The following is a 72,089-nucleotide window of genomic DNA, read 5'->3' as shown; positions in this document are numbered from 1 at the left end:
ATCCCAGCGGTGGTAAAAATGGGAGAACTGGAATTTCTGCTGCACATTCCAGTCAGTTTGGGTTGCCATGTAGACCTGAGACAGTATGGGGTCTTTTCTGGTTTCCCTTTGGATCATCTCCACCATAATAGGGAGACTATTGATTTGCATTAGGGAAAATATGCCAGGGGGAATGCCCTCTTTTCTAAATTTATCAGGTATTTCCTTTTCCAAAGGTACACGGAACAATCCATCAGTGATTCCATGATTAGCTGTCCTCTTAAGTTTGATCTTTTAATTGTGTCCTCTGAGAAACAAAGTCTAACTCTGCATTCACGGTGCTGCTGTTAGTGGAACAGGTTTCTGTGGATTGAGAACAGACGCTAGTGGTTGATGATCAGAAGTGAGGGTTAGCTTTCTCCCATACAAGTACTGGTCTCAATACAATGGGTGGACCAAACTGCTGGCTTGGTAAAGGCAAACGGTGGCAGGTTGTTTCATGATAAACTCTCTGCGGTCCTCCACTGCGGCAGTTTTGTCGTACTTGTGTTTCCGCTGAGCTGCAACACCTGACGATCAACTGCTGAACAAACTATTTACCTAGAGAGTTCTCCTTCATGATCCTGATCGCAGTTTACATACCAGCATTGACCAGCTGTAATCAGGCACTTGACATACTGCATGCTGCCATCACCAAACAAGAAACAACCCACCCCAATGCATCTCAAATCATAGTCAGGGACTTCAACCAGGTTTATTTGAAGATATCTCAGCTCATCAGCATATAACCTGAAATGCCAGAGTTCCCAAAATGTTAGACTACTGCTATAAATATGATGAGGAATGGCTACCATTCCATACCCAGACCACACTTTAGGAAACCTGATCGCTTGGCTGTCCTTCTCCTACTTGCATACAGGCAGAGGCTAAAGAGAAAGACTCTAAAGATAAGGTCGATGACGAGGGGGGTCACAGGAGGCTCATCAGTGTATCTGAAAAGATACACTACGGTTGTCACAGACATTATAAAAACAGTTGTAGAATGGAGTATTCCAACAAAGTTGTTCAGTCTTCCCCAACCAGAACACCTGGATGAACCAAAAGATCCACAGTCTGCTAAAGGCCAGACCAGAGGTATTCAAGTCTGCCGACCAAGTAAGATACAAGAGGTCGAGGTCCAACCTCCAGAAAACTTCTAATGGACGAAGTGCCAATTCTGGAGTAAACTTGAATCGATGAAGTAGCACTTACATTCACTGTGAAGAAACGATTTGAGAGGATGGTGATAAAACCCATCAGCTCCTGCCTGAGAAGCAACTTGAATCCACTCCAATTTGCCGACCATCATAATAGGTCAACAGCAGATGCCATCTCATTAGCTCTTCTCTCAGTCCTGGGACACCTGGACATCAAAGTTGCATACATCAGGATGCTCTTTATTGACTACAGCTCAGCATTCAGTACCACCATCCCCTCAAAACAAATCAATAAGTTTCAAGACCTTGGCCTCAATACTTCCTTGTTAAATTGGATCCTTGATTTTCTCACTGGCAGACCCCAGTCAGTTCAGATTTGCAACAAAATCTCCTCCATAATCTCCATCTGCACAGGTGCACTACAAGCCTGCTCGACTTGCTTTACACTTATGACTGTGAGGCTAAGCACAACAACACTGTTGTTAGCCAAATCAGAGATGAAGACAAATCAGTATATGGGAGGGAGATTGAAAATCTGGCTGTGTGGTGTCACAACAACAACCACCTCTCACTCAATGTCAGCAAGACCAAGGAGCTGACTATTGACTTCAGGAGGAGGAAACTGGAGATCCATGAGCCAGTGATCATCAGGGAATCAGAGGTGGAGAGGGAGAGCAACTTTAAATTCCTCAGTGTTATTATTTCAGAGGACTTGTCCTGGTCCCAAGACATAAGTGCAATTACAAAGAAAGCACGGCTGTGTTTCTACTCCCTTAGAAGTTTGCGAAGATTCAGGGACCTCTTTTGGCGCAGGCGTGACCTGTACAAAAAGGACGGGTTACAGTTGAATCCTAGGGGGACCAATATCCTGGCAGGGAGATTAGCGGGTGCTACTGAGGTGACTTTAAACTAGAATGGTTGGGGGGTGGGAATCAAATTAAAGAGGCAAGGCAAGAGTTGGTTAGTTCACAACAGGGGGATGGGAACCAGTGCAGAGAGACAGAGGGGTGTAAAGTGAGGGTAGAAGCAAAAAGTAGTAAGGAGAAAAGAAAAAGTGGCAGGCCGACAAATCCAGGGCAAGCATCAACAAGGGCCACTTTTCAACATAATTGTATAAGGGCTAAGAGAGTTGTAAAAGAGCGCCTGAAGGCTTTGTGTGTCAATGCAAGGAGCATTCGTAACAAGGTGGATGAATTGAAAGTGCAGATTGTTATTAATGATTATGATATAGTTGGGATCACAGAGACATGGCTCCAGGGTGACCAAGGATGGGAGCTCAACATTCAGGGATATTCAATATTCAGGAGGGATAGACATGAAAGAAAAGGAGGTGGGGTGGCGTTGCTGGTTAAAGATGAGATTAACGCAATAGAAAGGAAGGACATAAACCGGGAAGATGTGGAATCGATATGGGTAGAGCTGCACAACACTAAGGGGCAGAAAACGTTGGTGGGAGTTGTGTACAGGCCACCTAACAGTAGTAGTGAGGTCGGAGATGGTATTAAACAGGAAAGTAGAAATGTGTGCAATAAAGGAACAGCAGTTATAATGGGTGACTTCAATCTACATGTAGATTGGGTGAACCAAATTGGTAAAAGGTGCTGATGAAGAGGATTTCTTGGAATGTATGCGGGATGGTTTTTTGAACCAACATGTCGAGGAACCAACTAGAGAGCAGGCTATTCTGGACTGGGTTTTGAGCAATGAGGAAGGGTTAATTAGCGATCTTGTCGTGAGAGGCCCCTTGGCTAAGAGTGACCATAATATGGTGGAATTCTTCATTAAGATGGAGAGTGACATAGTTAATTCAGAAACAAAGGTTCTGAACTTAAAGGGGGTAACTTTGAAGGTATGAGACGTGAATTAGCTAAGATAGACTGGCAAATGACACTTAAAGGATTGACGGTGGATATGCAATGGCAAGCATTTAAAGATTGCATGGATGAACTACAACAATTGTTCATCCCAGTTTGGCAAAAGAATAAATCAAGGAAGGTAGTGAACCCGTGGCTGACAAGAGAAATTAGGGATAGTATCAATTCCAAAGAAGAAGCATACAAATTAGCCAGAAAAAGTGGCTCACCTGAGGGCTGGGAGAAATTCAGAGTTCAGCAGAGGAGGACAAAGGGCTTAATTAGGAAGGGGAAAAAAGATTATGAGAGGAAACTGGCAGGGAACATAAAAACTGACTGTAAAAGCTTTTATAGATATGTAAAAAGGAAAAGACTAGTAAAGACAAATGTAGGTCCCCTACAGACAGAAACAAGTGAATTGATTATAGGGAGCAAGGACATGGCAGACCAATTGAATAATTACTTTGGTTCTGTCTTCACTAAGGAGGACATAAATAATCTTCTGGAAATAGTAGGGGACAGAGGGTCCGGTGAGATGGAGGAACTGAGCGAAATACATGTTAGTAGGGAAGTGGTGTTAGGTAAATTGAAGGGATTAAAGGCAGATAAATCCCCAGGGCCAGATGGTCTGCATCCCAGAGTGCTTAAGGAAGTAGCCCAAGAAATAGTGGATGTATTAGTGATAATTTTTCAAAACTCTTTAGATTCTGGACTAGTTCCTGAGGATTGGAGGGTGGCTAATGTAACTCCTCTTTTTAAAAAAGGAGGGAGAGAGAAACCAGGGAATTATAGACCGGTTAGCCTATCGTCGGTGGTGGGGAAACTGCTAGAGTCAGTTATCAAAGATGTGATAACAGCACATTTGGAAAGTGGTGAAATCATCGGACAAAGTCAGCATGGATTTGTGAAAGGAAAATCATGTCTGACGAATCTCATAGAATTTTTTGAGGATGTAACTAGTAGAGTGGATAGGGGAGAACCAGTGGATGTGGTATATTTGGATTTTCAAAAGGCTTTTGACAAGGTCCCACACAGGAGATTAGTGTGCAAACTTAAAGCACACGGTATTGGGGGTAAGGTATTGATGTGGATAGAGAATTGGTTAGCAGACAGGAAGCAAAGAGTGGGAATAAACGGGACCTTTTCAGAATGGCAGGCAATGACTAGTGGGGTACCGCAAGGCTCAGTGCTGGGACCCCAGTTGTTTACAATATATATTAATGACTTGGATGAGGGAATTAAATGCAGCATCTCCAAGTTTGCGGATGACACGAAGCTGGGCGGCAGTGTTAGCTGTGAGGAGGATGCTAAGAGGATGCAGGGTGACTTGGATAGGTTAGGTGAGTGGGCAAATTCATGGCAGATGCAATTTAATGTGGATAAATGTGAAGTTATCCACTTTGGTGGCAAAAATAGGAAAACAGATTATTATCTGAATGGTGGCCGATTAGGAAAAGGGGAGGTGCAACGAGACCTGGGTGTCATTATACACCAGTCATTGAAAGTGGGCATGCAGGTACAGCAGGCGGTGAAAAAGGTGAATGGTATGCTGGCATTTATAGCCAGAGGATTCGAGTACAGGAGCAGGGAGGTACTACTGCAGTTGTACAAGGCCTTGGTGAGACCACACCTGGAGTATTGTGTGCAGTTTTGGTCCCCTAATCTGAGGAAAGACATCCTTGCCATAGAGGGAGTACAAAGAAGGTTCACCAGATTGATTCCTGGGATGGCAGGACTTTCATATGAAGAAAGACTGGATGAACTGGGCTTGTACTCGTTGGAATTTAGAAGATTGAGGGGGTATCTGATTGCAATGTATAAAATCCTATAGGGATTGGACAGGCAAGATGCAGGAAGATTGTTCCTGATGTTGGGAAAGTCCAGAATGAGGGGTCACAGTTTGAGGATAAGGGGGAAGCCTTTTAGGACTGAGATTAGGAAAAACTTCTTCACACAGAGAGTGGTGAATCTGTGGAATTCTCTGCCACAGGAAACAGTTGAGGCCAGTTCATTGGCTATATTTAAGAGGGAGTTAGATATGGCCCTTGTGGCTACGGGGATCAGGGGGTATGGAGGGAAGGCTGGTGCAGGGTTCTGAGTTGGATGATCAGCCATGATCATAATAAATGGCGGTGCAGGCTCGAAGGGCTGAATGGCCTACTCCTGCACCTATTTACTATGTTTCTATGTTTCTATGACACCTAATACTTTGCCAAACTTCTATAGATCCATGGTGAAGAATATACTTGTTGCATCACAGGCTGGAATGGAAACACCATTGTCCTTGAATGGAAAAATACTACAAAAAGTAGTAGACATGACTCCGTCCGTCATGGGTAAAGTCCTTCCCTCCATTTAACACATATATATGGCACACTGCTGCAGGAAAGCAAAATCCATCATCAGGGACACCCACCACGCAGGTCACGTTCTCTTCTCACTGCTGCCTGCAGTAAGAAGGTACAGAGGCCTCAGGAGTCACACCACCAGGTTCAGGAACAATTATTACTCCTCAATCATCAGGCTCTTGAACCAGTGGGGATAATTTCATTCAACGTCTTGCCCCCTCACTGAATAGTTCCCACAACCTACGGACTCATTTTCAATGACTTTTCATCTCATGTTCTTGATATTTTTTGTTTATTTATGTATCCTTATTATGTTTTCTTATAGCTGGTATTTTCCCAGTTTGTTGTCTTTTGCGCATTAGTTGTTGTCCACACTGTTGGGTGCAGTCTCTCATTGATTCTAATACAGTTCTTAGATTTACTGAGTATGCTCGCAAGAAAACAAATCTCTGGATTGTATATGGTGACATATACGCACTTTGATAATAAACTTACTTTGAACTTTTAAACATTTTACACCCCAAACCAGACTCAAATATTCAAAGGTTCAAATTACATTTAAGTATGTATGCAGTATACAACCCAGAAATTCGTCTTCCCCACAGACAGCCACGAAACAAAGGAAAACCGTGGAACCCATTCAAAGAAAATAATACCCCCCCATGCACAAAAAAAAACAAATTGCGCAAATGGCAACAGAAATAAAAATGAGTGAAAAACATAGTGTATAAAACACAAAATGGAAGGAGTCCAGGCATATTCAGTTCAGCTCAGTATTCATTATCTGCAGTACTCACAACACGCTGGAGGAACTCAGCAGGTTGGGCAGCATCCATGGAAATGATCAGTCAACATTTCGGGTCTGAACCCTTCATCAGGACTGAAGCGGGAAAGGGATAGGGCCTCAGCCCCTTCCCTCTTCAGTCCTGACGAAGGGTTCCGGCCCGAAACGTCGACTGATCGTTTCCACGGATGCTGCCCGACCTGCTGAGTTCCTCCAGCGTGTTGTGAGTGTTGCTTTGACTCCGGCATCTGCAGAGTATTTTGTGTTCATTATCTGTAGGCTGCTCTGATTCAAAATCACCTAAAATGCACCAAAAAAGGGGTAACCAGAAACCAGAAACACATCATATTGTGAACCATAGAGTCCAATCCACCATCTGCATCAATTAAACCTTGCTTTGGCACCATCCTCCGTCAGCATCGAGGGAGAGAGAGACCATTCGAATGCAGGGACCCTTCTTCAGGGGCAGCCAGAGGCCTCTGTCAATCTGTGGGTAATTTTTCTCTGCAGTGGTAATGGAACATGATACAAAGGCTATGTGGCGTTCACTTCCCTCACCCATAACATGTGATATGACTGCACGTATACCACAAGGTTCACTGGACGATCTGGACGAGTACAATATCTGACGTCAGCATTTCCTTTGCCTTTCGGAAAGCCACCTCACACTGCTTTGTCCATTATCATTTCTTCCCGATCTGTAGTAATGAGTTCAATGGATGGAGCACAGTAGTCAGGTTTAGCAGGAACCTGTTATAGTCATTGACAAATTCTAAAAAATGATTGCAACTGTGACAGGTCCTTTGACCTTGGGGTGTCCACCACTGTTTGAATTTTCTCAGCACACTTGTGTAATCCTGGGCATCAATGGTGTGACCACAGTAAGTAATGTCTGGTTTAAAGAATTTCAAACTATATATTTACAATATTAAATACACAACACATATGGGTTCACTGGATGATTCCCCAAAAATATCACCTATAATGACCATCATTATGTCCTCTTTCATCAAGAATCAACTCCTCTCCTTCTCATACCAGCACCTCTTTCACACCGGTACCATCTGTGTCATGAAAAATTGAGCTGCCAGTTCTGCCTGACTCCCAGCCATATTCCAGTTATGGCTAAAATATCCCAGTCCTCAGACCCAATCCTTGCCCAGAGTTCATCTACCTTATCTGTCAAATTTCTTGCCTTGAATTAAATGCATTTTAAACCAATGATCTTTCCTCTCCCTACAATGCAAAAGTAAAAGGAGATGCTCTTAATCAGAAGCAAAAAATATCAGTCAGTATTAATGTTTCTACTCTGTGCCATCTTTGTAAATCAATTAAACAAAAAGTACTAGAGGAACAGGATAGCCAACAAGAGGCAAAAATAGCAACACTGCAGATTAAATTCCCAAGTTTTCCCTTTCATTTACATTGACAAATGGCTTAAAATTTGTTGCCAAAGTAACAGAAAATGTAATGTGCACAGCACTATTAACATGCAGCACAGAAATTAGATTGCAGCAAGAGAGCCCATGAATTGCAAATTGCCTCAGATTACTAGTTAACTTAAAGTCTGCAAAAATGGCAGCTCATCTTCAGCCTCTCAGTGAATTTTAAAACATTGACGTTTCATTTTCTTTTAATTTAATCATTTGTCAGGACAAGGGTATCATTGACTAGACCAGCATTATTCTCCTCCTCTATCCTTCTGGTGGAGGTATTGGTGATGGTAAAAGACAGTAAAAGAATGATAGTGTGTTTCCAAATCAGGACATGAACTATCAGGATCTCGTGTTCCCATCTATTAAACCCATTCTCCTTCCTGGTAGTTGAGGTGACAAGTTTAGGAGGTACCATCCCAGATATGTAGGTAGGTAACTGCAGTGCATTTTGGGAGGAGCTATCCCTTAGCAGGGATCGCAGTGCATTTTCTAGATGATACACACCACAGTTTCAGGTAGAGGGATGAGTTTTCAGGTTGGGATGTCATGCAGGTAGACTGCTTTAACCTAAAAAGTATTGTGTCCCTTGAATGTTATTGGGGCTGCACTCTTCAAGGCAAGTGAGTGAACTTACTGATGTTGAAAGACTTTGGTACGTGAGGAGGTGAGGTGCCTCCCTCATCGCAAGATACCCAACCTCTAATATTCTATTGTAGCGTGGTATTCATGTTCCTTCTTTATTCAGAGTTTCTGTTGGCACCCAGGAAGTTTTCAATAGGGGATGAGGTAATGCCATTTAAAGTCAGGATTGGACAGTTAGGCTCTTTTATTGGAGGTGATCATTGTGAGAATGTTATCAGCCCTGAATGGTTTCTAGATATGGACTGCTTAATTTGCTAAGTATAAACACGAGAGCTTCTGCAGATGCTGAAAATTCAGAGCAACACACAAAATGCTGAAGGTGCTCAGCAGGTCAGGCAGCATCTATGGAGGGGAATAATCAATCAACATTTTGGGTCGAGAGTCTTCATCAGGGTTTGACAGGAAGGGGGCAGAAGCTAGAGAAGGAAGGTGGGGAAGGGGAAGGAATTCATGCTGGCTGCTGATAGGTGAGACCAGGTGAGGTGGATGGTGCGTGGGGAGGGAAGATGAAATAGGAAGTTGGGAGGTGAGAGGTGGAACCCCACCTCCTTCTACTGGCTTTCTCCCCCTTCTTTGCCAATCTTAATGAAGACTATCAACCTGAGTGTCGACTGTTGATTCCTCTCTATAGATGCTTCCTGACCTGCTGAGCTCTTCCTGCATTTTGTGTTTGCTCATTTGCTCAGGAGTATATTTTCTTCTTGAGCAGTCCCTGGGACACAAGCATGACCTGCTTCCAAACCAGTTTTGTGGGTTCTGAGATGACTATTGAAGTCAATATGGGAATCATGGATTCATCCAGAAGCTGTGTATGTAAGTGATCCAGGTGCAGAAAACCTGCAGAGCTTTGATCAGATCTACGAGTTGTGTAAACACTTTGTTCGGTCCATTGCTGATGACTAGTATATATGATAAGATAAAGAGTATTTTGGGGATTTATTTTAGCCACAAGACAAATGCTACAGTAATAATACAATATGGTTTGAAAGTTCATATTTAGAGCAGAGTTTTGGTCCTATTTGTTGATTTTCATAATTTGTACACGAGGAAATTCTAATCCAATAGTCGGGGCTCAGCTCAGGATTTTGATGGTGATAGATTAGTGATGTGTGAGGAACCAGCTCCTCTCTGACCCAGTGCAGACTGTGCCTGAGGTTTGTATGCACATCTCACTAACATTATTGCAGGAGTCCAGACAGAATTAGTTGCCATGGAATGCACATGCACACATTCACGAAGTGGAATTTTGGGGTCAGCTGCACAGGCAGTCTGAGGCACACCTGCACCTGCAAAAAAGAGGCACCCCATCCTTCCAAGAGCTGCTGGAAACCTTTGTGCAACTTTAGAAGCCTTGCTGCAGGTTCCAAAACCGTACTCCTTAATGTTCTGGTGCCACTTTTGAGGTCTTGGAGAGGAGAGGATTCTCTGGGCCCAGGAGTCTACCATATCAACAATTAGAGACATCAGTATTGTGGATGGAGAGTAGTAAAGATTTATTGACCTCCCTGATAGGATCAGTGCTAGTTAATGCATTAGCGCAGTGGTCCCCAACCTCCGGGTCGTGGACCGATACAGTGCTGCGAAGAATGCAGTGGTGCAGCGGTAGTCGGAACGCACCCAGCACACCTTTAAGAAAAAAGCCGAAATAAACAAGCTAATTAATTAGGTGCCACCCGGCACGTAAATGTCGGCCCAGATCAGAGGCGATTGCTGGGAGCTCTATCTATGTAGCCTTGCAATCTCTTCTTCTGGCTGTCCCTCAGGATTGAGGGGGACTTACTTCCAGTCCATTTCTGAGGGTTCCAAGAAGGCTGTTGGGGCCAATGTGGGACCCATGGACTCTGTCACGAAAGAATCTATGAATCAGGGGATGGACAACAGAACTGGCAGGTGGATGGTTTGAGGGATGAAAAGCTGTTTTTGAGTCATTTAAATCAGGTTTGCTTCTAACATTTTTAAAGGATGTCCTTGAATCTTTTCTTCTGTCCACCCAATAATCTTTGACTCATAGCAAAGATTTTGTAGATTGTGGACACGGCACCAAAGTGGTGGAAGGAATGTGGGTGTGGATGGCTCACCAGTCAGGCAGGCTGTTTGAATTCATGGAGAAGAGACTGAATGTTATTAGAGATGCACTTCATCGAGACGAGCAGAGAGCATCCCACAACAGTGCTAACTAACATGCTTTGTAGATAATGGAAAGGTTTTCAGATGTCAGGAGATAAGCCCTTGTTGTGGAATGTACACCTCTAACTGCTCTTTTAGCTGAGATAGCTATGTGGCTGATGTTGGTAAAGTTCTCCGTCAATAGTTGCCAGAAAGGAGGACTGAAGACACACACTCAATATTTTAGGAACAGCTTCTTCCCTCCACCATAAAATTTCTGAACAAACAGCAAACCCTGAATACTACCTCATTAGTTTTGCTTTCTTTTTGTTCTAATATATTTCTTATTGTATTTTATGTATTACACAGTACTGCTGTCACCAAACAACAAATTTCACGACAAGTCAATAATAATAATTCTGATTCTGAACTCCCCAGTCGTAATGCCTTTAAAAGTAAATGGTTAGGATCTCTCTTTAACAAAAAAAAATCTGGAAATCCTGGAAATCTGAAATAAACAATCAAAATGCTGGAAACATTCACTCATGAACCTGCTACTTCATGACATTATGATGTAAAGAAGCCGCTGGAGATGGTTGGGTCTATAAAACTGCACAGAGAGCTCCTGCGGTGATAACCTGGGTTCCAACAGCCACCTTTCTTTACACAAGGTAGTTCTCTAAACAGTGACAGGTTTCCCATTTGATTACAGCTGACTTCATTTTTACTAATTCTTCCTGACATCACACTTCGTTCCACATTCTGAAACTCAGCCATTTTGCTAATGTTTGGCCCAAGGTTGTGAGGAGGTCTGGAGCAGAGTGGTGCAGGCAAAACCCGAGCTGATCATTGGCAAGCAAGTACCTTCTGTCATTCATCTGATGTTCAAGAGTAGCTCATGGGCCAGTGACTGGAGAGCAGGGACTTGTCCAACCACAAACAAGAAAAAAATATGCCGATGCTGGAAATCCAAGCCACACACACAAAACACTGGAGGTACTCAGCAAGCCAGGCAACATCTAGGAAAAGAGTACAGTCGATATTTCAGGCTGAAACCATTCAGCAGGACTGGAGAGAAAAAGCATGGATTTGTAGTGATTTTTGTGGAGGCAATATAACTGAGAAATATCCACATTGTTCCATACCTCTAAGTATAGTAACCATAACCACAAGAGATTACGGAGGTGCTGGAAATCCAGAATGGAGGAACTCAGCAGGTCAAGCAGTATCTATGGAAACGAATAAGCAGTCAATGTTTTGAGCTGAGACTCTTCATCAGGACTGTAAAGGAAAGAAGCCAGAATAAGAAGGAATACAAGAAGGTGGGCTTTGCATATCACCTTCTAGCTTGTACTCCTTCCATTCCCCTTCCCTTCATCTCTCTTCCATTCCCTTTCCCTTCGTCTCCCTTCCATTCCCCTTCCCTTCTTCTCCCTTCCATTCCCCTCCCTTCCATTCCCCTTCCCTTCATCTCCCTTCCATTCCCTTCTTTTCATCTCCCTTCCATTCCCCTTCCCTTCATTTTCCTTGAAGAGACTTGACATTCCTTTCCATCAATGCTGCCTGAACTGCTGGGTTCCTCCGGCATTTTGTATGTGTTGCTCATGTAATGCGCTGTAAGGATTCACTGCTAATGAAATGGCTCCTCTGCAATGTTCACTGCTGAGGTAACGGTTTCTCTGTATCAGCAATGCTTGGGTTATGGTTGGAGATAACAGGACTGTGGTTATGCATGTTAGCCAATCAGGAGATTGTTGCTCTGTCTTGTGAATCTGGAAGGAGATTTTTCGCGGTCTTTGGTCGAGGAGAGATGAAGAGGGAAGACATGTGTGGAGAGAGCTGGTAGACCACCAGATGGAATGGACTGGGATCTGAGGGTCCGAAGGTCGGTGACGCTCGGAGGAGACTGATGATGGAAGAATGGCGAATTTGTGAGCTCCAACGTGCACTTTTGTCTTTTCCTTGAAATGGGCCCTTCTTTTGTTTTCATTACTGACCCTATATTCAGATTAGGATTCATAAAGTTCAATCATTTAATTGCTTATGGTGTACTGTCTGATATTTTGCATTGTGGATTTGTAACTGGGTGGAACATTACACAACATCCACACAAACGTGATTTCTCAGTTTGGCGGGGCCAGAGGCTGTTTTCCCCTTGACGAACACGAGCCGGCCGAACCTGAGGCGTTAACTCGGGTTTGTTACCATACTCAAACTGCTGAGCTTGTAATACAGCTGCAATTCTGTGTCATACATGAAATTGCCTGGTCCTAATGCATTTGCTATCAGCCATTTCATGGGATGACTGCAGAACCATAACAGCAAAACGTCAGGGGGAAACGGATGCATCATCCATGACACTTCTCCCTGAAGTTGGCTGCAAATACTTGACTCTGCCACCACAGAGAATAGTGATGCATGGCAATTTAAATAGGCAGGAACGTCAGAAGCAGCAGGGAGTAGTGGATTTTGCCTCATACCTCATGGGCACATCCCTTCCCACTCCTGGTGGTACCTACAGGAAGCACTGCCTAAAGAAGGCAAACATCTGTCAAAGATCCCCACCATCCAGGCGATGCCACCTTCTTGCAGCTGCATCAGGCTGGAGGTACAGATGCCTTAAGTCCCAGACCACCAGGTTCAAGAACAGCTAACTCTCCTTAACCAACACACATAAAAATTGCTGGTGAACGCAGCAGGCCTGGCAGCATCTATAGGAAGAGGTACAGTCAACGTTTCGGGCCGAGACCCTTCGTCAGGACTAAGTGAAAGAAGAGATAGTAAGAGATTTGAAAGTGGGAGGGGGAGGGGGAGATCCGAAATGATAGGAGAAGACAGGAGGGGGAGGGAGGGAACTTAGCTTAGCTCCCCCCCACCTCCTGTCTTCTCCTATCGTTCCAGCTCTTAGCTCCATCCCTCCCTTTCCTGTCTTCTCCTATCATTTTGGATTTCCCCCTCCCACTTTCAAATCTCTTACTATCTCTTCTTTCACTTAGTCCTGACAAAGGGTCTCGGCCCAAAACGTCGACTGTACCTCTTCCTAGAGATGCTGCCTGGCCTGCTGCGTTCCACCAGCAATTTTTACGTGTGTTGCTTGAAATTCCAGCATCTGCAGATTTTCTCGTGTTTGCGAACTCTCCTTAACCATTCATTGCTTGAACAGAGTAGCACAATATTAATCACTCTTTGACAACTTTGTACTTTTTTTGTTCTAATTGTGTTCTTTCTTGTAAATATTGTACAGTATGTAATTTACCTTTAGTTTACGTTTTCATGTGAATGCTGCTTATATGACGATGGCAGGATGGAGAGCTCCTTTCCTCTGCAGGTCACCCTTGGGCAAGGTGTAGCACCTGCTTAGTCCCCAGATCAGGGTCACCTGAAGCCATGGGAGCAGGTCATATGAGCGGCTGGTGCATATCACAAGTCCCGGTTATGTGACCACTGACACCAGAGAGATAATCTCTGAAGAATGTTAGAGTATTGATAATGGCTGGGGTCACCCACCTCGTAAAGACCCTGCTGAGAAGAAGGCAACGGCAAACTTCCGTAAGTAGAAAAGTTACCAGGAACAATCATGGCCAAGACCATGATCACCCACGTTACATGACAAGGCACATGATGATGGTGGTGCTTATTTGATGCTATGTACCTGTGATGTTGCTGCAAGTAAGTTTCTCAATGCATATATATATATATATATATATATATATACACACACACAGTATGTACTTGTACGTATGGCAATAAATTTAGCACTGTTGTTCTTGGAGTCTTCTCTAGAGAGCTGTCTAAATTGTCCAACACCATTCCATGGATGAGGCAAGATTGCATTTTGCATGAAATAGACTCATTCAAATAAGATAAACAACTGATCAGATTATTCATGGAAAGAGGGATTTCCAAAGATATTTTTCCCTTATTACTAGCACCTTTGTCAAGCACTTTTGCTCCATTCTCCACAAAATACAGGATTTCCTGGTGGCCCTCATTTCAATTCATGTCCCGTTCCCATTCTGACATGTCAGTCCACAGCCTCCCCTACTACCACGATAAGATCACACTCAAATTGGAAGAGCAACACCTCATGTTCTGCCTGGGTCACCTCCAACCTGATGGCATGAACACTGATTTCCCTCCCCTCCCCTCCCCTTTCTCTCAAACACCATTCCCCATTCTGACTGCACTCTTCTCACATCCTCTGGTGCTCCTCCTCTTTCCCTTCCTCCCATGGCCCACTCTCCTTTCCAATCAGATTCCTTCTTCAACCCTTTAACTCTTCCACCCCTCCCCTATCTACCCACGCACAACTACCTCCCTCCTCACCTTGTTTCACCTGTCACCTGCAACTTTATGCTTGTTCCCCCCCACCCTCTTATACTGGCTTCTTACTGCCTCCTTTCCAGTCCCGGTGAGGAGGTCTTGGTCAGAGAGCTGAACGTTTATTCCTTTCCATATATACTGCCTGGCTGCTAAGTTCCTCCAGCACTGTGTGTGTTCCTCAAGATTTCCAGCATCTTGGGCTTGTGCCCATGTTGCTAGTGTTCCCTGAACTACTGCTCCCGTTGGTACTTACAGTACATGAGTAACTTCAGTCGTGCAAATAATCCATACACAAATAACACTGATGAGTCCAAGAGTTATTGATCAGAGGTAGATCTTAAAAGCTAAGAAAGAAGTTAAATTTTAGATTTTGTCATTTGGGCCATATCAGCTGGAGTCAACATTTCTAACGCTGGTGTTCAACTTTATGAGACTAGAGTTGGAAGATCGCAATCACTTTTGATTAATTTGATGCAGGAAACTGGCAATTATTTAACTGGGAGTTAACGGGTAGGTGTCATAATGCAATTAAACCGGCAATATTTAGTGCGGTTAGCATTTGCAACGCCAGATAGCAGTTAAATCGTAAACTGTTTATTTAATTTGTCAGCCGGACAAATGATTGTATACTTTAATTTAAACCCCTAAATCAAACAGTCATCTTTATTCAGAAGCCCCATGAAAGCGATGCACTTGACAAATGAAAAAGAAAGTGTCATAATACCATCACCTTGAGGTTTCAATTTGAAGTTCGAGGTTGAATGAATTGTTGGCAAGAAGGGGAAAAAATATTCTTTAAATAAGCTCATGGTCCGGTTTTTTTGTGTCGCTACGAAATTCGGAATGTCACGCTGAGAATAATGAGAAGTGTCGAATGCCAATTTGTTGCATATTGAGTTGCACTCGTTAATCTGATTTCGCAGTTGTTGTTGAAGTTTCCGTGCCGCGAAGGTGGAGGTGAGAATTACCTGATAATTGTTAATGGGATCGGTCTGGAGCACAGATTATCTTCCAGCCAGCAATAGACTTCACCTTGGAAACAACATCAGCATTCATGGATTTTTCAGCTCTTATTAGGTAAGACTGTGTATCTTAGAATAAAATATAGTAACGTGATCATACTTGCTTTTGTGATGTGTGTTGCTTGAATTTCCAGCATCTGCAGAATTCCTCGTGTTTGCTGCTTTTGTGATAGTTATCTTGCCCTTATTTTACAGATTGCTTTTCTTCCTTCCCCATTTTCTGGTTGCGGGATCTGAGAACGGTAGGTGAACGCGCGCTGCTGAAACTCTATTGTATTAAGCTGAAATTGGTTCCTGGTAAACTCGGTGAATGAAATACTTTCCCATTTGAAGTTTCAGGTTGTGGAGGAGATGGGACCTGTGACCACCGAGTTACAAAATCCCCTCTTGAGAAACCTCTCGGGCAAAGCCCCGACTCTCTGATTGAGTTCAACCAGCTCAACATCAAACGTCGCCAATCAAACTCTTCGGTCGCTGCTAATATCATTCGCTTCGTTGGGCTGACGGACAGTAAGTTATGGCTGGGTCTGGGACTCCTTTAGCACTTCTGTTGCTTTTTCAGTCAAAAAAGTAGTTTTGATATTGTCGACAAAAAGCGTATGATTAAAATGCTGACGTCTGTTTTTTTTTAAAAAAAAACCGACGCTGTCGTATGTTGTCTTCACTGTGTGAACCCTAATACAGTGAAATCGCTGAAATTCTTTTTAAAAAGCTTCAAGTTAAACGTACTTTCCAACTTAATCCTTGAGATTTGTTGATCGAATCACGATCTCGTTCAGGAGTGAAACTTCTGTCCATCCTTGGCTTTCATATTTTACGATACGCGAGGCCATTTGGCCCGTTGAGTCTGTACCTGCACTCGAAGCAATTCTCGGACGCATTCTCCCCTTTCCTTTCCAGTAACATGACCACGAACAATCTATGATTCTCCTAGCACCCAGCTACACTGGACATAATTCATAGTAGCCATTTTTATACATGCCGCACCACGCTTTTCAGTAATGGAGTGTGTCCCTCAACTTTTACTCCTGCTGCCTGGAAAATGGCTGTCAGTAACATTCCTTTAATTCCATCCTATCACCAGTGCTTGATACGTGGGGGAGAGCTAACAAACTGGAGGGAATCTGTGTGGTCACAGGGTGAGTGTACGAACTTGACATAATTAAAACCTTGGGCCAGGATTGAATCTGAGTTAATGGAATTGTGTGGCAACTATGCTAACACAGCACCACAGTTTTGACCTGCACAATGTATGTATTACTTTGCTGTAATTCAGAGCCAGAAGAGTTGTTTTTTTGCCTTTCCCTTGTGTGTGTGTTGCTGTCAGATCCAGAATAAGTATCCTGCTGAAGGGTCTCGGCCTGAAACGTCGACTGTACTCTCTTTTCCATAGATGCTGCCTGGCCTGCTGAGTTCCTCTAGCATTTTGTGTGTGTTGCCTTAAACAATCTTCAACATTTCTAGCAAGCTAGGCAAATTGGCAGTTCACAACTCACAGAATTCTTCCAGTTAATGTCTTGATGTAGTTTCAAATAAAAACTCTTGTTTGTAAATAAATAATCCTGTGCAAAGTTACTGGGGAAACTCTGCAAGACTTTTCTTTGGTTGCATGGGGTTTCTGTATCTGATACAAGAGTTATTCCTCCAGAATAATCCCAAAGCAAAATTTATTGTGGACTTGTAAAGCAAATAAACAATTTTGGTTTCATATCAGTGCAGCTTTTTTGATGTTTCCAGGAAGGACTGAGCTGAAATGTTGAGAGCTCTGTACATTATTTTTGGTTTCTTCCAGGTAAGACCTTGGACCGGAGTTGTTGCAGTAATGGTGGGACCTGTATCTTGGGCAGCTTCTGTGCATGTCCTCCTCCCTTCATTGGCAGATATTGTGAACTGGATGAGCGTCTCAAGTAAGAAAATGTATCCCTTGGCTGTGTTCTCTTTCTTTCCTCAGCTTTGTTTCGTGGTAACATTAATTACATTGTTATCATATTGTTCTCTTTGATAGTAACTGTGGCAAATTTCTGGATGGCCAATGGGTGCTAAAGCATTGTACCTGGTGTATATGCAGCTATGGAAATCTTCACTGCCTAGAGGCATTTGGAAAGGTTGAGAACTGTGGTAAGTATTCAGGATCAAGCACTGTCATCTTTCTGAAATCTGTCATCTGATGTACTTGGTCTAGAGCTGAGGCGTTTATTGCTAAATCGTGGACGTATTGGTAATCATTTTTCAATGTTCTATAGATTCAGGATCAGTTCCTGTGGATTGGAGGGTGGCTAATGTTGTCTCACTTTTCAAGAAAGGAGGGAGAGAGAAAAAAGGGAATTATAGACCGGTTAGCCTGACGTCAGTGGTGGGAAAGATGCTGGAGTCAATTTTAAAAGATGAAATTACGACACATTTGGATAGCAGTAACAGGATAGGTCCGAGTCAGCATGGATTTACGAAGGGGAAATCGTGCTTGACTAATCTTCTGGAATTTTTTGAGGATGTAACTATGAAAATGGACAAGGAAGAGCCAGTGGATGTAGTGTACCTGGACTTTCAGAAAGCCTTTGATAAAGTCCCACATAGGAGATTAGTGGGCAAAATTAGGGCACATGATATTGGGGGCAGAGTACTGACATGGATTGAAAATTGGCTGGCTGACAGAAAACAAAGAGTAGCGATTAATGGGTCCCTTTTGGAATTGCAGGCAGTGGGGTACCGCAGGGTTCAGTGCTGGGACCGCAGATAATTACAATATACATTAATGATTTAGATGAAGGGATTAAAAGTAACATTAGCAAATTTGCAGATGACACAAAGCTGGGTGGCATTGTGAAATGTGAGGAGGATGTTATGAGAATGCAGGGTGACTTGGACAGGCTGGGTGAGTGGGCGGATGCATGGCAGATGCAGTTTAATGTGGATAAATGTGAGGTTATTCACTTTGGTGGTAAGAACAGGAAGGCAGATTATTATCTTCGGATCAAGAAGACAGCGGTAAGAGGCTAAGGATTTCCAGCAAGAAGGCATTTTATTTCTCGGAGTAGGAGAGAGGCCAGACTGCGCAGGCGCATGACGTCAGCCAGTTGAGCGCAAACAGTTTAAAAAGAAAACCGCCATATCCAGCGGGCTGCGTCGGAGTGGGCTGTGGAGTGAGAGGGTGCAGAGTGAAAGGACTTTGGCTCAATGGGCTTCGGCGGAGATGGGATGAGGCTTCCTGTGACCATTGAGTCTCATAATAACGGAGTAAGTTACATTTTTTTTGGTGTTTAGTACAAACAGTAGCATTAGAGGTATGCATCTAAGATTAGTGTTGTGCTTGGAGTGCCAGATGTGGGGACCCTGGGAGACTCCCAGCCTCCCCAAGGATTACATCTGCACCAGGTGCACTGAGGTGAGGCTCCTGAAGGACCGTGTTAAGGAGGTGGAGATGGAAATTGATGGTCTTCGGCTAATTAGGGGAAGTGAGGAGGTGATGGATACTACCTATAGAGAGGTAGTGGATAGCACCCCTGTGACAGTCCCCCTCAGGAATTGATATATCGTTTTGGATACTGTTGAAGAGGCAGACCTGACAGAGGAGGACCACAGTGAACGAGACTCTGGCATTCTGCCCAGTGCCGAAATCAAGAGAGCAAGAAGAAATGCGGTAGTTATAGGGGATTCCATTGTAAGGGGGACGGACAAGAGATTCTGTGAGCCGGACAAGGATACCCGGATGGTGTGTTGCCTCCCTGGTGCCAAGGTACAGGATGTCTCAGATCGAGTCCAGAGTATTCTGAGGAGAGAGGGCGAGTAGCTGGAAGTCTTGGTACATGTTGGTACCAGTGACAAAGACGGAAAAAGAGAGGAGGTCCTGAAGAAAGATTACTGGGAGCTAGGAAGAAAATTGAAAAGCCAGACCTCCGGAGTAATAATATCAGGATTGCTGCCTGAGCTGCGCGCTAATGAAGGTAAGAATAGCAGAATTAAGCAGATGAATGTGTGACTAAGTAACTGGTGCAGGGGGCAGGGCTTCAAATTCTTGAATCATTGGGACCTATTTTGGGGAAGGTATGACTTATACAAAAAAGATGGATTACACCTGAACTCAAAAGGTACCAATATCCTGGTGGGATTGTTTAATATAGCTGTTAGGGAGGGTTTAAACTAAATTGGCAAGGGGAAGGAAACCAAGGTGTTAGGGTCGAGGAAGAGGAAAATAGAAATAAGTCAAAAATACTGTGCAGCAAAGATGGCAAGAAGGACAGGCCAGTGAATATACAGGATAATTTGCTGCAAAATAGAAATATAGCAAAATCGGCAACAGATACTGATCTAGATGTACTGTACTTAAATGCACGCAGCATTAGAAATAAAGTGGATGACCTTGCTGCGCAGCTGCAGGTTAAAAGATATGACATTGTGGCCATCACCAAGTCATGGCTAAATGGTGGATGTGATTGGGAGCTGAATATCCCAGGATACACAGTGTACAGGAAGGATAGGAAGGTAGGTAAAGGGGGTGGCGTGGCCCTGATGGTAAGTAACGATATCAAATCAATAGAAAGAAGGGACATAGGATCAGAAGAGGTAGAATCCTTATGGGTAGAATTAAGAAATGGCAAGGGTAAAAAGACACTAATAGCAGTTATATACAGGCCTTCAAACAGCAGCTGAGATGTGGACTACAAGTTGCAGCTAGAACTAGAAAAAGCGTGTCAGAAGGAAAATGTCAAGATAATTATGGGGGATTTTAAAATGAAAGTGGATTGGGAAGGTCAGGAAGGTAATGGATCTCAGGAGAGGGAGTTTGTAGAATGCCTACGGGATGGCTTTTTGGAGCAGCTTGTCCAGAAGCTCACCAGGGGACTGGCTGTTTTGGATTGGGTGCTGTGTAACGAACCTGAGGTGATTAGGGAGCTGGAGGTAAGGGAACCCCTTGGAAGTAGTGATCATAATATGATTGAGTTCAGTTTCAAATTTGAAAAGGAGAAGCTGGTATCAGGTGTATCGATATTTCAGTGGAACAGGGGAAACTACAGTGGTATGAGAGAGGAACTGGTCCAAGTCGATTGGAAAAGTAAACTAAATGGAGGGACGGCAGAGCAGAATTGGATGAAATTCCTACAAGAAATAAGGAAAATGCAGGAAAAATATATTCCAAGAAAAAAAGAAAAGCATGAATGGAAAAATGGCACAAATGTGGCTAACGAGAGGGGTTAAAGCAAAAGTAAAAGCAAAAGAAACGGTGTACAAGGAAGCAAAAATTAGTGGGAAAAATGAGGACTGGAAGACCTTCAAAAACTTACAGAAGGAAACTAAGAAAGTCATTAGGAAAGAAAAGATGAATTATGAAAGGAAGTTGGTGATTAACATAAAAAAAGATACTGAGTTTTTTAAATGTATGAAGAGTAAGAGAGTGACAAGGGTAGATACAGGACCAATTGGAAATAATGCTGGAGAAATTATAATGGATAACAAAGAGATGGCAGAGGAACTGAATGAGTATTTTGCATCAGTCTTCACAGTGGAAGACATGAGCAATATACCTGATAGCCAGAGATATCAGGGAATAGAACTAGGTAGAGTCAAGATTACTAGAGAGAAAGTGCTTGGGAAGCTAAGTGGACTAAGAATAGATAAGTCTACTGGTCCGGATGAGTTGCACCCAAGGGTTCTGAAGGAGGTGGCTTTGGAGATTGTGGAAGCATTGGAAATGATCTTCCAGGAATCAATAGACTCCATGGTTCCGGAGGACTGGAAGGTCGCAAATGTAGTTCTGGAATTTAAGAAAGGAAGGAGGCAGCAAAAAGAAAATTACAGACCTATTAGTCTGACATCGGTAGTTGGAAAGATATTGGAATCAATTCTCAAGGACGAGGTTATGAAATACCTCGAGGTGCATGACAAGATGGGCCGAAGCCAGCATGGTTTCATGAAGGGAAGATCCTGCCTCACCAACCTATTCGAGAGTACCTCAAAAGATTCCAATAAGATTGACAAGGGAGAGGCTGTGGATGTTGTGTATTTGGATTTTCAAAAGGCCTTTGATAAGGTGCCGCGTATGAGGCTGCTTAATAAGATGAGAGCCCATGGAATTACAGGAAAGATATTGAACTGGGTGGAGCATTGGCTGATAGGCAGAAAGCAAAGGGTGGGAATAAAGGGATCCTTTTCTGATTGGTTGCCGGTTACTAGTGATGTTCTGCAGGGGTCGGTGTTGGGGCCGCTTCTTTTTACGATGTATATTGATGATTTGGATTATGAATTAAATGGTTTTGTGGCTAAATTTGCGGATGACACCAAGATAGGTGGAGGAGCAGGAAATGTTGAAGAAACGGAAAGGTTGCAGAGAGACTTAATCAGTTTAGAAGAGTGGGCAAAGAAATGGCAGATGAGATACAACGTCGACAAATGTACGGTTGTACATTTTGGAAGAAGAAATAATCGGGCAGATTATTATTTAGATGGGGAGAATATTCAAAAATCGCAAGTGCAAAGGGACTTGGGGGTCCTCGTGCAGGATACCCTAAAGGTTAACCACCAGGTTGGATCGGCGGTAAGGGAAGCAAATGCTATGTTGGCATTCATTTCAAGAGGAATAGTGTATAGGAGTAAGGAGGTGTTGATGAGGCTCTATGGGGCATTAGTGAGACCTCATTTGGAATACTGTGTGCAGTTTTGGGCCCCCTATCTTAGAAAGGATGTACTGATGTTGGAGAGAGTTCAGAGAAGATTTACGAGGATGATTCCTGGAATGCAGGGGCTAACATATGAGGAGCGTTTGTTGGCTCTTGGATTGTATTCATTAGAGTATAGAAGAATGAGAGGGAATCTCATGGAAACATTTTGAATGTTGAAAGAGTTGGACAGAATAGATGTGGAAAGGTTGTTTCTCTTGGTGGGTGAGTCCAGGACAAGAGGCCATAGTCTTAGAATTAGAGGGTACCCAGTTAAAACAGAGATGAGGAGAAATTTTTTTTAGCCAGAGGGTCGTGGATTTGTGGTATTCGTTGCCACATACAGCTGCGGAGGCCCAATCATTGAGGGAGTTTAAGGAGGAGATTGACAGGTATCTAATTAGTCAGGGTATCAAGGGATATAGGGAAAAAGCCAGAAATTGGAACTAGATGGGTGACTAGTTTAGCTCATGGGGGAGCTGTGGAGCAGACTGGATGGCCCGAATGGCTCCTTTGTCTTGTGATCTAAAGAGTTAAGTTAGGAAAAGGGGAAGTACAATGAGATCTAGGTGTTCCTGTACATCAGTCACTGAAAGCAAGCATGCAGGTACAGCAGGCAGTGAAGAAAGCTAATGGCATGCTAGCCTTCATAACAAGGGGAATTGAGTATAGGAGCAAAGAGGTCCTTCTGCAGCTGTACAGGGTCTTGGTGAGACCACACCTGGAGTATTGTGTGCAGTTTTGGTCTCCAAATTTGAGGAAGGACATTCTTGCTATTGAGGGAGTGCAGCGTAAGTTCACAAGGTTAATTCCTGTGATGGCGGGACCGTCATATGTTGAAAGATTGGAGCGACTGGGCTTGTATACGCTGGAATTTAGAAGGATGGGGAGGGGGATCTGATGGAAACATATAAGATTATTAAGGGATTGGACACGCTGGATGCAGGAAGCATGGGTGAGTCCAGAACCACAGGCTACAGTTTAAGAATAAGGGGTAGGCCATTTAGAACGGAGTTGAGGGAAAACTTTTTCACACACAGAGTGGTGGATATGTGGAATGCTCTGCCCCAGAAGGCAGTGGAGGCCAAGTCTCTGGATGCTTTCAAAAAAGAGATGGATAGGGCTCTTAAAGATAGTGTAATCAAAGGTTATGTGGATAAGGCAGGAAATAGATACTGATTGTGGATGATCAGCCATGATCACAGTGAATGGTGGTGCTGGCTCGAAGGGCTGAATGGTCTACTCCTGCACCTATTGTCTATTGCTCACACATGACTGCACAGCCAAACATGAGTTCGCCAGTGACATGACAGTGCTGGGGTTCATATCCAACAATGATGAGGCTGTACAGAGAGGAAGTGGAAGAGCTCAAGGCCTGGTGCCAGGCAGATAACCACTTAATATCAACAAGACAAAGGAGATGGGTATTAAGTTCAGGAGAACTTGTACCATTCATATCCCTGCACCCACCCACCGGTCAAAATTTCTGTTACTGTGAATAGCTAAGCGAGTAAAAGATGACCTGATTTCCGAAAGGCATAATGCTAAAGATGACACATTTCTTTAATATTTTAAGCAAGATTAGCTTTTAAATTTTCATCTTTTGGAGTTCCAAAATAACAAAACAGGAAAAGGGCCTGAAGCAAAAGCTCGGGCACCCTGCATGGCAGTACTTAGTAACACCCCCTTTGGCAAGTATCACAGCTTGTAAACGCTTTCTGTAGCCAGCTACGAGTCTTTCAATGCTTGTTTGGGGGACTTTCGCGCTTTCTTCCTTACAAAAGGCTTCTAGTTCTGTGAGATTCTTGGGCTGTCTTGCATACACTGCTCTTTTGAGGTCTATCCACAGATTTTTGGTGATGTTTAGGTCAGGGGACTATGAGGGCCATGGCAAAACCTTCAGCTTGTGTCTCTTGAGGTAGTCCATTGTGGATTTTGAGGTGTGTTTAGTCATAGTCATACTTAATTGATCCCGGGGGAAATTGGTTTTCCTTGCAGTTGCACCATAAATAATAGTAATAGAACCATAAATAGTTATAGTAATATGTAAATTATGCCAGTAAATTATGAAATAAGTCCAGGACCAGCCTATTGGCTCAGGGTGTCTGACCCTCCAAGGGAGGAGTTGTAAAGTTTGATGGCCACAGGCAGGAATGACTTCCTATGACGCTCTGTGCTGCATCTTGGTGGAATGAGTCTCTGGCTGAATGTACTCCTGTGCCCACCCAGTACATTATGTAGTGGATGGGAGACATTGTCCAAGATGTCATGCAACTTGGACAACATCCTCTTTTTCAGACACCACCGTGAGAGAGTCCAGTTCCATCCCCACCACATCACTGGCCTTACAAATGAGTTTGTTGATTCGTTATGGACAATCAATCAATTTGTGTATATAAACTACCATTTGTATTTGCATTTTTAATTTATTGTGTTCTTTATCTTTTGTGTTCTTTGTGCTGCATCAGATGCAGACTAACAATGAGTTCATTCTCCTTTACAGCTGTGAACAGGAAATCACATTGAACAGTCTTGAATCTTCAAGTATTTTGCTTAGCTGGCTGTGTTATCCATGAGTTTACATTTCATGTAATATGTGCTTGAATTATATTTTCAGTTCCAAAATTCTCTTCAGAAGTTTTTTATTCCTGTACTGGGGGTATAACTCCTCGTCTCTTTGGTTATGGATCCAATTCTTCATTAAGATGGAGAGTGACATAGTTAATTCAGAAACAAAGGTTCTGAACTTAAGGAAGGGTAACTTTGAAGGTATGAGACGTGAATTAGCTAAGATAGACTGGCAAATGACACTTAAAGGGTTGACGGTGGATATGCAATGGCAAACACTTGAAGATCGCATGGATGAACTACAATTGTTCATCCCAGTTTAATCAAGTTAATCCCAGTTAAATCAAGGAAGGTAGTGCACCTGTGACTGACAAGGGAAATTAGGGATAGTGTCAATTCCAAAGAAGAAACATGCAAATTAGCCAGAAAAAGTGGCTCACCTGAGGACTGGGAGAAATTCAGAGTTCAGCAGAGGAGGACAAAAGGCTTAATTAGAAAGGGGGAAAAAAGATTGAGAGAAAACTGGCAGGGAACATAAAAATTGACTGTAAAAGCTTTTATAGATATGTGAAAAGAAAAAGATTGATTAAGACAAATGTAGGTCCCCTACAGACAGAAACAGGTGAATTGATTATGGGGAGCAAGGACATGGCAGACCAATTGAATAATTACTTTGGTTCTGCCTTCACTAAGGAGGACATAAATAGTCTTCCGGAAATAGTAGGGGACAGAGGGTCCAGTGAGATGGAGGAACTGAGGGAAATGCATGTTAGTAGGGAAGTGGTGTTAGGTAAATTGAAGGGATTAAAGGCAGATAAATCCCCAGGGCCAGATGGTCTGCATCCCAGAGTGCTTAAGGAAGTAGCCCAAGAAATAGTGGATGCATTAGTGGCAATTTTTCAAAACTCTTTAGATTCTGGACTAGTTCCTGAGGATTGGAGGGTGGCTAATGTAACCCCACTTTTTAAAAAAGGAGGGAGAGAGAAACCAGGGAATTATAGACTGGTTAGCCTAATATCGGTGGTGAGGAAACTGCTGGAGTCAGTTATCAAAGATGTGATAACAGCACATTTGGAAAGTGGTGAAATCATCGGACAAAGTCAGCATGGATTTGTGAAAGGAAAATCATGTCTGACGAATTTCATAGAATTTTTTGAGGATGTAACTAGTAGAGTGGATAGGGGAGAACCAGTGGATGTGGTATATTTGGATTTTCAAAAGGCTTTTGACAAGGTCCCACACAGGAGATTAGTGTGCAAACTTAAAGCACACGGTATTGGGGGTAAGGTATTGACGTGGATAGAGAATTGGTTGGCAGACAGGAAGAAAAGAGTGGGAATAAACGGGACCTTTTCAGGATGGCAGGCAGTGACTAGTGGGGTACCGCAAGGCTCAGTGCTGGGACCCCAGTTGTTTACAATATATATTAATGACTTGGATGAGGGAATTAAATGCAGCATCTCCAAGTTTGCGGATGACACGAAGCTGGGTGGCAGTGTTAGCTGTGAGGAGGATGCTAAGAAGATGCAGGGTGACTTGGATAGGTTAGGTGAGTGGGCAAATTCATGGCAGATGCAATTTAATGTGGATAAATGTGAGGTTATCCACTTTGGTGGCAAAAATAGGAAAACAGATTATTATCTGAATGGTGGCCGATTAGGAAAAGGGGAGGTGCAACGAGACCTGGGTGTCATTATACACCAGTCATTGAAAGTGGGCATGCAGGTACAGCAGGCAGTGAAAAAGACGAATGGTATGCTGGCATTCATAGCAAGAGGATTCGAGTACAGGAGTAGGGAGGTACTACTGCAGTTGTACAAGGCCTTGGTGAGACCACACCTGGAGTATTGTGTGCAGTTTTGGTCCCCTAATCTGAGGAAAGACATCCTTGCCATAGAGGGAGTACAAAGAGGGTTCATCAGATTGATTCCTGGGATGGCAGGACTTTCATATGATGAAAGGTTGGATGAACTAGGCTTATACTCATTGGAATTTAGAAGATTGAGGGGGGATCTGATTGAAACGTATAAAATCCTAAAGGGATTGGACAGGCAAGATGCAGGAAGATTGTTCCCGATGTTGGGAAAGTCCAGAACGAGGGGTCACAGTTTGAGGATAAAGGGGAAGCCTTTTAGGACCGAGATTAGGAAAAACTTCTTCACACAGAGAGTGGTGAATCTGTGGAATTCTCTGCCACAGGAAACAGTTGAGGCCAGTTCATTGGCTATATTTAAGAGGGAGTTAGATATGGCCCTTGTGGCTAAAGGGATCAGGGGGTATGGAGGGAATGCTGGTGCAGGGTTCTGGGTTGGATGATCAGCCATGATCATACTGAATGGCGGTGCAGGCTCTAGGGACCGAATGGCCTACTCCTGCACCTATTTTCTATGTTCCTATGTAATTGGCAGTTGAGCCAAAATGGTGACTGCCTTAATCTTCAACAGTAAGAGAACACTGCCTGTAAGTTAAGTTAAAACGGTTACTTCCCCAAGCAGTAAGGCTGGTCAATATCCCCACCCAACCTCCACTACTTTATAGTTTTCTGTCACTCATATCATGTGCAAATCAAACACTCCTATGCCTAGTATTACTCTAGACAACCAATCAATCCAGGAATGTAAGCTATCTTGTGTATTTGTATTTACTGAGGTTTTTTTTATTCTGTTCTTTAACTTGTGGGATGTTTTGTGCTGCATCAGTTCGAGTAAAAATTAATTCATTCTTCTTTACACCTGTGTACTGGAAAAGACATTAAGCAATCTTGAGTTTCTTTATCGACTTTTGGATGGGTTATTGAATATGGATTGGGAATGGGTGCAATGATTTTTCTCTTAATATGTGCATGCCTGAATCTGTCCAGGTTACTAGCTCTAGCTGAAAATGGTGAGTTCGGGTTCAAGGGTATTAATCCTGATAACCCCTGGTCTTTGGCTTGGAACCATGGGCTAAGATTATTGCTGTTAATGTTTCTGAAGATGGGCATGGGTTTGTAAAGGATTATTGAATTCTTCTGCAAGGACCTTTCTGCTATTGGACCATTTAGTGTAACTGACCTTTGTACATCCTATATATGAACAATCTGGCACAGTGCTGAAGAAATCATGGTTCAATATTTTCTACTTAATTTGACTGCTGACTTTGAACTTTAATGAGATTCCTATTGAAGGATGTGCCTGTTATGAATGCATTGAAACAAAACTACCTTTTTGTAATTCAAATGAATTGCATTTAATTGTACATGAACAGATCATTACTTTTAGAAAAGCAGAAGCTGGGCACATAAGCAACATTTATATTTTTAAAAAAACAAACAAACACATATCTAGATGAAGATAGGAGAAATTGAGGGATATGGGCCAAATGAACAAATGTGACTTGCTCGCTTGACATGGGTAAATTGGGTCCAAGGACTCGTTTCCATGCTCTGTCTCTCAGACTCAGATCGGCAACACAGTTGAGTTTGGATATCTGTCAATGGATTTGGCCTTAATTGTGTTGTTCTTTTTGGCTGAAAGGCTGATTGAAATACATAAGAGCATCCTTTGAGGAACTGGAAGGCTGTGAGTACAAGTGTAAATGTACAATAATTTGTGTTTCACAGTACCCTTTAACTTGTCTCGTGTTTCTCCATTAACATACATGCAGTGTACTGGTAACCAGTGTTGCTTGGAAGCGTTCAGAGAATTTGAGTAGTTGATCACAGCAATCGTCGACCATAATTCCCACAGGTGCTACAAGTATTAAACCACTGCATTTTACCACCTTCTGATACTCTAGGACAGATGCATTGCTGGAAGTAGCTGTGACAATTTTAATTTGTCTCTGCCAGCCCACCATTAAAGAGAATTGCCACACAAAATGCTGGAGGAGCTCAGCAGTCCAGGCACCTCAGCCTCCTGCCACCCTACTGGGGATAGGGTTCCTCTTGTCCTCAACTATCCACCCCACCAGCATTCTTGTCCAGCAGATAACTCCCTGCAACTTCCGTCATCTCCAGTGGGATCCCACCACCAGGCACATCTTTCTATTTCTTCCCCCCCCCCCCCCGCCTCAACTTTCTGCTTTCTGTGGGGATTGCTCCCTACACAACTCCCTCGTTCATTTCATCCCTCCCACTGATCTCCCTCCTGGCCCTCATCCTTGCAAGCAGAGCAAGTGCTACACCTGCCCCTACACTACCTCCCTCACTACCATTCAGGGCCGGAAAACAGTCCTTCCAGGTGAGGCAACACTTCACCTGTAAGTCTGTTGGGGTCATATACTGTGTTTGGTGCTCCCGGTGTGGCCTCCTGTATATCGGTGAGACCTAATGTAGATTGGGAGACTGCTTCGCTGAGCACCTATTCTCTGCCAGAAAAAGGGGGATCTCCCAGTGGCCACCCACTTTAATTCGACTTCCCATTCCCATTCCAATTCCAATATGTCCATCCATGGCCTCCTCCACTGTCGTGCTGAGGCCACACTTCGGTTGGAGGAACAACACCGCGTATTCCGTCTGAGTAGACCAACTTGATGGTGGAGACATCAATTTCTTGAACTTCTGGTCCTCCCTTCATCATTTGCCATTCCATTTTCCTTCTCTCATCTTATCTCCTTACCTACCCATTGCCTCCCTCTGGTGCTCCTCCCCCCTTTCTTCCATGGCCTTCTGTCCTATAAGATTCCCCCTTCTCCAGCCCTGTGTCTCTTTCACCAATCAACTTCCCAACTCTTTACTTCGTCCCTCCCCCTCACCTATCATCTTGTTTCTCTTTCCTCTCCCCCACCTTTTAACTCGACTCACCATCTTTTCTCTAGTCCTGCTGAAGGTTCTCTGCCCGAAACGTTGACTGTACTCTTTGCCACAGATGCTGCCTGGCCTACTGATCTCCTCCAGCATTGTGTGTGTGTTGCTTGGATTTCCAGCATCTGCAGATTTTCTCTTGTTTGTGATTTAAAGATAATTGGTTTCCTTTATCCCCACTATGCATTGATGGGTCTTTTTGCGTTACTTGCCATGTATATAAAAGTTATTGACTTTTCCTTCAATTTGAAACTCTCAAAATCGATGTAACTTGGTGTTTATTATGAAGACATAGAGACTATAGAGGTGGCGATCTGAAGCCAACACACGAAAAGTGGGAACACTACAGGTCAGGCAGCATTTTATAAAGGAATTTATTTTTATTATGGTTAAATCTACCCTGCAGTACAAATTTGCAGAGATCCTGGTAGTCTAATGATGTTTCATGGAGTCTGTCTTTCTGCAAGTAATGATGATTAGCAACCCGTTGTAAGAATCTTAAAAGATACAATGTTTTCAATTACCTTCATCTTCATCCCCACCCCACCCACCCTGGCAATTCTCTAGAACATGAGAAGCAGGATTGGTGATACCATACCTCTGTCACATCTTTCCTATGGTAAATAAGGAGACCCATACCAGATGATATAAATGCCCTGTCCGAAGGTAGTTAACTTGGTGCTTGGGTAGATTTGATATTTGGCATAACCATCTGTATGTTTTAGGTCATTTAAAAAAAAATAAATTGGGAATCCTGATCAGTAATGATTAATGTGAGGAGATGGATAGATGGCTAAAAGTTTGGTTAAACTCGTAAGTTTAAGGAAGATATCCAGGCAGACAAATTTTGGAAAGATTTGTGACTGTTATAGGGTCTTTAGTGATTTTTATTTTTAAGATGGTGGATGAGCACAGGGGCTCAAAATTCTATTAAGTAGATTTGAGTCGGGTAATTGTGATGCAATGTGGAGTTTGTAATGGTGGCATCTAAAAACTGAAATTGATATGGGAGCTAATATAGGCCAATGAGCATGAGATGATTTGAAAGAACTTGTTGCAAGTTAAACTTATGTGGGGGGTGGGGGTAATGGAACAAATAGATAATTGCTAATTTGTCAGGTCAAAGGTGATGTTTGCATGTGGTCCAATCTGGTTTTGGTTGCCAGGAAGGGTAATGGGATTGATGACTGGGGAATGAAAGCTGTGACGAGGATTAAAAGTGATGGTTTGGGCACACTCCTGTAAGGATTGAAGCTGATTATCATGTGACATGATATATGTTTATGTTGTTGAAGGACTACATTGAGATGAGAAATGGCAGGAATCATGGATGAATTCTTGGGACTTGATGAATAGCACTTCTCTCTTCCAAACCTGACTGAATGCATCTGAGCAGGCAAAGATTTGCAGTAGCTTTTATTTGTCAATTTTTTTTTCCCCAGACCACTGCCTCCCTATATTTCACTGGAGTTTCCAAATCTAATCGCTTTACTGTAAACAAAGCTAAATCAAGTTACCACAAGTCCTTGCCTGGCTGAAAGAAATTTGCAATCTGATTATATTTGGGCAGGGGACTGCTCATCTACCTGAATAAAGAGCATTTCCAGAAGGTGTTGGGTCAATAGTATTAGTCTGTATATAAGAACAGAAGGATCAGCATGTTTTTTGACTGGGGTACAGATCTAACAGTGGCCTTTAAAGAGAAAAGATGGGTGAAGTTTTTAAACTGGCTGCAGCATGTTCAAAGATCTAAAATTAGAAAATGCTGCAGACATGTGGTTAGAGAGTACCACTCGAGAGAAAGTGTGATTTCAGGTCAATGAGACGTCCTGAAAAATTATCTTTCAATGGATGCTTCCTGGCCTACTGGGTGTTTTTGCTATTTTCAGCACCTGCAGTTTTATTTTTCTGATATTCAAGGATTTGTGGAAGGAAGTCAGTGAATTTGGGAGTAAGGTAGTTTTTTGTTTTGAGGTGAATGGTAGATTTGAAAAGGAGGATTGTAAAACTATGTAACTAATGTAATAGAAGGGGGAAGGGAAATTATGTGGAGCAGGATGTCACTTGTTTGAGTTTAAAGAAAATCCTGTTCTACAAGTTAATTGCTTAAATCTAGTGTGAAATGAATTATTCAAATCTGAGCTTTGACCACCTATTAAACTGAAGAGCTCTGTATGCATAATTTCAGAAGTTTTCCATTGTTGAGGAAATGGCTTGACTTTACTCATTTCCATGTAAGTATCAGAGGTTTATGCTACTTGTAATTAAAACAGTCTCTTTTTTATATAGATGTTTATAATTGACACCTGTCTTGTGTTGGAAGCATGCTTGCTTAAGAATTCCAAAAACTCTTGCCTAATTGATTTCCTTTTATTCTTCAGATGCAGATGAGGATGGGCATCTGAATGAAAGTTATGGTATGCTGACTGCTGGTGCTTCAAGGCTGCCATTATTACAGTACCTGTTATCTGTATTTTGTTCTTTTGTAATACTTGGGCTGTAATTTTATGACTGTGGAAAATCTATTTGCCTTTTTTTTTAAAAAAAAATCTGCTTGGAGAGCTGCTATTTCATTTGAAACTTCCCTTGTCCTGGCAGCTGGATATCCTCCAGTATCTGGCACAGCTGACCTTCCTTAAGAAATACCTTTTGAAGCACCTTTGTAACTCCAGGTCCATGGAAGCACAATACAGGCAGATAGCTCCTCTATAGAACCTAGCTAATAAACTGTTTCATGAATTGATCTCATCCCCCAACATGGAGCCAAATACCTCACTGATTACCAGTGTACAAGTTTGTTTTTTGTTTTGAGATCTTCATCCTGATAGAGAATGGAGCTGCAAGAATATTGTGTGCTGGCTTGGGTGTGTGCTAAGTTGTTAATTTCCTGTGTACTTCTATCATTTGTGCAATGGTCATCTACATCTTCTGTATTGCTGTCTGATCCTCTATTACAGACAATAGTCTAGTTTTAATAGTGAAGCTGCTCTTACTCTGTGACTTGCCCTTGACTATTTTATTGGCTGTATTATTGGATTGCAGCAGGACCAGATAGGGAGTTGGTATCAATATCATTGGCTGTATCTGTTTTACTTGGAATCAAAATACTTTATAATTCTGGCCAAAAAGCAAAATTAACTTGAAGTATTAAGTGTAAATATTTTAAATGTCAGTTTTGTGAATAAAGCATTTTTACAATTACAGCTGTCTTATTCAGTGACTTGCAATAAATGAGCAAAGTAAAACTATTTCATAATTTTCCATTTTCTTGATCTTTCTCCATTTTGCGATTGTTGGTGACTAATGCAGATAGCTTGATTACTCTACCCCTCACCATGTCTGCTGTAAGGACTCAATTTCTTTCTCCAAGCTGTTTCGGCTCTATAAACTTCTTCACACAACTGAGTTTCATCCCGCACGCTGGCTTTTCCTTGCTATAATTAAAATCTTTGTGTAGCCTCTTTTCCACATCTCTGCTCTCAATCTCCCTGCCCAGTTAAACTAGATAGAGTTCTTCCAGTTCATTGTCCCCCCCACCATCCTTTGCATTCAGTGAATAATTGCTTACAATTTCCAACACTTTTAACCAGATTCCAGCACCAGACATGTCTTCCCTTTCAGTGTTCTGCAGAGACCATTCCCTTTGTGACTTCCTGATGTGATTGGTGGAGAAGCACTCCTCTTGCATTACCTTTGTTTTGGGTTCAGGAACCATCATTGTCCCCTGGAATGCAGCAGTTCATCTGTTCTTCCAATCTGTATTTGAAAAATGTTGTGCAGATCTCTACAATGGAGAAACCAAATACAGATTGGGTGTAACATGCAAGTTTCCTATTGCCTATCACTTTAATTCTTCCTTTTATGATTACATCTACTGTTAGCTTAAGGATCACCTCATCTTCCTGGGCATGATGTAACATTTGCCTCAATATTGAATTTAAACATTTCAGGTAGTCTGCTGTTAGATTGAATCAGAATTGGATAATCGTTTTCATTATAGATCTGTAATTTTTGATCAGCTTTTCTGTCCCACTACTTAAATTATTGCTTTGTTCTTGAAATAGAATACATGAAGGCTACCTTGCAATTCCTCTCTTGGACCATTCTTTTGGTTGTAACTTGTAGTAATATTTTTTGTCCTGTACTATAGTCACAAAGCAGTAAACTTCAGGATGTGTCAGTGACAATAAACCTGATTCTGCTAGAAATATTGCACTACTGCTTTATAGGCAGTAATTCAGTTTTGACTTGAGGTACAGTATAAAGGTGAATAATCAGTGAGTTGTACTGCCATCCAGTGGAAGGCTGTTTATTGACAGTTCTCACTTTCTGGCAGTCTAATTTCCATTTAAGATTTTGAGCTTGGCTTGTGTTCCAGTGCAGTTCCTTGCTGGGAACAAGCCTGTTATTGCATCAGCCCTACAAAATTTTACCTGAAATGCAAGGGACTGCAGGTGTTAAAATCTGGAGCACAAAAAAAACTACTGGAGGAAATCAATAGGTCAGAGAACATATGTAGATTTTATACTGTATCTCTCCTGAGATGCAGTGAGATCAACGAAGAGGAACAAAGTGTTGGAAATGGTCCGAGTGAACTTAAGGGCAGTGTGGAAGAGGGTAGTGAAGTTGATGAACTAGATGGGTTCTGCCCAGGTACAGCAGTCATTGACGCAGCAGAGAAAGAAATGGGGGAATGACTCAAGACATTGACTCTTATTTCACTCTACGGCTGCCTGACTCACCAAGTTCCTCCAGAAGCTCATTTCTTTTGGCATGAATTTGCATTGTACTTTCAATCTAGGTTTGAGGAGCCTTCCAATATCATCCCTATGATGTTAAAGGCCTGGAAAATGTTTGATATGATCTCACATTGTGAAAATGAAGCATTAATATCCTGCAGCCCCTTTTGTCTGCTGTGCCATTCAATAAAATCACTGCGTTTGAGATTTGGCTCCAAAGTTGGTTAAACATTGATTTCCAAAACCAAATATCAACCTTGGCCTTAAGTACAGTATATTCAAAACTCTACAGCCTTAGGCCTGTAGGCAGTTAATGCCAAGATACACAGCCCAAAGAAAGTCTTGAGTCTAGATGCCTCGCACACAAATCAGGAAAAACAATTAGGATCAGGTTTTTTACCACCAGTGTGTGTTGTGAAACCCCCATTATTTATGTTAGCACTACATCTTCTTTAAGTAAGTTGCTTCTGTGCTCATACAATTAAATTATTTTTCAGTTGAGAGTGGGCTCCCTCTATGAAGTTAACTATTTACAATCTATTATAATTTGAACAGCTCCCTGCTTTTGAGCCGGGAGGCCAAACCCAGTCATCATCCAGAAGTGTGAACTTGGACAATAAAGGGAGCGTTTCCTTTGATTTTGTGAGGACTGAATTAAAGGCCACAGTTTTAAAAAAAAAACAGCTTGAAGTCCTTTCCTTCTAAAATTTCCATAACAACTTTTTGAAGACTAGTTTTATTTGTCACATATACATCAAAACGTATTATGAAATGCGTGGTTTGCGCCATTGTTTTACGGTATGATGGGGGCAGCTGGCAGTGTTGCCACACGTCCAGTGCCAACATAGAGCAGCCACAAGCCACTGACCCCAACTGCATGTCTTTGGCATGTGGGTGGATGGCGGGGGACTCAACGAAAACCCACACCGTCACGGGGAGAGCGTACAAGCTCCTTACAGACAGCGGTGGGACTTGAACCCCGATCAGTGGCGCTATAAAACTGTTCCACCCTGGGGAGGGCTGGACTGGTTGGAGAGCTGAAGGAGGCAGCACCTGCTCAAGCATGGAGAGTATATAAAGTTTGTGTAACACACCCTGGAAACCACTTTAAAGATGCTTTCGACTCTAGAAACTGGTTACAAGTGAACTTTGACTTGATATATGCACTTTGTGGAGGTGTTTGCGTGCAGGTTCCAATCATTAGAGGTGTATCTGGTGCCTGCAACTTTGCACTGGATACCTAGGGAGCTTGAATCTGCCGTACTTTCTTCTGAGACGGTGAGTTGGGGTTGAGAATTGACTTATTTCCACTCCGGTTTTGCGGTCCTGAGGTCAATGTGGGAACTGCAGACCCTTCCAATGACGGGGCTGGAGACACCTGGCAGGGCGGCGGCGGATAGTATCTGGTGCGATGTGCTATTTTTGCCCTTTTTTTCTCATGGGGCTTCTCGCTGCTCCTGGTGCATGGCCTTGAGGTTCTCAATGGCATCCTGAATGCTGCTTCAGTCGGTGCGGGTCAGTGGCTCCAGGACTCGATGGGAAAGTCAGTTGAGTTTGCCGTCCTGCGAACCTGTATGCACAGATACAATGAAGAAATTACTTGCAGCTGCATCACTTCACACATCACGTCACATAAGATGCCTTCACATGAAAACATAAACATAAATTATGCATATATTTTACAAGAAAGAACGCCATTAGAACAAAAGAAACAAGGTCCATTTTAATGCAAAGTGATCAAAGGAGTCACTTTTGCTAAACTATGATTAGATTAGATTATGAGGACACGCAGTCCTCTTTTATTGTCATTTAGTAATGCATACATTAAGAAATGATACAATTTGTTCCTCCAGAATGATATCACAGAAACACAAGACAAACCAAGACTAAAAAAAAACTGGAAAAAAACACATAATTATAACATATAGTTACAACTGTGCAAGCAATAACGTAATTTGATAGAAGAATAGACCATGGGCACGGTAAAAAAAGTCTCAAAAGTCTCTCGAAAGTCCCATCATCTCGGGCGGACGGTTGAAGGAAGAAAACTCTTCCTGCCATGAGCTTCCAGCGCCGCAAACTTGCCGATGCAGCATCCTGGAAGCATCCGACTACAGTCCGACTCCAAGTCCGTCTGAAAACTTCAAGCCTCCGACACCGAGCACCGAGCACCGAGCACCATCTCTGCCGAGCGCTTCGACCCCGGCCCCAGCAACAGGCGATAGGCAAAGCCGAGGACTTGGGGCCTTACCCTCCGGAGATTCTCGATCGCACAGTAGAAGCCGCAGCAAAGCAGGCATTTCAGAAGTTTCTCCAGATGTTCCTCTGTGATTCTCACGTCCGTCTCCATCAAATCAGGATTGTGCACGGCCCCTATTTAACAAATACGATAGCAACTCGGAGCGGCCATCTTCTCCCCCCCCCCCGACCCCCTTAGGGTTGTGCCAGTTGGTTCAAGAAACCAATGCCTGAAGGGAAGTAGTTATTTTTGTACCCTGATGGTCTGGGACTGCAGGCTTCTATACCTCCTGTCTATAGTAGTGTGAGAAAACAGCATAGCCTGAATACTGGGGATCTCTGATGACAGATGTTACCTCCTTGAGATACACCTCCAGCAGATATTACTGATGGTGGAGAGAGAGGCACCCGTGATGTACTGGGAGGAGATTGCTACTCCCTGCAGCTTCTTGTATCCCTGCATATCTGAACTGCTGTAGCAGACCACACTGTAACCAGTGATGGGACTTAATCAGGCATTTCAATTTTTTTTCATTCTCTCAGCCTGGTAATCTCATCCCATGACAGCTTGGAACTGAGTTGCTTTAATAGTTTTGAGCATGGAACCAACGTGGCCAGCCTGTCAACTGTGTGTGATTAGGGCTGTAATGCTGTGAATGTTTGGCGTTGGAGAGGACATTGGCATTCAACTTTTGCTTCTTGGCCTCATTAACTCACTCAATTCTAGCAACTAAGTGTAATGAGTAAGCATATGAGAAAAGGGATTAATGAAGGAGATTCAATACATCTAAGCACTGGAATAACTTCACTCAAGATTACTGGAAAATAGAATGTAATTAAAGCGATGCAGGAAACAGATACAAAGTTAGTTGATTGATGGTAAGGAATTGTTTTCTGAATGCAGAGAGTAGTACTTCTGGATTTGGACAGTTGCCTTTCTTACATGTAAATATAGACATAGGTCAGTTTTGAAACCTACAGATGATTAAAGACTTGATCATGTAGTAGGAGCAGAGAAGATATTTGCAGTGCTCTTTGGATAAATGAAGTTTATTGCCAATAAATTTGAAGTGAAGCTCTTGGAAGAACAATTTGGGGAAGTACAATGACCTAAATGGTATTATTGTGAGGGGGAGCCTATAGTAGAGGGACCTGGTGATATATATTTTCTTATAGAACACAGAATAGTACAGGTCCTTCAGCCCACGATGTTGTGCCAACCTTTTAACCTATTCCAAGATCAATCTAACCCTTCCCTCCCATATAGCTCTCCCTTTTTTTTCATGCATGTATCTAAGAGTCTCTTAGCTGTCCCTAATATATCTGCCTCTACGACCAGCCCCAGCAGTGCACTTGCCACTCCATGTAAGAAAACCTACCTCTGACATCCCCCCCTATATTTTTCTCCAAATACCTTAAAATTATGCCCAAAACATTAGCCAGTGCCACCTTGGGGAACAGGTGCTGGCTGTCCACTCTGTCAATGCCTCTTATCATGTTTTACACCTCTATCAAGACACCTCTCATCCTCCTTCAATCCGAATGGAAAAGCCCAAGCTTGCTCAAATATTCCTCATAAGACATGCTCTCTAACTCAGGCAGCATCCTGGTAAATCTCCTCTGAACCTCTCTAAAGCTTCCACAGCATTTCCTATAATGAGACAACCAGAGCTGAACATAATACTCCGAGTGTGGCCTAACCAGAGTTTTACAGAGCAGCAACATTACCTCGTACTCTTGAACTCAGTCCCCCGACTAATTAATCGATATGCCTTTATAAGCTCTCCATCAACTTGTGCGGCAACTTTGAGAAATTTAAGATGTGGATTCCAAGATTGCTCTGTTTTGCAACACTGCTAAGAATCCTATCTTTATATCTTTGAAGGTAACATAACAAGCTGATAAGATGTTTAAGTAAGTGTGTGGGATGGGATTGATTTTTAAATTAAGAATAACATCAATATCAACCTCACTTTTTTTAATATACAGTATTTCTATTTTTGCATGTTTTTAAATCTATTAAATATATGTAATTAATTTACTTGTTTATTTATTATTTTTTAATTTTATTTACTATTATTATTTTCTCTCTGCAAGATTATGTATTGCATTGAACTGCTGCTGCTAAGTTAACAAATTTCACGTTACATGTTGGTGGTGATACACATGACCGATTCTGATCCTGTTAGTATTGCAGTAGCGTAATAACAGGGGTATGTTACATAGAAACACAGAAAATAGGTGCAGGAGTAGGCCATTCGGCCCTTCGAGCCTGCACCGCCATTCAGTATGATCATGGCTGATCATCCAACTCAGAACCCTGCACCAGCCTTCCCTCCATTACCCCTGATCCCTTTAGCCACAAGGGCCATATATAACTCCCTCTTAAATATAGCCAATGAACTGGCCTCAACTGTTTCCTGTGGCAGAGAATTCCACAGATTCACCACTCTCTATGTGAAGAAGTTTTTCCTAATCTCGGTCCTAAAAGGCTTCCCCTTTATCCTCAAACTGTGACCCCTCGTTCTGGACTTCCCCAACATCGGGAACAATCTTCCTGCATCTAGTCTGTCCAATCCCTTTAGAATTTTATACGTTTCAATCAGATCCCCCCTCAATCTTCTAAATTCCAACGAGTATAAGCCTAGTTCATCCAGTCATTCATCATATGAAAGTCCTGCCATCCCAGGAATCAATCTGGTGAACCTTCTTTGTACTCCCTCTATGGCAAGGATGTCTTTCCTCAGATTAGGGGACCAAAACTGCACACAATACTCCAGGTGTGGTCTCACCAAGGCCTTGTACAACTGCAGTAGTACCTCCCTGCTCCTGTACTCGAATCCTCTGGCTATAAATGCCAGCATACCATTCGCCTTTTTCACCGCCTGCTGTACCTGCATGCCCACTTTCAATGACTAGTGTATAATGACACCCAGGTCTCGTTGCACCTTCCCTTTTCCTAATCGGCCACCATTCAGATACCATTCAGTTTTTGCCACCAAAGTGGATAACCTCACATTTATCCACATTAAATTGCATCTGCCATGAATTTGCCCACTCACCTAACCTATCCAAGTCACCCTGCATCCTCTTAGCATCCTCCTCACAGCTAACACTGCCGCCCAACTTCGTGTCATCCGCAAACTTGGAGATGCTGCAAATTTCCTAAGTACTATACTTTCTTCTTTTCCAATGCTTCCTCCTATATATATTTTAGGTGGGACCTTGTCAAAAGTCTTTTGAAAATCCAAATATAGCACATCCACTGGTTCTCCCCTATCCACTCTACTAGTTACATCCTCGAAAAATTCTATGAGATTCGTCAGACATGATTTTCCTTTCACAAATCCATGCTGACTTTGTCCGATGATTTCACCGCTTTCCAAATGTGCTGTTATCACATCTTTGATAACTGACTCTAGCAGTTTCCCCACCATCGATGTTAGGCTAACCGGTCTATAATTCCCTGGTTTCTCTCTCCCTCCTTTTTTAAAAAGAGGGGTTACATTAGCCACCCTCCAATCCTCAGGAACTAGTCCAGAATCTAAAGAGTTTAGAAAAATTATCATTAATGCATCCACTATTTCTTGGGCTACTTCCTTAAGCACTCTGGGATGTAGACCATCTGGCCCTGGGGATTTATCTGCCTTTAATCCCTTCAATTTACCTAACACCACTTCCCTACTAACATGTATTTCGCTCAGTTCCTCCATCTCACTGGACCCTCTGTCCCCTACTATTTCCAGAAGATTATTTATGTCCTCCTTAGTGAAGACAGAACCAAAGTAATTATTCAATTGGTCTGCCATGTCCTTGCTCCCCATAATCAATTCACCTGTTTCTGTCTGTAGGGGACCTACATTTGTCTTAACCAATCTTTTTCTTTTCATATATCTATAAAAGCTTTTACAGTCAGTTTTTATGTTCTCTGCCAGTTTTCTCTCATAATCTTTTTTCCCCTTCCTAATTAAGCCCTTTGTCCTCCTCTGCTGAACTCTGAATTTCTCCCAGTCCTCAGGTGAGCCACTTTTTCTGGATAATTTGTAAGCTTCTTCTTTGGAATTGACACTATCCCTAATTTCCCTTGTCAGCCACGAGTGCACTACCTTCCTTGATTTATTCTTTTGCCAAACTGGGATGAATAATTGTTGTAGTTCATCCATGCGATCTTTAAATGCTTGCCATTGCATATCCACCGTCAACCCTTTAAGTGTCATTTGCCAGTCTATCTTAGCTAATTCACGTCTCATACCTTCAAAGTTACCCTTCTTTAAGTTCAGAACCTTTGTTTCTGAATTAACTATGTCACTCTCCATCTTAATGAAGAATTCCACCATATTATGGTCACTCTTACCCAAGGGGCCTCTCATGACAAGATTGCTAATTAACCATTCCTCATTGCTCAATACCCAGTCTAGAATAGCCTGCTCTCTAGTTGGTTCCTCGACATGTTGGTTCAAAAAACCATCCCGCATACATTCCAAGAAATCCTCTTCCTCAGCACCCTTACCAATTTGGTTCACCCAATCTTCATGTAGATTGAAGTCACCCATTATAACTGCTGTTCCTTTATTGCACACATTTCTAATTTCCTGTTTAATACCATCCCCAACCTCACTCCTACTGTTAGGTGGCCTGTACACAACTCCCACCAGCGTTTTCTGCCCCTTAGTGTTATGCAGCTCTACCCATATCGATTCCACATCTTCCCAGCTTATGTCCTTCCTTTCTATTGCATTAATCTCCTCTCTAACCAGCAACGCCACCCCACCTCCTTTTCTTTCATGTCTATCCCTCCTGAATATTGAATATCCCTGAATGTTGAGCTCCCATCCTTGGTCACCCTGGAGCCATGTCTCTGTGATCCCAACTATATCATGTTCATTAATAACAATCTGCACTTTTAATTCATCCACCTTGTTACGAATGCTCCTTGCATTGACACACAAAGCCTTCAGGCGCGCCTTTACAACTCTCTTAGCCCTTATACAATTATGTTGAAAAATGGCCCTTTTTGATGCTTGCCCTGGATTTGTCGGCCTGCCACTTTTACTTTTCACCTTACTACTTTTTGCTTCTACCCTCATTTTACACCCCTCTGTCCCTCTGCACTGGTTCCCATCCCCCTGTTGTGAACTAACCTCCTCTCGCCTAGCCTCTTTAATTTGATTCCCACCCCCCAACCAGTCACCTCAGTAGCCCTCGCTAATCTCCCTGCCAGGATATTGGTCCCCCTAGGATTCAAGTGTAACCCGTCCTTTTTGTACAGGTCACGCCTGCGCCAAAAGAGGTCCCCAATGATCCAAAAACTTGAATCCCTGCCCCCTGCTCCAATCCTTCAGCCACGCATTTATCCTCCACCTCATTGCATTCCTACTCTCACTGTCGCGTGGCACAGGCAGTAATCCCGTGGAGGTCTTGGATTCCTGAGTTTTTCTTAAACACAGCTCACCTTCATTTTACTTTTTGGAGTCTCAAGAGATTGCAGATTCTGGATTCTAGAGCAAAATCAACTGATTTATCTGAGTTCTGAAAAGCTTAATGTCTGTTAAGATGAAGGCAGGCAGCAACTTCAAAAACATTTCAATGATTAATCCACTCCTGGAAGCACATAGTTCTCTTGCCTCTTGTTCCACATCTTTTAAATAGGAAATAGGCTCAATCAGTTGCTGGTTTTGGTATTTGAATTTTAAACCCCGAGATAATTTGAGTTTATTTTCAGTTACAAATATAGAAATTCATCAGTAATTCTGGAAAGCGAAAGCTAGATAGTCATTGAATTGCCGCTAGATTATTGGTTTCTTTATAACCACTTCTTGGAGATCACAGCTACTTTATGCATTAACATTTATTATCTTAATATTTTGAGCTGTAAGATCATAGTAGCTTCTACAATACTTCTAAAAGTTTAAAGATATTACTTGCAGAATATACGGAAGTTGCAAGTTCAAGTTCAAACAGCAGTGAATCAGCCATGTAAATTTTGAACAGTGTGGCATATAATCTAAAACCAGACACTGACCTAAAGGTTTAATGCATTCATGGAGACTTCTGCAATGCATAATCATCCATTTTTAATTTCAGCTACCCAGTTTTTTTCAGCATGTGGAGTATATCACGTAATTCAAGCAAAGCACAAAATTACCTCTTAAGTCGGCAGATACTAAGATTTATTTTTAATTGACATTCAGCACAGAGTTGGCCTTTCCAGCCCTTTGAACTGCACCGCCCAGCAGTCCCCCAGTTTAGTCCTAGCCAATTTACAATGACTAATTAACCAATCAGCTAGGGCTGTGGGAAGCAACCGGAGCACACGATCATGGGAAGAATGTACAAACTCCTTACCTGCAGCAGTGGGAGTGCTGATTGAAAATAACAGTATTGAATCTTGTGCAGAAAACAAACCCCATACTTTCATGGTGCATATACAATATTCATGGGACGGATATCAGCCTGTTGTTATTGGTAATGCGGAATATATTTATCTTTTACACAAATTAAGTACGTTATTTAAAATTTAAATTATATATTATAAAATTTAGATACAAGTCCTGATGAAGGGTCTCGGCCTGAAACATCGAAAGTTTGCATAGATGCTATCTGACCTACTAAGTTCATCCTGCATTTTGTGTGTTTTGCCCCATATAATTTTAAATCTCATTTATTTTCCTTATAAAACAGAAAATCTGAAAACTAACTGAAACCCAAATTTTCTTGGAATATTGCATTCCAGTGGAGTGGTACTGACAGAAACATAAGATTTAGAATGATAGCTGCAAATCAATCAGAATATTTGAATCCGTAACATCATTTGACGTGTGCAGAAATGCTATTGCAGTCCTTTAATGAGTGACCCTGTGACATTTAACAGTTAAGTTCTGAAGTCTTACTTGAAGGCATCACGCGTCGAGAGTCAAATTCATTTTCTCTGCCAGTTTCCATGTAATGTAATATTCCACCATGAATTGTTATACAAGCTATTTCACACTTACAGCTCCTGCTAGGTCAAAAGAAAACTTAAGCAATGTCCATGAAAGTCGAACTCAAGTGAATGATGTGCTTTTCAAAGAAATATCTGATCCAGCTCTGCCAAGTTATGTTTGGCGTGCAGGGGTGCAATGACATCTGCCAGCAACTATCCCACTCCATGGGCAATGCTTCTGGAACCCTCAGCCTGTCATGTCATCACGCATACTACACTACAAAATTCATGGAATGATACAAGCCTTCTGATCCCAGATCTCTATTCAAAATAGACTTTGTCGCCAGCTCACATATAAACAGAGCGGAGACGCAACGTAAAGAAAGGTTGGTCGTGTGTGTTAGCCTGTACCCATTCTAGCTCAGTCCCTGAACGGATAGGCATCACCACACTTCAAGAAACAATCATTTGGCTGACGGAACGCTCTTCTCCATTCCTTCCCCTCAAGTTCAGTGAGTGAATTATCTTTTAAATTCTATTTTGTTTCTGTGTTGAATTAACTTACTTTCTGCTGATTTTAATTGTGTTCTTCAAATAAATAGATGTTTAAATGATGAGAGATCTTTTTAGTGAATTGTGTATTTGATGAATATATATGATGTCAGGAAATCTTAGAATAAATGTGCTATTGTTAAGTGAGAATATCATGTATTGCTTCTAATATTTCATCAGCTGGAAACCTTTCTTGATTTAAGCCAATCTTTCGTCAAAAATAATCCATCAAAGTTCTAGGAAATATGCAGCAAACCATGTTGATACAGCAATCTAAAGTACAAGGTTGCAAATCCATTCAGTAATTCAATAAAATATTTACTCTATAAATATATTTCCATAACTGTGATTCTTATATGAATCAGCAATTTGTATTTTAAGTAAAGAATTTGTGACATTAATCTCATAAAATATGGATATAACACAGAGTAACATTTAGATTTGCATTTTTGCTATCAAGTGTGGTACTAGTTCACAGTTAAAAATACAATAGTGATGTCTGCAGAATTTAGTTCACAACATAAAGATGATTTTAATTCACACTGATGATAAATAACTGTACTTGTAAAAATGATCTGTGAACAGAGTGTTTCAAGAAAAGAATTAATAGTAAGCTTAGCTCCTATGTCATATGCAAAATATTCAGCATAAGAATGAGGAATGAGGTTGTATTTAAAGAATCATGCATTTAAAGAAAACACAAGAAGTAATGTAAAATTAATTAAACATTATTTGTATAAAGATTAAAGAGGTTCATCACTCTAAAATAATAAAGTTTCTGTAGGTGTTAAGAAATCTTTTTTGAGATTTGAATTAGTCATTCTATTTAGTGCTTTGGTGGAAATGTTTAGGGATAGTAGTAATGTATTATATAGATCATAATCTAACTTGCAGTGAAGGTCTATCCTGATGGTTTTGTTAGTAAAAGAGCGCTGATCAATAAAATGTGTTAAATAATAAACTGGAAGTAGAGATTTTAATCCTTACCTAGTTATGTGCATGCTTGAAATCAAATTAAATGTGGTAGTAATTCAAAATAAACAAAAACATGTAATCCTGATGTTTTGCTTAATTCACTTAAAGATATAAAGATGATTTTAATTTATAATGAAAATAAATAATCAATATTATAAACTTGGTTTACACAGATCTGTGAACAAGCATGTATTCAAAATAACAAACAATATTAAACTATAATTCACTAATTGGGAAGGATGGTATGGTAAATTATTCCTCCAGCCAAATAATTGTGCATATTTTTGACTGGTATGCAGGAACAGGTGCTATGTAAATTGACGTAAATAAGGTTGAGAATAGGTTGGTTTTGACGCATCTAGTACTGTATTTTAATAATGTCATTGCAGTGAACTACCTTTGTTTGCTAGTGAATATCAGAAAATTTAAGAAACATATTAACACGAATAGCAGATATCAAAGGGATAATGCAACATGCTAAAACAGACGAGCTGTAAAAATTGTTAAAATACACAGCTGCTACATCTTGAACTTAAGTCGCAATCTACTTTATTCTCTAGGAATGGCTGATCTGTCTTACATGCCCCGGGAGAGAGCAGCTGACCCTACGTATGACTTGAGAACTATATGGGAGAAGAAGATTGAAAAGCAAACGGAGTGGCTGGAACAGGAAAGGCTGCGGCTGAGTCGGAGTGCCCTTAGTAGGTGTGTGGTAGGGTTACGCTGTGATATAAGACAGCATAGAACTGACCTCTAGAAACTATGCTCCACTCTTTCGGTAATCACATTAATTGTCTCCCTGGTTGAGACTTCATAACTTAATTACATTATATATTGCCCATATCCTAATGAAAATAATCAGTGAAATGCAATGCCATGGAGCCATCGTGAATAGTGATGGTTTATGAACTTATGACCATGGGGATGAATTTCTGCAGTGGATCCTGTTAAATCAATGTAACATTGTCTACTTACTTCATAGTTGTTTTTTCAGATAACTCTATTTGATGAGACATGTATTTATGGTACTAGGTCCATCAGTATTTTACATGGAGATGGGTTTGGCCAAAGGCGTACGGAAGTTACAAGGCGGGGGAAGAAGAGGAGCCATTATTAGAGATTCAACAGTTGCAATGGGATAGGGAGAAAATGAATGAAATTGGATAATATGTCTGTAAGCAAGGTTTTGTTACGACAAAAATAGCATTAAATACTACGTTGTTCATGATAATCAAGTAGGTGAACTTCAAGAGTCCATTGGAGGAAAGTACCTCTACTTTTTAAAGATAACATGAATCTTTATAATTGCTTTGGTTTTGAACTAGTCTTGAAATTTGTACCTTTTCTATCATAAATCTAAACCATAGTTGAATCATCATTGGGTTAATGATTCCTTTATAGGTTCAAAGGTTCATTTATTATCAAAGTATACAACTTTGAAATTCTGCTTCTCCAGGTAGCCATGAGCCAAGAAAGAAACGGCAGCACAATTATCAACCCCCAGAATTCCCCCTCCCTGCACAAAAAAACTGAGAAAAGTCAGGCAAAAAACACAGAATATACAAAACCGAAAGACTGAAAAGAGTCTATAGTCCAAGTCCACATCCAAAACGCAGAAAACCTGGGCAACATGCTCCGAACACAGCAGCAGGCTCTCCCTTCTCCAGTAGCATAGCAGAGTGATCTTCAGCGATCAAAAGACAGGCAACTGGTGCTCACCCTTCACACTCGCCTCGATGTTTCAATCTCCCTCACCACTTGAATTGGTGAACAATGGAAGCTTTAATTGGCGAAATGGAGTCGAACATCGGCTCTTGCCCCATCCCACAGCCTCCTCACCATGAGGTTTGCGCACGTTGCCTCTGCCTCCCAGAATCCTCTCAGATACTGCAGACTGCAGAGTGCTGAAGCACCCAAACGATCTCCAAACTTGTTTATTCGCCTCCGAGTTACAATCTCCCTCATCCCTTTAATTGGTGAACAATGGAAGCTTTAATTGGCGAAATGGAGTCGAACATCGGTTCTTGCCCCATCCCACAGCCTCCTCACCATGAGGTTTGCGCACGTTGCCTCTGCCTCCCAGAATCCTCTCAGATACTGCAGACTGCAGAGTGCTGAAGCACCCAAACGATCTCCAAACTTGATAATTCGCCTCCGAGTTACAATCTCCCTCATCCCTTTAATTGGTGAACAATGGAAGCTTTAATTGGTGAAATGGAATCAGGCATTGGCTCGCGTCCCATCCCACAACCTGCTCACTGCCTCTGCCTCCTGGAATCCTCTTGGAGACTGCAGAGGGCTGAAACACTCAAACAATCTCCAATCAGCAAGTCATAGGCTCCAACAGTTCCAGAGTCACATCCAAGATGAAAAGCAAATGTAAGACATAAAAGAAGTGAAATATATGGTTTCATGATCTATCCAGAAGATGTCAACCAAAGGAGCATTGGACACAGGCTCCATCTTGACCGGAAGGTCAAACTACTCATATGGTTCCTTGAGCAGCCGTTAGAATTGTATTTGGAGCTTGTGGATCCAGTCAGTGCCTTCAGCTGAGGTCATGGAAATGGATATTGAGCCACTGCTAAAGCTTCATTTTGGATAAGGATTCTAGGCCCATGGTCAAATTGGCATGATTGAAATTGTGAAGGAACTTTTTCTTATCTTCCATTTTAGTCTGTGAGCCAGGACCCCAAATTTAGGCCACCAGTACCATCTGGGGGAATAATTCTTATAGTGATATTTGGCAAGGTATACACCCCTAGTGCTATAAAGTATGCAATAGCATTGCAGCGGTGGTAGCTTTCTGTGAGGGGGACTGGAAGTTGCACCTCCATGCTGTAAGAACCATGATCCCATGGTGCTTTGCCTATGATAAGATGAATTATGCCAGGTACCTGTCCCCTTACTTTGCTCAGATGATGAAACTCCCAGAGAAGAATCCTTCTGTGTATGAGGCCTTCAAGACAGGCCAATTCTCAGTGCAGCTGTCAAGTAACAACCCCTTTGGGCAGATCCCTGTGGACCAGGCTATTGAAGCCACAGTGAACAAAGACACACAGACTCCTGGAGGCACATCACGGTTCAGCCTGAATGCTGGAGCTATCAAGCGTTACTACATAACAGTTGAGCACCACAGTGCATTCCTGGGACAGTTAAGGGAGATGGTGCAAGGCAACAAATCAGAGCTTTGTCATGCGGAGCTACAGTGGCCAAGAATCCAGAAAGATGAGGAAGCAGTTTCAGCAGTGGTTAGCCTCATACATGAATGGGTCAACCCATTTGCAGAGAAGCGGGACCTTATTAGCATCTCTATGGCAAAGGCAACCTCCAAGGACTTTGCCTCCGACCTGATGAAGGCATATGAGATTGGTGAGCAATGCTATGCAACCTTCAAGGATGAGAGACTAGAGGAAGATCCACCAGCAAAGAAATTCCATGACCCAATGAAAACCAACAAGCTGGAAACATTCAGTGATATGTGTAAGAAGAGAGAAGTGAAATCAAATGGGAGGGCTATCATTTTGAAAGCAGACAGGTCTTTGTTTGGACGCATCATAGTGATGGCACAAGGGCGCAGTCTACGTATGGAGGATATCCTTTCTCATCCCCTTGGACCATTGCCCTGGGCCCTGTCCACACCAGAAGGATTGCTGAGAAAGACAAATAAAGCTACTTTAGCCACAACCTTGCAGAAAAATGTAGCAGTGGAGGAGCAACTCCCAGGAAACTCTGCTACAGTGGTTGATGGAATGAACTTAGTCCAAAGATACAAGATACTTGTATACAAGTATACAAGATACTTTCAGAGATGTTGCCACAACAATTCTGGGTATGGCTCTGAGGAAAGGCAGTCAGAGTAGCAGAATAGATGTTGTGTTCGACACATACAAGGAGAACTCTATCAAGAATAGTGAAAGATCTCTACGGGATGAAGAGACCGGTCATGAGTTGCAAGGTATCACAGGCACACAGATGGTGAGGCAGTGGAGGAGCTTCCTGACCAAAGTCAGTAACAAAATTAGTATCATTAGCTTTATAGTCCATGAATGGAGGAAGGCGGAGTACAGAGCAAAGCTACAGGAGAAGATTCTGTATGCAACTGTGAATGACAAATGTTACAGAATCACATCTCAAGACAGTGAGGAGGTGTCAGCTGTACAGTGTCAACAAGAAGAAGCAGATGGCCGCCTACTTCTCCATGCTGCCCATGCCACAAGAGAGGGATACCAATCTGTAGTCATCTGCTCAGAAGACACAGATGTCTTTATCATGTCTTTAGCATTTTGTGACAAGATTGAGGACCCATTGTTCCAGAAGTGTGGCACTAGAACCCGTACAAGGCTTGTAGACATCAGGAAGGTTGCTGCCACTGTTGGCATAGAGGTTTGTAGGGCTCTCATCGGGTTGCACGCATATACAGGATGTGACACTGTAAGTGCTTTTGCAGGCAAAGGGAAGACAAGTGCCCTAAAACTTCTGGCGGCAGCAGGAAAACTCAGGACACATTCTTAGAGTTGGGTCAGGAATGGGACCTCTCCCCAGAACTGATGGACAAACTGGAGGCATTTTCATGTCTCCTGTATGCCCCAAAAGCATCGACCACCAAGGTCAATGAGCTCAGGTATCAGCTTTTCTGTTCCAAAAAAGGTGAAATCGAAAGTCATCAACTCCCACCATGCAAGGACTGCTTAACAAAACATGCACGGCGAGCCAACTACCAGGCTGGTATATGGAGAAGGTGTTTGGAGAAGGACCCACAAGTGCCAAGCCCTGTTGGCAAAGGATGGAAGATGGAGAGAGAAGAGGAAGCTGAATAGTTGGTGGTGCACTGGATGGAAGACCAGCCAGCACCCGATGCCGTCCTGGATCTACTGGTCTGTAACTGTCCAAAAAATGTTCACTCCCAAGATTTATGTGTGGTGCAAATGGCCTCAGGTATATTAACATGTGTAGACTGGCAGACTGCGAGAACCAGGCATCCACCTCAGAGACTGTGGAAAGTTTAGATGAAGATGTGGAAGACGTGGAAGACTTGGAAAATTATTATGATTATTAATAGGTTATGAAAGTATGGAAAACAAAGAATGGAAAGCAGTCTTTGATTAAATATATTCATTTTACAACCAAATGGGGTCTAGGTTATGGTCGTGTGGAACCCCACATCTGAATTATTGTACTGTAATTCTATATGCTATGACAAAAGCTTAAGATAGTTTTGATTTGATGCAACAATATGGAAAATATCATGACATTGATAAAACTCCAGAAATCTCTCCAAATGAGGTTTTTTACCTTTTGGTGGGGGGGTGGAGATAACATTTTCTGCTGTACTGATGTTAATATGGATTATATAACAAAAAGTGATGACTTATTTGAAGTAATAAAACTACCACAGGTGAAATGCTATCACATATTTTCTAACTCTAGAGATGTATACCTTGCCAAAAATCACTATGAGCATTATTCCGCTCAGATGGTACCTCCCAGCCCTACTGACTCACAACTATTTGTATAGCAAAGTGGTTGCTCAAACACTTTTATGTGGACAACATTTTTCACACTTAAGACCTGAATTTTCTACACTCAGATCCTGTATCAAGAGAGGGTGAAGCAAGAGTTGTTCCATTAAGTAAACGAATAATCTTCTGTTCAGTGTTTTAACTATGGACTGATTCATTTGCAAAGATTTGAAATGAACTGCATGCAAGGTTAATATTTGAGGGCCTTCCATAGTCATGAGTGCCATATTACGTTAGTGAGATTTGTTCTTTGGGGACATCAGAGGATTTCATGTCTGGAAACAGAGGAAACCATTTTTTTCTGAGTTGATCAGAGTATTCAAAAGAATGTAAAAAATTGGAGAAGGATTGTACAGCCCCACTAACCAGCTCTCCCTTCCAATAAGCAATTCATATTGGTGTCACTTTCACTTTCTGACAGATTATCTTGACTCCCCATTAAATCATCCTTGACTATATTCAGTGATTCAGCCTTCACAGCAACCTGGGAGAAATACAAAGATTCAGAACCCTCTTAGAGAAGAAATTCCTCTTTATTTCCATCTTAACTGGCCTATTATTCTGATACCATGTCTCATAGCTTTTTATGCCTCCATGAGGGGAAACCATTCTCATACAACGGCATGCAAAGGTTTGGGCACCCTGGTCAAAATTTCTGTTACTGTGAATAGTTAAGCGAGTAGAAGATGAACTGATCTCTAAAAGTCATAAAGTTAAAGATGAAACATTCTTTTCAACATTTTAAGCAAGATTAGTGTATTATTTCTGTTTTGTACAATTTTAGAGTGAAAAAAAGGAAAGGAACACCATGCAAAAGTTTGGGCACCCCAAGAGATTTGAGCTCTCAGATAACTTTTACCAAGGTCTCAGACCTTAATTAGCTTGTTAGGGCTATGACTTGTTCACAATCATCATTAGGAAAGGCCAGGTGATGCAAATTTCAAAGCTTTATAAATACCCTGACTCCTCAAACCTTGTCCCAACAATCAGCAGCCATGGGCTCCCCTAAGCAGCTGCCTAGCACTCTGAAAATTAAAATAAATGGTGCCCACAAAGCAGGAGAAGGCTACAAGAAGATAGCAAAGGATTTTCAGGTAGCCGTTTCCTCAGTTCGTAATGTAATTAAGAAATGGCAGTTAACAGGAACGGTGGAGGTCAAGTTGAGGTCTGGAAGACCAAGAAAACTTTCCGAGAAAACTGCTCATAGGATTGCTAGAAAGGCAAATCAAATTTCCCGTTTGACTGCAAAAAACCTTCAGGAAGATTTAGCAGACTCTGAAGTGGTGGTGCACTGTTCTACTGTACACTGACACCTTCACAAATATGACCTTCATGGAAGAATCATCAGAAGAAAACCTTTCCTGCATCCTCACCACAAAACTCAGTGTCAGAAGTTTGCAAAGGAACATCTAAACAAGCCTGATGCATTTTGGAAACAAGTCCTGTGGACTGATGAAGTTAAGATAGAACTTTTTGGCCGCAATGAGCAAAGGTATGTTCGGAGAAAAAAAGGTGAAAAGAACACCTCTCCAACTGTTAAGCACGGGGGTGGATCGATCATGCTTTGGGCTTGTGTTGCAGCCAGTGGCATGGGGAACATTTCACTGGTAGAGGGAAGAATGAATTCAATTAAATACCAGCAAATTCTGGAAGCAAACATCACACCGTCTGTAAAAAAGCTGAAGATGAAAAGAGGATGGTTTCTACAACAGGATAATGATCCTAACGTTCCTGGGAATACGAATTGACAATAAACTGGACTGGTCAAAGTACACTGAGGCTGTCTACAAGAAGGGTCAGAGCCGTCTCTATTTCCTGAGGAGACTGAGGTCCTTTAACATCTGCCGGACGATGCTGAGGATGTTCTACGAGTCTGTGGTGGCCAGTGCTATCATGTTTGCTGTTGTGTGCTGGGGCAACAGGCTGAGGGTAGCAGACACTAACAGAATCAACAAACTCATTTGTAAGGCCAGTGATGTTGTGGGGATGGAACTGGCCTCTCTCACGGTGGTGTCTGAAAAGAGGATGCTGTCCAAGTTGCATGCCATCTTGGACAATGTCTCCCATCCACTACATAATGTACTGGGTGAGCACAGGAGTACATTCAGCCAGAGTCTCATTCCACCAAGATGCAACACAGAGCATTATAGGAAGTCATTCCTGCCTGTGGCCATCAAACTTTACAACTCCTCCCTTGAAGGGTCAGACGCCCTGAGCAAATAGGCTGGTCCTGGATTTATTTCATAATTTACTGGCATAATTTACATATTACTATTTAACTATTTATGGTTCTATTATTATTTATTATTTATGGTGCAACTGTAAGGAAAACCAATTTCCCCCGGGATCAATAAAGTATGACTATGACTATGACTAAACACACCTCAAAATCCACAATGGACTACCTCAAGAGACGCAAGCTGAAGGTTTTGCCATGGCCCTCACAGTCCCCCGACCTAAACATCACCAAAAATCTGTGGATAGACCTCAAAAGAGCAGTGCATGCAAGACAGCCCAAGAATCTCACAGAACTAGAAGCCTTTTGTAAGGAAGAAAGGGTGAAAGTCCCCCAAACAAGAATTGAAAGACTCATAGCTGGCTACAGAAAGCGTTTACAAGCTGTGATACTTGCCAAAGGGGGTGTTACTAAGTACTGACTGTGCAGGGTGCCCAAGCTTTTGCTTCAGGCCCTTTTCCTTTTTTGTTATTTTGGAACTCTAAAAGATGAAAATTTAAAAACTAATCTTGCTTAAAATATTAAAGAAATGTGTCATCTTTAGCGTTATGCCTTTTGGAAATCAGGCCATCTTTTACTCGCTTAGCTATTCACAGTAACAGAAATTTTGACCAAACTTTTGCATGCCACTGTATGTGCAATCAGCCATCACTTTGTCTTTCTGAGTACTTCAAGTAGCAGAAATATAACTTTTCAAAATTATTTTAAACTACTTCTAAAATGCACAACATGAAACTACAAGTAATGATTAACAAGACTTTTAAATTCCATTGTTGCAGTTCTGCCAGAGAGGCAGAGCAAAGTATTTATCTGATACTGTCCCAAACTTCAAGCTGTCACCACTTAACACCAGTTTATGTTGTGATTTCTTGCTCCTTGCGAAGAATAACATTAAGCATTTCAATATGAATCTTCTTCCTACCAGCTGCCTTGCCATTAGCAAGGTTGATCTGTAGAAAGCCGACTTCCCCCAGTAAAATGGAGAACTGAAACTTTCAATCTGCGTGATGCAATTGGCTGGCTTCCCCACCCTTCAGGCCTCTGTGATGTCTTGGCTCAGACATCGTAAATTTAACGTTGTTTCCTGAGCCCATGCATGCCTCAAGTCTATTTTAAAGTAATATGCTTGCCAAAAGTCATTTCTTGTCAATTAGGGAACAGACGAAAAATTACAAAGCCTTAGTGTTTTCATTACAAAGAGGAGAAAAAGACACTTCTGCTGCAAATAGTGGGTGAGAATCATCTACCAAATTGTCTGTATTACATACAAAAGATAATTAGTTAGGTGTGGTATCAGCAGACTAACCAAACTCCAGGACCCTGATCAGCAAAATAATCAACAACTTTAACCAAGGAGAGAAGAGCATATACTATATTACATATTTACTATATTACATATTTTTATATTTACCATTTTTACTCAAATAAATCATATCGCATTTTATAACCTCTTCACATGTTGTAAAAATTATTACTGTAGAAAGAAACACCATAAAAAGCCAGAAAGAGCAAAGAGATTATTAACCAGTAAATCTGTCAGGAACTCTCTGAAAGAGTTTCAATGATTTCTCGTGCTCACTCAACACCTGCAAGTGGGATCAATACATCAGCCCTTCAGTGCCACACTGTAATATCAGGCTGGACTATTTCCTCCGATGCAATCGAACGAGAAAACACCATTTTTCACTAAGTGCCAAGAATGCCATTAACCAATCCAAATGTACAGACGTTGAATGCATATCATGATTGTGGCAATGAGGTTAACTTTAGTAATCATGAGACCTGAAATGTTTGTCAGTGGAATAGTGGGATTGCCTTAAAGTCAAGGGTAGCGTGAGTTTAAACATTAAGTGTAAACAGCCAAGATGTTTTGTTTCCCTGCATATATTTTGGTAATGTCACAAAACCAAGAGGATGAAAAGGTTAGTCTATATTGAGATCTACACAAGTGTGGAGCAGCTTGTCTAGTTGAGGTCACTGTAGATTTTAATTGATTCAGCCCTTAGCATCAGTGAACAGAGTTCTAAAGGATTGAGTTGGTTCCTACAGAGTTTCTTTAACAACATCTACTCTTTTCCCAAGCCTTTCCTGCTTCTGTCTGTTCAGTTATCTAAGTAGACTCCCAGTTATGCCAACAATGTGCCACTGTAACAGGATCATGGCATCTCAAAGTCAAAGTAAAATTTATTACCAACGCACTTATGTGTTATCATATTCTACCCTGAGAAGCTTTTGAGGAAAATGAAGAAATACAATAGAATTTATGAAAAACTGTGCATAACCAAAGACTGACAAACAACCAATGAGCAAAAGAAGACAAATTGTGTAAATAAAAAAATAATATTGAGAACCTGAGTTGCAAAGAGTCCTTGAAAATTAGCCTGTAGGTTGTAAAATCAGTTCAGAGTTGTAGTGTGCTAAGTTCTCCACGCCAGATCAGAAGCCTGATGGTTATAGGGTAACAATCACTCCTAAACCTGGTGGAGTGGGGCGTAGGGCTTCTGTACTTCCTGCCGGAAGGTAGTAGCAAGAAGAAAACACAGTCTAGATGGCAGGGTCCCTGATGATGGATGCTGCTTTCTTGTGGCTATGCTCCGTGCAAATGTGCTCAATGGTGGGGAGGACTGGCCAAGAAGTCCTCAAAGTTGTTATAGAAGTGACAATAGCCATGGATAGTGCTACCACTCAACGTGGCAGTTTGTTGAGTGTGGGTGATTGAAGGCTGAAGTGTCTGAAGAATTGTTTCCATCCAGTTCACTAGATGGGGAAAGGAAATAGGAGCTTGCACTGTAGATGTAGAAGGAGACTCCTAAAGGATATTCTTTAAAAATCTTCATTTGAGTTTGAAGACAATTTAGTCAAAACCATAGTGTATGACTGTGTACTATATTTTATATTTTCTGAATACATAGATTAAGAGTGCTACCTATAACCTTAATCAGGATTATATGGAGTCAAAATGCCAAGAGCTGTAGAGCTGAACAAATATTCCAGCAGAATACAACATCAATATTTGATAATATTTTTTGTCATTTGTCTAACCTTTGAAGAAATGTTCTTCTCCATTAGCTTGGCTGGTTTATATAATATGCTTGAACCGCCCGAACTTGTAATGTCCAGGTTCAGACAGTGCTCATATCAATGGCTTCAGTCTTTGTGGTGGTAAGAATATTGCAGATAATCTCAGTACTCTGGGTCAGGAAGCAGAAAATAATTCAGCAAGGTGTTGACAGCTTCACACAACGAGGGAAGAGGTGCAAAATTAGTGAGTCTAATGTTAGTGACTCATGTAGGTTTACGCAAATAAAACTAAGTGAGGCTTTTTATCTTTAATGAAACCCATAACACATATTATTGAAATCCAAAACCTAAACACAAAAGCATGGTAAAGCTCTTTACGTAAAAAACGTCATCGTGTCAGTGCAGCCTCTTAAACCGAAACCCCAAATGACTGTCAGTGGTTGTGAATTATGTACTTTTCTCCCACTTTCATTACCCTACACTCAGGGTGTTTGGAGGTTTATTTTATGATAAAAATATGGATAATTGTAATTAAAAAACAAGTTAGTCTCACACCTGACAATGGTGTACATTGGCCAAAAACGGATTAGACATTAATTTTATTCTTCTCCCAATTTTTCTTTCTATTGAATAGAAGTGAAAGTCAGTAGGATATGCGGTTGATAGGCAAGAGCATTTGCTTCATATTATTACCAAGATACAAAACCTCTCCAGAACCTTGAACTTCTCTGCCTAATGCTACTTGGAGCAATATGAATAAGTTTCCCCAGATAAATGATAATAATTGACGTTTTATTACATATAACTCAAAAAACAACATTTATTGTGTTTCACCAGCAGACTCATCAAAGAATGGACCAACAGAGTTGAAAGCAAAAAAAAACTGATGCAAACCATTCTTGAAGATGACAGAAAGAGACAGAGATCTGCGTTACCAATTGAAACTCCTGTTCAGCAAGTACCATCCAGTGCTTAATTGCTGAAGATTCAATCAAGTCAACCAAGGACAGCTAACCATCATGTTACTTTGTGACTGCAGTGTGAATGTATAGATATAGAAAACTGTGACATTTTAAGTTCACTTTAATGTATGACCTAATTCACTATGAAAGTAATCTGCTCATGTTCTAATAATTTTCTGATTTCATATGAACTATTAAGTTTTCTTTATTGCTTGATTTATTTCACTCTTATTTATGAAACACTTTAGATTTGATTTTTTGGAAATCTTAGTTGTAGAAATCTTGAAAGTTTTGGGTTGTAAATGTAGTAACATGCTTACAGGTAACAAAAGTGGTCCTTAACATGGTCATGGGTTAAAGTTAGGCAAATGTACTGCAATGATTTTGACAGAAATGACATTTTATTACAATTTAACTAAAACACATATTTACTAGGAAGGCATTCAGTATATCTAAATCTTCTAAGTGATCACTTGATTAGGAAGAAGTGGTTGTGAAAGGCCAAGTATTGAAGGCTGAATGTTGTTGCAGGAAGTAGATGGAACTTGCAGTCAGGAAGTTTGGTGACTGGGTTTTGAAGATGTGGTAATGAAAAGAAATGGTGGATTTTCAGTATAATATCAAGTATGAATACTCACACAGGACAAAGAAATGGTTCAAAATACAGAGTTTATTGCTTAGGGCATCTCTGTCAAACAGAAGTTTCCCAAGATGTTCAGTGATTGCCAATTTGTTCAGGGAATGCTGCTTGAGATAGTAAAGTCAGTGAGCAAGTAAATAACAGAGATTAGTTGTTTCTATTTGTTCTCAGACTGACTGAGCCCGGCCTTGGAACAGTTGATATGTTAAGTACAGCTTGGCTAGCCAAACTTGCAATTTCATTGCTTCCACATTGAGATTCAAGATTGTGAGTACATTAATAAGGCATTAACAACTATGAGTAATACTTTTTTCCAGGTAAATCCAATATCTGATGAAATTAAATACCAAGTCTTGCTGCTTTAACGATGAGACAGGTCACCATTGATTACCCTGCACATTTTACAGGCACAGTAAGTAATGGCAGGTTGTTTCCTGACTTGTATCATCTCACTACAAAGTATGCAAAAAACTCTTAATTTTACACACTGTGATTCCAGAATTTTTATTTCCATTTCCTCCTTTCACCTCCTAAGGTCAGTATCACAGTATGGATCTTCCAGTGCTGACAGCCATTTGTCAAATGTGAGCTTAGTTGGTGAGTGTTGCCAAGTTATTAAAACATGGAGAACAGCCAAACTTAACCCTGTCCTTGTATGTCTGCTCACACAAGCACTTGGCAAAAGAGGGATTGGGACAGTAACAAGAAAGACCCACTTTCTGGCAGTGTTCACCTCCTCTAGATCCTCAAAATCTATTAGCCGATTGTAGCATCTCCCAGAAAATGGAATGTATTTTATTTTGCAAGTGATTGATTGAGGACTTTACAAAAAATACTTTTGCTCCTAATAAAGTCTACAGGTGTGTTGACAAAAGTAATTTTGAATTTAAAAACCTCTTTCACTATTTTCACCTCCAGTGACAAAACAAAAACAAGTATTACATTTCAAAATAACAAAAATAGTGGTAGATTCTGGCATTTGAGAACAAAACCACTGCCAGTTATCTTCCCACAATCACACTCTGCCTGAAACAGGTTCTGTTCATATGTTTTCAATGCGAATCCAATTTTGTTGTTCCCCACCAACTTTTACTAAAAAGCAAGCGCGCGCGTACACACACACACACACACACACACACACACACACACACACACACACACACACACACACACACACACACACACACACACACACACACACACACACACACACACACACACACAAAATCGCTTACAGCTGGTCCTTGCCTTCTAGGTAAACCCCTTCAGAGATAATTAGGAAAAAAACATAAGGATTCAGAAAAAAATTACGGGACTACTAAAATTTGGATTTTGTTGGTAATTTTCTTTTAAAATAAATGGAAAGTGTACAAGAGCTTCTATTACCTCTCAACCACATTTCCCTCAGTTCTGCATCTTATTAAGTTATGCATTGAATGACTGCTGCAGGCTATTCCGTCATAACCTCTAAGCATTATACCAGAGTTAATATGTTGCTGTCTGGATTGCAGACTCTATAAGCATGATAAGTGCCTTGTTCTCTGAAGGCCTGACCATCTCAACACAGGGTATATACAGGGTAAATGCAAAGAAGGACCAAACCGCCTGTTTCCATGTCTAATTTTCATTTCGTCATTCCTAACCCCTCCATTGAGCACTTCTCCACTTTAGCTAATATAAGGAGCTAATTATCTGAGGAGCTTGAATTTAGCAAAGGGCAGAAGTGTTGTTCAGCCATAGACCAGATTATTCCAGTACTGGTTCCCGGTTGAGCTTCATTGCGGAAGGAGTGTGGCATCGTACTTTGGTTTAGCATGTACTAAGATCTGTGTGCATGGACACTAGGTAATATGAATATTTAACTTAGTAGTATTTCAGGTAAAATTGAATTAACCAATTAATAATCTTTGATTAAACTCACATATAATCCAGGAATTGTCAGCATAAGCAATCAATCTAAATCAAAGGGAAAAAAGAAATGAACTCAAAATTTGCAAATCATGGTGAAAAGAACAGAATGCTTCTAACTTTTGGGAGTCCTGCGCATGGTCAGACCTGATATTTGTCAGAATGCCCAATCTCAAATTATGAAAGTTTAGAAACAGTCTGTCAAACATCACTCTAACACCGATGACTTTGCTTTAATGTGGTAAAGCAAAATTAACCCATTTGTGTTTCAAACAGTTATTATGTTGGTTAATTTAAAAACTGAATTTAAAGTGTCACAGATCAAAATAGAAATATAATTCAGCTGAGTTATATTTTTTCTCTGGTGTTGCTATGTGATTACTATTACAATGTATAAGCATAACAATGGAACCAAGGTCAGAGCAACATGCTATTAGGAGTAAAATGTTCTTCTCTCTGACCTAAGGGAAAGGATGCTGTTCTGCTCGGCATAAATAACCTTTGACAGTATTAGCAATTATTTTCTGTCCCTTAAATTTGCATGCTTGATTCTTGTTTTTCCTAGGTTGAGAGGGGTGGGAAGGATTTTACTTTTCCTCGCCACCTGTAAGCTATCGTACAAAATGCTTAGATGTAAGTGAGGGCAAGATTCCTTAGAGCCTTCCAATTCTATATAATTAATGTCTGCTTTTGCCTTTTGGCATCCTGGTAGTGTGATATAGTTGACAACCTTATTAAATATACAAATAATTGACCACCATTTAGATTTATATTAATTGTGAGTCCTGGTGGGGGTGCTGATACACATCAATTCAGCTCTATTCAAATGTGGCATTTACTGTATAATCCTGCAGCAAGCCATGAAAATGTATTGTTTAAATAATTACGATTTTTACAATGTTTTAGATTGTGTTGCATGATTTGATATTTAAGTCAAATGGAAATGCAGCTGGACTTTGTGCAGTGCCAATCTGAAGTGATCATTGCATTGGAACAACAGATGTGAATTTCTGGATTAAATCCAATTTAGTGATAGATTTAACTACATATGTAGCTATGTTAAAAGCTTAGATGTATGTTAAAACCAGTGGTTGAAGTTACAGGCTTGGGCTGACTTTGGCTGCACACCTGTCTCTTCCCATCTGTCTCTCCTAGAGCATGCTGACACATCAACTTCAATTGCAACAATGCAGATTTTATTAATATTGTGGTGTAAAGTGTAAAGTTAAAATAAAATTGATAATTCAGGAGTAATTTATTGTTCAGTCTACTGTCACTGCAGAAGCAAACATGATATGGAAACATTCAAAGTACTGGAAATCTGAAAACAAAATGAAGAAAAAATCAGGAGGTACTTGATTGTTCAGTCAACATCAAAGAAAAGTTATTACATATAATCTAATGGCCCAGAATTTAATGAAAACAGCCTGTAAAAAGACTTACTTTTATGTATTAAACCTAATGAAATATATTCTTTATTGAGAGCTTATAACATGAACTTACAGTATATTTGCACTAAATTTACAAGAGAAATTTGCAACAGATGGCATACCAAAATGACTAAACACGCCCATATTACATGACTGTGCATATGATGTAAGAGTAAATGGTGAGTCTACTGTAAGTTCAATGCTATTTCTTTATTTCATGTCCCACAGGGAATATTTATGTTCATCCATTACAGATTTCCCATTACCACATTCTTGCTGGTAGAGACAACTGATTCAATCGAGACTGAGGTCATGTGCATGTTAATAAGCTCAGCAAAGCTGATAGTCTGCCCTTGGGCATTTGGGCTGACAAGAGTTAGAGAACAGGTGTTCTTTCTTTCTTTTTAAATCTTTTTATTGAATAAGTATACAAAAAGGTAAGCCATATAGCCACTAATACACTGTTAGAATATAATAAAATTACAGGAGATATTAATACAGAAAAAAAATGTGATACAAACAATGTAATTTAAACATAACATACTAAGGTAACATAATAGTATACTAATTTATATATATATATATCAATAGAGAAAAGGAAAAAGAAACCCCCAAAAAAACCCACCGTGTAACTAACTAAAAGCAAAGCAAAGCAATGGGCTAACTTGGAACCAAGTAGAGTTAAAGAACTTAAAATCACGTCCACAAACCCGACCTCTATTAAAAACAGTAAAAAAAAACAAGAAGGGTATATAAATATGGAGCAAAAAAGAGAAGAAAAGAAAATTACATTAAATGAAAATATTGAATAAAAGATCTCCAAGTCTGTTCAAATTTAAGTGAGGAATCATAAAGATTGCTTCTAATTTTCTCCAAATTCAAGCATAATATCGTCTGAGAAAACCAAAAAAACCAAAAAGCTCTTTCCAATGTTGTAAGATACATCTTTTCGCCATTAAAGTAAGAAATGCAATCATTCTACGGGCTGAAGGAGAAAGATTACTGGAAATTTTAGGTAGTCCAAAGATAGCAGTAATAGGATGAGGAGAGATATCTATATTCAATACCTTTGAGATAATATTAAAAATGTCTCTCCAAAAAGTTTCCAGAGTAGGACAAGACCAAAACATATGAGTTAAAGAGGCTATCTGCCCCGGACATCTATCACAAAAAGGATTAATATGAGAATAAAAGCGAGCTAATTTATCTTTGGACATATGTGCTCTATGAACAACTTTAAATTGAATTAGGGAATGTTTAGCACAGATAGAGGAAGTATTGACTAATTGTAAAATCTGCCCCCCAGTCATCCACAGAAATGATAAGACCTGTTCCCAATCTACCCTAATCTTGTCAAATGGAGCTTTCCTAAGTTTCATAATAATATTATAAATCATAGCCGATGCACCTTTCTGACATGGATTAAGGTTAATTATAGTATCTAAAATATATGTAGGAGGAAGCATTGGAAAAGAAGAAAGTATAGTACTTAGGAGATTTCTAACGTAGATATCTAAAAAAATGTATTCTTGATAAATTATATTTATTAGATAATTGTTCAAAAGACATAAGGGAACCATCTAAAAATAAATCCAAAAACCGTGAAATACCCTTAGTCTTCCAAATTTGAAAAGCACGATCCGTAAAAGACGGAGGAAAAAATGTTACCTAAAATAGGAATCGCTAGCCCAAATTGGTTAAGATCAAAAAATTTTCTGAATTGAAACCAAATACGTAAGGTATATTTAACTATCGGGTTAGATACCTGTTTGAGGCGTTTCAAATCAAAAGGAAGAGAGGAACCTAAAATAGAGCCAAGTGTATAGCCCTGAACAGATTGTAATTCTAATGCTACCCATTTAGGAATGGATAGTATATCCTGGTCAAGTAACCAAAATTTCATATGTTGAATATTAATTGCCCAATAATAGAATCTAAAGTTAGGTAATGCTAAACCGCCATCTCTCTTAGCTTTCCATAAATGTATTTTACCCAGTCTCGGGTTTTTATTTTGCCAAATAAATGAAGAAATTTTTGAGTCAACTTTATCAAAAAAAAGATTTTGGAACAAAACTCGGTAATGCCTGAAATATATATAGAAATTTTGGCAGAAAAAACATCTTAACTGCATTAATACGACCAATCAAAGTTAAATATAAAGGAAACCATTTAGATGAAAGTTGAATAATATGGTCAATTAAGGGTAAAAAGTTAATCTTAAATAAATCTTTGTGTTTACAAGTAATTTTAATCCCAAGATATGAAAAATAATTATTAATCAATTTAAACGGAAAGTTATGATATAAGGGAAGTTGTTTAGTAATCGGGAAAAGTTCACTCTTACTAAGATTTAATTTATAACCTGAAAAGAGACTAAATTGTGCTAATAACTCTAAAACAGCAGGGATGGATTTTTGAGGATTAGAAATATATAAAAGTAAGTCATCAGCATAGGGTGATATTTTATGGGACTTTAAGCCCCGAGTTATCCCAGTAATATTTGGAGATTCTCGAATGGCAATTGCAAGAGGTTCTAATGCAATATCAAATAATAAAGGACTAAGAGGACAACCTTGTCGAGTACCTCGAAAAAGAGGGAAAAAAGGTGAGCTTAGAGAGTTAGTATGGACCGAGGCCACAGGAGAATGAAATAACAGTTTGATCCAGGATATAAATTTCGAGCTAAAATTAAACATTTCAAGCACCTTAAATAAGTAAGGCCATTCTACTCTATCAAAAGCTTTCTCAGCATCTAAAGAGATAACACACTCAGGAACATTTTGTGAGGGGGTATAAACAATATTTAACAGTGTGCGAATGTTATAAAAAGAGTAATGACCTTTAATAAAACCCGTTTGGTCTTCCGAAATAATAAAAGGGAGTTCTTTTTCTAATCTGTTTGCTAATAACTTAGAAAAAATTTAAGAATCAACATTTAATAAAGATATTGGTCTATAAGATGCACATTGAGCAGGATCTTTATCCTTCTTTAATATTAGAGAGATTGACGCTCTATTGAAAGATTCGGAAGTGTACCAAGTTTTAATGAAGCCTCGAAAACCCTACAGAACCAAGAGAACAGGTGTTAATTACAAGACGCAGATGGAACCTACTTCACTTGTATATGTGCCCAACGAGCTGAATCGTGATAGTCCAAAACTCTTGGGTAGGCAATTTAACTCCTAGATTATTCAAAATTCTTTACCACAGTATTCATGCATAGAATGAAAAAGAACAATTTTAAAAAACTTTAAATTAAATTGTACTTCAGGGAGATGATGGTTAAATTAGTACTGGTAAACTTGAAATTTACTACTCTACTCCCCCCTCCCACGCATAAACAGCAGCAAAGTAATTACCTTCCCCACCTCCAGTCACTTGATTTCACATGGTTCTATTTCTACCTCACCGCCATTTCTCTCTAGCAAATGTCAAATTACACTTGTCACATCATGGATCAAAATCTTGCATATGCCAGTGTACCACCAAAAGAGTTCCTCCACTGCCCATCCTGCATTGGTACTAGAAGACAGATTATCACCACCTTCTCAAAAGTGCTTAGGGTAAGGTATAAATGTTGGTTATCAGATTATTAGATTAGATTAGATTATGAGGACACACAATCCTCTTTTATTGTCATTTAGTAATGCATGCATTAAGAAATGATACAATTTATTCCTCCAGAATGATATCACAGAAACACAAGACAAATCAAGACTAAAATAACCTGACAAAAACCACATAATTATAACATATAGTTACAAAAGTGAAAAGCAATACTGTAATTTCATGAAGAACAGACCGTGGGCACGGTAAAAAAAGTCTCAAAGTCTCTCGAAAGTCCCATCATCTCACGCAGACGGTTGAAGGGAGAAACTCTCCCTGCCATGAGCTTCCAGCGCCGCAAACTTGCCAATGCAGCATCCTGGAAGCACCCGACCACAGTCCGACTCTGAGTCCGTCCGAAAACTCCGAGCCTCCGACTGGCCCTCTGACACTGAGCACCGAGCACCATCTCTGCCGAGCGCTTCGACCCCAGCCCCGGCAACAGGCGATAGGCAAAGCCGAGGATTTGGGGACTTCCCCTCCAGAGATTCTTGATTGCACAGTAGCAGCGGCAGCGAAACAGGTGTTTCAGAAGTTTCTCCAGATGTTCCTCTGTGCTTCTCACAATCCATCAAATCAGGATTGGGCACAGCCCCTATTTAACAAATATATCAATTTGGAGTGGCCGCGTGCGCTGTGTAGCGTCGCCATCTTCTCCTCCCCTCCTCTAATTTCAGGGACAAATTATGCCAAGATCCTGAGAATGAATGAATGAATAAATCAATAAATAAAAGTATAGAGATCAGGAAAAGAGGACCACTAGGGGTGTACCAGGCTGGTTGCCACACATAGATTCCTCAGTCCTCACCTGCTATCACAATTCTTGAGAGGTGGGACCAAAATTATTTTTGGAAGATGACTACTACTTGCAAATTTCTAACTTTAAACTCAGATTTTAACAACAGTGATAAAAATATGAAGAAAACAAACAACATCATAAATAGTCCTGACGAAGGGTCTCAGCCCGAAATGTCGACTGTACCTCTTCCTATAGATGTTGCCTGGCCTGCTGCGTTCACCAGCATTTTTTGTGCGTGTTGCTTGAACATCATAGATATATTTTCCAGAATGCCTTAATCACAGTGCATTCCATAGTTTACCATATATTGAGAGGAGAATGTAAAGTGATCACTTCATAGCACAATATAAAGCATCAGGTGAACTTTCATATCTTCCTTCTTCCTAATAAATCAACATATCAAAGTCATAAAAGGTGGCTTGCTTGTTAACCACCACCACTTGACCTGCTGTCCGTCAAATTGTCACCAAGTTTATTTACAGAGTTTGGTGCACCTACCTGGCAACAATTGCTGTAAGGTCACCTGGTGGTAACATCCACCATTCTGCTTGGACTGATGGTGACAGTCGTAATCAGTTGAAGCTTCCAGACTGTCTTTACTTCCTCATGATGCTTCTGTGCAGATTCCTGCGGGTATTCTTGTGATACGGTCCAGTAAGCCTTCTCCTTACCACCTCAGATTGAAATAGCATAACTTTAGGACCCATTAAAAAGAAAGCCTGTTGACGTTCATGAGAATATAACCGCGCACTTCCCTCACCTTCTTTTTTGCCCATAAGCTCTATTGGCTTTACCTATAGATCTTCAATGTAAAAAACAGAAAAACTTTATTCAGTTTTCAGTATTCCGTCCTTCCATTGTGATTTTTTTAAATTTATTATACTCAAGTTCATGAAACAAATTTGTAATCATTTCAAATTCTGGAACTATTTGCAATATAACAGGGAAGGTTAGAAGAAGATTAATGAATGAAAAGCAAATTTTCACAGGTTGACAAAAGCTCACTGATTTAGGAGGAGAAAGACCTTCAAACAAAATTTTGTTGGTGCCCAGGGCTTTAGTTAGTCCTTTGTTTGAAAAGGGGAAATGTATTAACATCTTAAGCTGTAGAAGATGTGAGGTCATGGTAGAGTGCAAGGCGATGAGATTTAGTTTTTGAATTATTCCAGCAATGAGTTAGAAGAAGCAAGGTAGGCCAGGTGATTTGGTTCCTTGCTGCTGAATTTCATTATTCTACTGCTTCATTCATTAAACCATGTAATATTAAAATTGCATTACTCTTCTGTACACAAGGGAACCGGTTTTTTAATCTTACGGGAACTAAGTGCCACCGGACAATACAATAAACTTAATTTCCTTTCATGCATATTTTGCCCATGATAATTACTATCAAGCTGAGGAACAGATGCGTTCTCTCAAGTTGGCATTAATGAACACCCCAGGGTCTAGAGTACTCTATCTGATTTTCCTTTCCTTTCCCTCATTCCCATGAGCTGGCCTTGACCAACACCCCCAAAGCCAAGCAGTATACACTTTCTCAGCAGCCTCTGAGGCACCTAACCAAGATGATCAATTTTCTGTCAGATTCTGAGGAAGTCAGAATAGCTCTTTAATGTTTTGAGCCCCTTCATGTGGCATGCTCTTATTAGGAATCATGACCTACTATATTCAGCAGCTGAGGAGCTGTACAGCATGTGCAGAGATTTTGTTCTCAGTATGCCACAGATATATCCAGCCATTCTGTACGCAGCATGTGATACCAAGTGATAAAGCGTTACTGGTATCATTTTCCCCAAGGGATGAGGCCAACCTCAGTTCAAGTTAGGTCGCGTTAGGCCTCATGACATCCAATAAATATTTGACTGAATTTCAGGAGAGCTGCTATACTTCTGTGAGTGGAAATTCAGGGTGGGGGCTTTCGTCTCCATGGAATAGAAAGATTTTGATACTTCTCCATTCATCTGCATGTTGCTGAAGCTTCCACTGTGCTAAAAGTGAATAACGAGGTTCTTACAAATTGTAAGTGTTCCTAGCTTTAACTAATAGTGATCAGACATCATAGCAAAGTTTACTTGGCTCTCTTTTCCTGCTCTTTTTCCACTCCATTTTGGCTCTCTTAGTGCCCCCAAAATCTATCAGAAACAGTCTTAAATATAATTCTTGACTCAGTGAGAATCTGGGTATGAATTTAGTTCCATGTGAAACTCGATTTCTGACACAACAGAAGGAAAAAAGTGAACTAAAATACAGAAAATGTGTTTAAAATCCAATTTTTTTCTTAAAATGGTTCATTAAAAATTCTTCGTTGTCATAAAGTGGTTCTTCCTCTTAGCATATTTAACTACATCTCAGTAACCTGCACAACCCTTACCTTGACAGAGAGAGATAATCCTTTTTTAAGGTATGCCCTAAATGCCCCATGTCCTGTTGGATGCAGTCTTTCACTGTTTCTTGGACTTTCGAAGTATGCCCATAAGAAAACGAATCTCAGGGTTTTATATGGTGACATATATGTACTTTGACAATAAATTCGTATTTTGAACTTCCCCAAAAACTAGATTTCTAGAGGGAGTGAATTCCTGTTTTTCTTCCACCACCACTCATCAGACTTAATTTGCTGAATCGGATGACAGTTATGCTGTCTGAACTCACAGATGAATCACAAACACTTTTTTGTGATATTAGTGGAATACTAGGGTTTATGGAACTACACTCCTGCAAGGAAAGAGAAAAGTAGTAAGGTACTCAGCATTGAACTAATTCAGCAAAGTCACCTTCTGACTGTTCTATGTCAAAAAAAGAGTCAAATTGAAAGCTGACCGTTAGTTAATGGTTTCATAATAGATCATGTAATATACCTTTGTAACCTCTACATCCTTATTAAAGACGTCATCAAATTCCACAAATTCTTTCCCTGGCAGAATAAAATACACCAAAGTTAACATTTTTAATAAACCATTTTAATGAAAAAATTGAATTTGAAACTCACTTTCTGTATTTTAGTTCACCTTTTCCCTTCTGTTGTGTCAGAAATCCAATTTCACATGGAACTAAATCCAGATTCCAAGACAGACTTATTTATCACAAGTATTTTAAAACAGACAGTGAAATTTGTCATTTGTGTTAATAGACATCCCACCCTGCAAAAACTCATTTCAGGGAGGTCTCAACCTCATAGCAATCTGTGTCAAAGAATTTGTTAATTTTGCAAGACATCAGATTCACAAGTGTTTTGTGAGACAGCTAACTTCTGAATTCTGTCTTAATGTTCCATGTTCACAAAAGCTGTTGACTTGGTCGATGAGCAGGCATAGTTTTTTGCTATTTGTAAATCAGGAAACGTTTTCCTGAATAGCTTGCCTGTGTGCTTACACACCTGGAATGACAGGTTATGCTCAACGATGAAAGATGTGAAGTACACCTCAGCGCTAGTGACCTTCTCTGTCAGACTTTGGATTTCTGCTGAAAAGAACTGTGAAATACTTGAGCAGCCTTCCCTGCGCTTAGCCTCCCTAATATGCTGTGGTCCCTAAAAGAAATAAAAGCATAAGGTGTATCCTTATTACAGGTGTGCACCACGTAACGTCCATTCGGACAATGTCCAATCGCATGTACGTGCATAGTCACACACACCCACATACACACATTGCCTGCAATAGTCGGGATCAGACCTTACTCTTTTAGATTGAAATGGGGGATTTTAAATGAGTGATTTAGAAGTTCTGTATCTTCAAGTTCAAGTTTATTGTCATCTGGCTGATTGTCCACAAACGAAACCACCTCTGTCCGGACCACGGTGTAGCCACAATACATATATCACGCACAACACATAAAACAATATATTACCATATTATTTAATAAAGTGTAATTCAAAATGCATATAAAGTGTGCAGCACAGGTAAACAGTTCGCTGTCCTAATGACAAGACCTCAGTGGGGGCCAGGTATTTATTAAAATCAGTTTCTCTTCTGAAAATGGCTGCGCTTAAACCCAGCCCATCACGGGCTTCGATGTACCTGTAAGTGGAAGTGTTTCAGGAAAAAAACCCTGAAGAATTTGCTTGCTGTGAGCGTGTTTTTAAGGATGTCTTAGCAGACGATTTTGGAATTTCACTCCAATTTAAACCCCACTCTAATCCCCTTTAAGATGCCAATGCGCCCCGCCCTTCTCCTGTATAGGACAGCCTCGCGTCGTCAGGTTGTCACTGCCAGCCTTGGGAATTTCTTCACCAAGCTTTTGTACTTCATCACCGACAGTTGTCCGGATGATTTCAGCGTCATTACAGACGGCAGTAACTGAACTGATGGAATATGGAAGAGGGAGAAAGGTCAACTGTAAAGCCCGCCCACAGAGAAAACTGATAGATCTACTTAGCACAAAGAGAGATCAAGCAGGATTCATTCATTTTCTTTCTTTCTTTTTTCCCTCTCCTTCTCTAAAAAATTGATTTCCGGGATATTGTAAATAATTTGCGGGCATCAGGGAGCTGTTATCGATATGCAGGAGACTCCCGGAACTCCCGGGAGAGGTGGGATGTCTGCGTTAACAAGGATGTGCTAATGACAGCCTGCAAGTGTCACCACACATTTTGGTGCCAACATAGCATGCCCACAATGCTTGGCAGAAAAATACAGAACACAACGAAACTGAACGTAGCAAGCAACAAAGCAGCAGCAGTGAAACAAGCTCACTCCTCCTTCCCTTTGCAGACTTGTAAAGGTTGGCAGGGTTAGGCTCCATCCATTGGGCTTCACCAGGACTTCTGATTGATACTGCCAACCAACCTTTAGGCTTCAGTCTTCGGTATTGGCCCAGGTCTCACAGAGTATGATGAATGAGAGCTCAAACGCCAGGCCTCAAACTCTGGTTAGCTTACACTGGTGGCCTTTGAACATGGAGCAGAGGCTTAAACTTAGACTTACACTCAAGCCTGTCCTCCAAATCCCCCACATCCATGTCTCTAAACACTAAGCTGACCCCTAACTCCCATCTCTATCCCAAAAACATCCTTACAAACATAAAAACCTGAAATCGATGGAAACTGCAGCTGGTACCATCTTGAATCCTTGAATCTAGCAAATAAGAATCAAAAATAGCTGAATAAAAAGCATCTCAAAGGCATAAATAACAAAAAAATACCGTATAAAATTACTTTAACAGAAAACAGAAATTAGGACATTAAAAATATTGGGAATGCATTGCTACAATGTTTGGTGTGTGACGAAAAAACCAAGTTATCAGAAGATTGATGCTAATGAGAGAGAGATAAGTGAGACAATGGAGAAACATTCAAAATGCTAATAAGAGAGAAGAGAGAGATTAATGAGAAAGAAACACATTTCAGAATATTGACAGACCGGTTGCTTTGAACATGAACTATTTGAAGTTTGATGGACAGGTGATGCCCCAGCAGGGGGATAAAAAGAACAGGTTCGCGAAGGCACGACACACCATGAGATCACGAGATAACGAGACCCTGGAAGAGCAGTGTGCCCCCACAAGTTGGTGAGAGTTCGGAGGTCTGGTCGCAGGAACCGACCATAGACGCACAGGGTGAAAAGGGACGATCGGCAGGAACCTGGTGTGTGTGTCCGCCCTTGCCTGGGTGCCGGTTTCACCGCAGAAGAACGGTCGTATCTGGAATGGAGGGGTCACAGTCGGTGACCACAGAAGACATAAAAAGGTTCGCCTGAAAGCTAACTGCAAAGAACATCAAAGGTCTGTTTGAATCAAAATTTGCATTCTCTCTCTCTCTCTCCAACAGCACAACAGCGATTACTACGAACTGTACAAAGCTGAACTGAACTCTGCGTCACTTGAGACTGATCATTTTACCCCTAGACTGCGAGCAAGCTTGGTTGATTCCTATTACCCTAGTTCTGTGTACATTTGTGTTCTATTATTGCTAACCTGTTGCATTTATATCCTTATGATTAGAGTACTGTGTTACATATTTCTTTATTAAAATTTTATTAGTTTCTAGTAAACCAGATTCCAACTAAGTGGTCCATTTCTGCTGGTTTGGCAACCCAGTTACGGGATACGTAACATAAGTGGGGATCTCATCCGCGATTTTGAACGCCAAATTTAGGACTGGGTAAATTAATTGGGTTAAAATTCCCAAAAGAAAGAAAGGGCAAACAGCAGAAATGGAGATTGAGGAATTTCTAAAGGTACCAACCTTGGAGGCATTAGAGGATGCCAGGAAATCAGAATTGGCAACTGTGGCCAAACGGTTGAATCTTTTTAAGGGGAAGTCGACAATGAGGAGAGCGGAGATGCACAGAGCTGTCATAGAGCATTATGTGTCTAAAGGTGTGTTTCCCTAAGGGGAGCTGGAGGTGGTATCTATGGGCAAACCTGGTGGAGAAGCAGTACAGCTGCAAATAGAAAAATTGAGACTTGAGCACGAGTTCTGGGTAAAACAGCTGGAACGAGAAGAGAGGGACAGGCAGTTGGACCGAGAAGAGGGGGATCAGCAGTTAGAACAAGAAGAGAGAGAGAAACAGAGGGAAAGGGAATTTGAGCTGGAGAAGTTAAGGATGACGCTAGCACAGGGGCCCATGCCGAACCAAGGTGGAGGGTTCAGGGCAACCCAGACGGTTAGGCTGGTTCCCCCATTTGAGGAGGCCGATGTTGATCGGTACTTTCTACATTTTGAAAAAGTCGCTGCAAGTCAGGGCTGGCCGAGGGATAAGTGGGCTGTTTTGCTTCAGAGCGTACTTAAAGGAAAAGCTCAACAAGCTTACTCAGCATTGTCCACAGAAGATGCCCAGAGGTATGAGGTGGTGAAAGAGGCCATCCTCAGGATTTATGAGTTGGTCCCGGAGGCATACCGGCAGAGGTTCC

The 72,089-nt window shown here is 41.1% G+C and overlaps 1 protein-coding gene and 1 long non-coding RNA gene across 3 annotated transcripts; both read left to right on the top strand.

Moving 5' to 3' along the window:
- Nucleotides 1-8,963: 8,963 nt before the first annotated feature.
- LOC134357488 (cryptic protein-like) lies at nt 8,964-32,193 on the top strand. The gene is made up of 5 exons (XM_063069115.1): nt 8,964-9,051; nt 16,023-16,199; nt 17,482-17,596; nt 17,695-17,807; nt 32,072-32,193. The coding sequence occupies exons 1-5, from the start codon at nt 8,964-8,966 to the stop codon at nt 32,191-32,193; spliced, it is 615 nt and encodes a 204-aa protein (XP_062925185.1).
- Nucleotides 32,194-43,930: 11,737 nt separating this feature from the next.
- LOC134357565 (uncharacterized) lies at nt 43,931-58,724 on the top strand. 2 transcript variants are annotated; one of them, XR_010020653.1, is made up of 3 exons: nt 43,931-44,101; nt 45,677-45,821; nt 56,733-58,724. It is a non-coding gene; the product is annotated as an uncharacterized LOC134357565 (long non-coding RNA). The 2 variants fall into 2 exon arrangements; XR_010020654.1 differs by having other exon boundaries at nt 43,932-44,101; nt 56,736-58,724.
- Nucleotides 58,725-72,089: the final 13,365 nt, after the last annotated feature.

The sequence above is a fragment of the Mobula hypostoma genome, chromosome 16 (assembly GCF_963921235.1).
Source record: "Mobula hypostoma chromosome 16, sMobHyp1.1, whole genome shotgun sequence".
Taxonomy (NCBI): Eukaryota; Metazoa; Chordata; class Chondrichthyes; order Myliobatiformes; family Myliobatidae; genus Mobula; species Mobula hypostoma.
The sequence above is the reverse complement of the archived record's forward strand: the minus strand, read 5'-3'. Positions and strand labels throughout refer to the sequence as shown.

Coding starts and splice junctions, on each gene's coding strand:
- LOC134357488 (XM_063069115.1), top strand. CDS start 8,964: ATGACCTGCTTCCAAACCAGTTTTGTGGGTTCTGAGATGACTATTGAA. Junction 9,052..16,022: donor TTCATCCAGAAGCTGTGTAT/GTAAGTGATCCA, acceptor TCCCATTTGAAG/TTTCAGGTTGTGGAGGAGAT. Junction 17,808..32,071: donor TGGAAAGGTTGAGAACTGTG/GTAAGTATTCAG, acceptor TTTATTCTTCAG/ATGCAGATGAGGATGGGCAT.